At 44.5% G+C, this 72,089-nt stretch overlaps 1 long non-coding RNA gene across 1 annotated transcript; it reads right to left on the bottom strand.

Moving 5' to 3' along the window:
• Positions 1–17,142: 17,142 nt before the first annotated feature.
• On the bottom strand, positions 17,143–37,712 carry LOC308239147. The gene is made up of 3 exons (XR_013959703.1): positions 37,592–37,712; positions 22,148–22,263; positions 17,143–20,428 (listed from the first exon to the last, which is right to left on the bottom strand). It is a non-coding gene; the product is annotated as an uncharacterized lncRNA (long non-coding RNA).
• Between the last annotated feature and the right edge of the window lie 34,377 nt (positions 37,713–72,089).

Raw genomic sequence — 72,089 nt, 5'->3', positions numbered from 1 at the left:
AGAACAAGGAACAGTAGAGAGACTAGGTGTGGCTCCTTGGGCTCTCTAGAATCACTACTGTGAGCTCACTGGAGAAGCAGAGAAAAGAAGGTCTTGAGCATGTGTTCAGAGGATTAGCTCAGGATGAGCTGTTGCTGCTCATTGCTGCCTCAGTTGCAGGTGGAGCGGGATCCCTTAAAAGCTTAGGAGAGCCTGGCTGGTGTGATGAGTGGTTGAGCATTGACCTATGAACCTGGAGGTCATGGTTGCATTTCCAGTCACGACACATACTCAGGTGCTGGGCTGGATCCCCATTGTGAGGCATGCAAGAGGCAGCCTATCAGTGATTCTCTCTCATCATTGATGTTTCTATCCCTCACTCCTCCCTTCCTCTCTGAAATCAATAAGAAAATATTTTGAATGTATGTTTTAAATAAATTATACCTACATTAAAGTTTAAAAAATGATTAAAACTTGCCACTTCCCAATTATTTTACTATTTTATTATAAAAGTTCTTGAGGATGTTTGTACCTATTGTATCATTATATTGGAAAGAAAATATAATGATGTACTACTGAAATATCTTAGCAGGTCCATGTTCCGTGTTATCACTTTGGAAGTTTGAAAGTGACGATGATGAGAATATTTACACCATAAAAATTGGCAAATACTACAAACCTTGACTTCACTTAATATACTATTGAATGCTTCAACTTAAACTGAATGGTGGAGAATGTTAGCAATGTAGGGTAATCTTATAAGTGTATCATGCAAGTGGGCTTTAAATTGTATATAGGATATAATTTTAGAAAAATAATTTTCTTCCCAGTGTTCAAAACATATAGTTCCAAATGGCAAAGAAAGAAATTGAGTCCTTGAGGAATGAGTTAGGTGAAAACAGATGTCTTAGATGGTGAAATGACTTTTGATTAAATCATAAATTCATTTTAAGAATTGGCAAAAATGTCTGACCAGACTTTTCAACTAAGGAGATAAAGACAGTGTAAATTAATGCATAAAGAAATGTTCACCATAAAAATTTCTTAGGGAAATGGAATTAAAACAAAACAAGTTAACACTACTGATTTTCAGACCTACAATTTAAAAATATTAATCATCGCATGTGCTCAGAGGGATAATGAAAAACTAGAATTTTCATTGTTGTGGGTGTCTGGGAAGGCAAAGAAAGGATAATTTCAGATCACAGTTCTGCATATCTTAAAATGTAAAACACTCACCTACACTGCAACAGCTAGATAAGAAAAACATACATTTGTATAAAGAACTGAACCCAATATTCCCAGAAAATTTATAATACCTCAAACCTGGAAATAACCAAAATCTATAGTCAGATCAATAGATAACGTGGTTATTCTCAGAACACAATACTACTCATCAATAAAAATCAATTAACTTTTCACATAAGCATTAGTGTTGAACCTCAAATTAACTGTGTACCATGAAAGAGTCCCATACTTCTTAAAGAATAGACACATTATAGTGTTTATAACATTATGAAATATATGGGCTAATCTTGTTAAGGAAGGAAAATCAATGATTACATTTAGAGCTGGGGAAGGCAAAAAGAGAGATTATAAAAGCCACGAAGTAAATATAGGGTGTGGTAAAGTAGGTTTGGGATTGTTGGTAAGGAAATGAATACAGTAGTTAGTAAATAATAACACAAGTCTAATCTCTTCCGGAGCCATTGTACTTCAGTTGCTTGGGCACCATCCCTTGCCCTGAAAGGTCACCGATTCTAGTCCAGGTCAGGGCACATGCCCACCTGGATGCCCTGTAGGTGGGGGACAGGAGGCTGCAGTTCAATGTTTCTTTCCCTTATCGCCATTTCTTTCTCTCTCCCTTCCTCTTTTTCTAAAAGGTCAATAAAAACAGTTTAAATTATATAAAAGACTTATTTAAAAAGAGAATAAACTCTGTGTTTTGCATACTCACATTTGTAAGCCTACTTTTGACCTAACCTGTATATGGGTGAGAGATACGTTTATTTCACATGTGATGTTGTTAGAGCTTTATGCATATGTCCAAGCTCACCACATAGTACAAATTAGAAAAAGTGCATTTTGTTGCATTTCAGTTACGAATATCCTATATAATAAGAAAGAAACATGTAAATTGATGATACCTCTGCTACGCTCTTAGGGATGAGTATGCAAATTAATCCAACAAAGATGGTGGGTTAATTTGCATACACGGGCACCAAGCAGCCGGGGTCCTGGGAACACCCTCGTGACCCAGGCAGCTCTGAGCCTGTAGGCCTGTGTGTAGGCCCTGAGCAGCAGGGGTTCCCAGAACACCCCTGACCAGGAGTGGCACTGGCGCCAAGCGTAAGTGGCCCGGGTCCACGCCCCCCAGCCCAGCAAACACAGTGAATGCGTGGCCGCCGGGCTTGGGGGCATGACCCTGGTGGCCGGGGACACGCCCCTAGCCCAGTGGACACAAGGCAAAGGATCCTCTGCGCATGGGCTTCAGAGGAAACACTTTTTATTTTTTTAAAAAAAATATTTTTTATTGAATTTTTTTACAGAGAAGAGTGGAGAGGGATAGACTGTCAGAAACATCGATGAGAGAGAAACATCAATCAGTTGCCTCCTGCACACTCCCCACTGGGGCTGGGCCCCCAACCAAGGTGCATGCCCTTAACAGGAATCAAACCTGGGACCCTTCAGTCTGCACGCCGACGCTCTATCCACTGAGCCAAACCAGTTCGAGCATAAACACCTTTTCTGATCGCTTATTGGCTAAGCTCCCTGTACACCGCCACTTGCAGTGTTCTTGGTAACTAGGGTAATAAGAATCCAAAAAGGTGATCTAGGGTTTTTCCACCTCACTCCTGGAGAAAAAAAACGAAGGTCCGCTGCTGGAGGGGCTAAGAAATGTCATATCCTGTCCTAGCGGTTTTCCTCAATAGATAGAGCCTCGGCCTGTCGACTGCAGGGTCCGGGTACGATTCTGATCAAGGGCATGTACCTAGATTACAGGCTCCTCCCTGACCAGTGCTCAGGTCAGGGCTCATTCAGGAGGCAACCAATCAAAGTGTCCCTCTCACACTGATGTTTCTCTGTCTCTCCCTCTCTCTCTCTTCCACACTCTCTAAAAATCAATGGAAACACATCCTCAGGTGAGGATTTTAAAAAAAGAAAGAAATGTCATATCCTATGAAAGACACATCTTAAAAATGCCTAAAGAAAGCTGTCATTTTTTCATGATGAAGGGACTGGAATTCATGTTGATGAAAGCACCTTGGCGCCTGCAGTGGCTGGCAGTGGCTGCAGCAGCGGGATGATGGGGCTGGCGCCTTCCCCTGATCAGCCCGGTCGCCTCCCACAGAGGGAGGCCAGACTGCAGCTTAGCCGTCAGTAGGACATCCCCTGAGGGCTCCCAGTCCATGAGAGAGGGCAGACTGGGCTGAGGGAACCCCCACCCCCGTGAACAAATTTTGTGCACCGGGCTCCTAGTCCTATCTAATAAAAGAGTAATATGCAAATTGACCTTACCTCTGCTAAACCCACAAGTGATGCCTACCAGCCAATCAGGAGCGAGTATACAAATTAACCCAACCAAGATGGCTGCAACCATGGAGTGAGCAGGAGGCTTGGGTTTCCCTGGCAATGGAGGAAGCCAAGTTTCCTGCACACCCTGGCCGGCCCTGGCCTCCACTCAAGGCTACAAAGTTTCAATTTTAGAAGATAAATAAAGCCCAACAAAAATGGCTGCGGCCACGGAGCTGGAGAGAGCAGGAGGCTTGGGTTTCCCTGGCAATGCAGGAAGCCAAGCTTCCTGCACACCCTGGCCAGCCCAGGCCTCCGCTCAAGGCTACAAAGTTTCAATTATAGAAGATAAATAAATCCCAGATACCAGGGCCTCTGCTTGAGTCACCGGGGGTGTAGCCGGCCTGCAAACCACCACAGGCCCCTTGCCCAGGCCGCCCCACGGCCACCCCCAGCTGATCTGGGACACCCTTCAGGGCAAACCAGCTGGCCCCCACCTGTTCACCAGGCCTCTATCCTATCTAATAAAAGAGTAATATGCAAATTGACCATCACTCCAACACACAAGATGGCTGCCACAAGAAGGCCAGCAGGGGAGGGCAGTTGGGAGGGAGCAGGCCAGCAGGGGAGGGCAGTTGGGAGGGACCAGGCCTGCAAGGGAGGGCAGTTAGGGCAATCAAGCTGGCAGGGGAGCAGTTAGGCATCAAACAGGGTGGCAGGGGAGTGGTTAGGGGGTGATCAGGCTGGCAGGCAGAAGTGGTTAGGGTCAATTAGGAAGGCAGGCAAGTGAGCAGTTGGGAGCCACCAGTTCTGGATTGTGAGGGGGATGTCCGACTGCCCGTTTAGGCCCGATCCTACTGGTATCCTACTGGTATCGGGCCTAAACGGGCAGTCGGACATCCCTTACGGGGTCCCAGATTGGAGAGGGTGCAGGCTGGGCTGAGGGACACACCCCATGCACGAATTTCATGCACCGGGCCTCTAGTACTTAACAAAGCCTTAAGGAGCACTTCCAAATAAAGGTCTGGATATCCCTTATTTGTTAGGAAATTAAACCAGGAACTTTACAAGGGTTCTACCATCTCCTAATATCCTGAGAAAACCAGACTTACCTCAGGGGCAGCAAATATTGGCAATCAGTGAAAGCTTTTGCCATCAGAATCCCCAGGAATGCTGACAGGTTACAAAAAATACAACCTGGGACTGATGATAGGATTATCCTTCCTCTAGCTCTGAGGTCTTGCCAGTAGCAGAAACCTTGAGGTGAACACCCTGGATGGGCCAGGGAACTCCAAAAAAATGTGTTTATTTTTTCTGCCAATGTCTTCAGCCACATAATACAGTTATGGAGGCCCTGAGAATGTTGTAAGCAAACATCACAGAAGGCACCGACCGTTGATGGTTTGTGTTTCCATTCAGAAGAGGCACTTTTCATCCCATTTACTGGTCTTTCCCACTCACTATGAATACAGTGTTTCTGTTCTAATGCTAGTTCCATTAAACCCTCAGAGCCTTAACAAGTGACACCAGCCTATGACATTTCATACATCATGGCACATGGCTGCTTTACAGTGTGTGGGGAAGAATTCTCCTAAACATTGCTGAGAATTATGTAGTACTTACTGTGAACAGAGAATGTAACTCATATTGTTCACACAGGCACAACAAAGGACTCCTATCCTGGGTGACCATTGAACTCACCAATCACAGAGGCACCAGGCTGCAAATTAGCATCACGAAGTCATGCAGACATTTTTTCAAGGCCTTGGTCAGCAGTGCAAAATAACTGAATATTGGACAAAGAGTGATTTTCTGCCATTTTTATGTGCCTTCCAAAGCACAAAAAGTTTGGAATCCCACAAATGTTGTAATAATAATTTACATATATATATATATATATGTGTGTGTGTGTGTATTAGAGGCCCAGTGCATAAAATTCGTGCATGGGGGGTGTCCCTCAGCCCAGCTTGCACCCTCTCCACTCTTGGATCCCTCTCATAATCCAGGACTGCTGGCTCCCGACCACTCGCGTGCCTGCCTGATTGCCCCTAACTGCTTCTGCCTGCCAGCCTGATTAGACCCTAACCACTACCCTGCCAGCCCAATTGCCCCTAACTGCCCTCCCCTGCCAGCCAGGTCACCCCTAGTGCTCTCCCCTGCAGGCCTGGTCCCCCCCCCAACTGCCCTCCCCTGCTGGCCTGGTCCCCCTCAACTGCCCTCCCCTGTAGGCCAGGTCCCCCCCCCAACTGTCCTCCCCTGCAGGCCTGGTCACCCCCAACTACCCTCCCCTGCAGGCCTGATCACCCCCAACTGCCCTCCCCTGCTGGCAATCTTGTGTCCACATGGGTCAGCCATATTTGACCACATGGAGGTGGTCATCTTGTGTGTTGGAGTGATGGTCAATTTGCATATTACCCTTTTAATAAATAGGACACATACATATACACACTGAGTGGCCAGATTATTATGATCTCTGAACACATGGATGGTTGGCTGGCCTGCCTGCTGGTTGAAATTCTCGTTCAGAGGGTAATTTGCATATTAGCCTTTTATTATATAGGATATACACTGAGTGCCCAGATTATTATGTGTTCAGAGATCATAATAATCTGGCCACTCTGTGTGTGTGTGTGTGTGTGTGTGTGTGTGTGTGTGTGTGCGCGCGCATATATATATATATGTATTTCAGAGAGAAAGGGAGTGTTTGGAGATAGAAACATCAATGAAGAGAATCACTGATCTGCTGCCTCCTGCACGCCCCCTACTGGAGTTGGAGGCACAACCTGGGCATGTGCCATTGACCAGAATCAAACCTGGAACCTTCAGGCCCCACTCTCTTTCCACTGAGCTAAGCCAGCTAGGGCTAATTTTCTCTCTTAAAGGAAACATTCCCTGTTCAGGTGGCTCAGTGTGTTGGAGCATCCTCTCACAAAGCACCCCGCTAAAGGATGGTGTCTTTGATTCCTGGTAAGGCCACATAACTGGGTTGCAAATTTGATCCTTGTTTGAAAAGCATAGAGGAACAATTGATCCATGTTTTCTTTTGTATTGATGCTTCTCTCTCTCTCTCTTTCTATCTCTAAAATTAATAAGCAATACCCTGAGAGAGAATTAAACAATTAAGGTGTTGATGCTTCAAGTACATATGGTTAAATCTAAAGCTATCTTTCTAGAACAGTTATCAGAATCATCTGATCTCAGTGGAAGTCTGTCTCTGGTCATGTAAGAGGCTAAAGAATCAGTATCAAGGAGTTCAGAGAAACCCGACACTATTAGTGTCATAGTCATGATCCCCACCTTGTTTTTATTTAAGCCCTAAAATTTTATGGTTTATGATTAAAGTCACCTCTTTTTTAACTTAGGTTAGTCTTTGAGTGATAAAAAATAACTTTCCATGGGAGAAGATATTTCTGAGGGTTTCCAACATAACTTTAGAAACTGGAGTGAGCAGAGCCCATGGTGAACTAGAAATTGTGCTTTCCCCAGTGAAACCCATGTGTTAATGTCTATAAATACTGCCAGTGACACAGGAGGCACAAGGCAGCCAACCTGCAGTCTTTCTTAAAGCAGAGAATCCTGTGGGGATCACATGGAGGCTGGTGTTTGGATGCTAAAGATGATTTCCTGAGACAGATGTATTATAATGTCTAAGGCTGCTCAGGATCTCACATAGTATTCCATCTATTGCATATCCTGCCCCATTACTGCGTCGTCCAGCCAATATTTTGAAATTCGTGGAAGCTTACCATCATCACTGTCTCCTTGTACATTTCTGTGTTTGTCATTTTCCTCTGGAGAACTATCCTTGTGGTGAGTAAACTAAGGCACCTTCCAGATGCTCTTTTACTCATAAGAAAACATTTTTAAGGCCGTGGATGCTTTATGTGCATTCAGGACTGTAAATTTCCCTCTGGCAATGATTTTTCTGAAGGGACTGCCCATCAGCCCTTCTGAAGGAAGCCTGGCAAACTGTGAGGCCTCCTGAGAAGGTCAAGTCCTGCCACAGCATCCACATACCAGCCAGGACTTCCCTTTCTAATTTTAGTTGTTCAAAACAGCTATAGTGATCTCCCTTGCGCCCCCTCCCCCGTGTATTGGTGACAGATAATCATATCTCACGTGTGACAGTTCTAGTTTTATCCTTATGTCAAAGCTCACCAAGTAGTACACATTAGAAACGTGCGCTTTGTTGCATGTCAATTCTCATTTCCTGGGCGGAAGAGCTTTGCCTCAGTGGCAGCAAATACTGGCAAGCAGGGAAGAGTATTGCCACCAGAACCAACAGGTATGCTGACTGGCTACAAAAGACACATTCCGAGACTGATTATAGGATTATCCTTCCTCTAGCTTTGAGGTCTTGACTGTTGAGCAAATTTTGAGGTGAACAACCCATAAGGGCCAGGGGAATAAAAAAAACACTGTTATATTATATTTTTCTGCCCATGGCTTCAGCCACAGGAAACAGTTATGGAGGTCCTGAGAACTCTACCCAAAGATAACACAAGCCAAAGACCTGTGATCATTTGTGAAAAATGTTCAGAAGAGGCACTTTTCATCTAAGTCACTGTCGTCTTTCCCACTCACTATGAATACAGTGTTTCTGTCCTAATTCTGACTCCATCTAAACATCAGAGTCTTACAACAAATAAAACCAGCATATGAAATTTTCTACATCATGGTATATGGCACCTTTACAGTATATGGGGAGGATTTCCCCTAAACATTGCTGAGAATTATGAAATACATACTGTGAACAGAGAATATAATTCACCTTGTTAACAGAATGATAGCAAAGGCCTCCTCTTCATGGAGAACATTGACCTCACCAATAAAAGGGGCACAAGACTTCAAATTAGAACCAGAAAGTGATGCAGTCTTACTCTCAAGGCCTTGGGCAGCAATACAAAAGAAGCCAACATTTGACAAAGAGGAATGTTCTGCTATCATGCTGTGCCTTCCAAACCACAGAAAGTTTCGGAGCCACCATTTTTGTTTAGCTATACATGCTGACAGGTCACGTTTTCTTTCAGTCATCCCAGGGAGTGAATAGAACCAACGAAACTAATGGTACAAAAGAAAAACAAAAACAAAACAACCCTTTACAAGAAGATCATAAACCAGAGCAAAGGACAGCAAGTGGTTTTCAGGTTAGTGGATTGGAACCTGAAACAATTCATCACAACATGATGTGAGAAGCACAATGTCCCTGACAGAGGTAGCACTTCTTAGCTAAGGACAGGTGCCCTGGATGAAACCTGGGTCAGATCAATTCTCTAGTCATAGAGAAAGGAATGAAGATCCAGCCAGGAGCTTAGAGTATTCATACTTTTCTCAAGCACTACTCCTGAACATGCAGGGGTTATGAATGCTGAATACTCTTCAGGTGAGCCAGGTGGTAGAGGTGAAATAGATTCTGCACAAATATTCCCAGTGACATCAGTAGGCTTGTAGGCCGGAGTAGGTTAGCAAGTGCAATGCAGCTGCTTAAAGCCCACTTGTACCTGAAACTTATGAGGACTCCAGCAGAGTGTATGTTCTGACGAAAAAGGGTTTATATTCAGGTAAAAGGGTCTAAAACCTTCTCCTTCGATGTTGTTATCCTGAGTGAGAAGGATAGAATACTCCCTGCCCATTTAAAGCTTTTCTCCAGTGTGAACTCTATGATGTTTAATATCACTGAAGTACTTCCTACAATCACTGCACTCCTAAGGCTTTTCTCCAGAGTGAACTCTGCGGTGTTGACTGAGGGCAGAACGTTGTCTAAAGGACTTCCCACAATCACTACACTCGTATGGCTTTTCTCCAGAATGAACTCTGTAGTGTTCAGTGAAGGATGACTTGTGTCTAAAGGACTTCCCACAATCACTACATTCATAAGGCTTTTCTCCAGAATGAACTCTGTAGTGTTCAGTGAAGGAAGACTTGTGTCTAAAGGACTTCCCACAATCACTACACTCATAAGGCTTTTCTCCAGTGTGAACTCTGTGGTGTTGATTGAAGGAAGACTTTTGAGTAAAGGACTTCCCACAATCACTACATTCATAAGGCTTTTCTCCAGTGTGAACTCTGTGGTGTTGATTGAAGGAAGACCTTTGACTAAAGTACTTCCCACAATCACTACAATGATATGGCTTTTCTCCAGTGTGAACTCTGTGGTGTATAGTGAAGCTAGATTTTTGAGTGAAGAACTTCCCACAATCACTACACAGATATGGCTTTTCTCCAGTGTGAACTCTGTGGTGTACAGTGAAGTAACGCTTTTGACTGAAGGACTTCCCACAATCACTACACTGATATGGCTTTTTTCCAGTGTGAACTCTGTGGTGTGCAATGAGGGTAACCTTTGTCCTAAAGGACTCCCCACAATCACTACACTCATATGGCTTTTCTCTAGTGTGAACGCTGGGTTGTTTATCGAGATCAGTATTTTCACTGAAGAACTTCCCACAATCAGTATACTCATGGGGATTTTCTCCAGTGTGAATTCTCCTATGTCTATTGAGGTTAAAGCTATGTCTAAAAATATCCCCACACCTGCTACTCTCATAATTCACTATGCCAGTACAGACACCCTGACGTTGAAGAACCTTCTGGTTGTGGCTGGCAGCTTTTTCACATTCACCGCACTCATGATAACTTTTTCCACTGACAAATTCCCGTGAATTCTCACTACCACATGGTGGCTCCTCAGGTTGGAGAGGGAGGGCCCTGATGCATGAGAAGCTCTGAGATGGCTGGGATGTTTTCCTCAGCTTCCCCACTGGAGGCCTTTCCATATCATCCTTCCAGGGCTTCTCTCCAATGGCATCCCTCTGTTGCTCCTGAGGGTTTGCACTGAAGCAGAAGCCTCTCACACATTTGTCACTGATGAAGGTTTTCTGCTCAAAGTATGCTGCGTGTAACTCAGTTAAGTGCAAAATATTTTTTAACACTGAGAAGCACCGCTTACAGAGATGGTTCTTCTGGGTTGCTGGAGCTGTCTTAGAAGCCCTGACCTGTGACTCTCCTTCTACAGATACACTCTGATCAGAATTGGACTCCTCACCATCCGTTTTATGCCAACAACCTGAAAAGGGGAAAATGGTGAAGACATAAATGTTGACTGTGGTGTCAGGTGTAAGTCCCTTTACAAAAAGTGTATTGCACATAAGACATTGGTTCCATTTAATTGTAAGAGAAAACAACAACTGTGGGAAGGATGAGGAAGAGGCTGCTGTGAAGTCTGGTCCACTGAAGATCACAAAACAAAGAAGATCTCAACAGAAATATGACACAAACATGGCAAGCACCACATGGAAGGGAAGCAGCACCTCCAGCTCCTTATTCTGCTAACAGCATTCAGCAGGGCTTGTCTGCTGGTAACATGGGTAAGTTGTGCAGAAGGTTGGTCACATCTTATTTCAATAAACATGTTGCTGTTGGTTTAGGATCACTTAGGTATGTATGTTGGTTTAGGATCACCTCGTAACACATGTTCAGGTCCATGTCAGAGAATACAGCAGAGGGAGCAGTGAGGAGGAACAGGTGATGAAAGAAGGCCGCAAAGGTGAAAGTAGACAAAAGCCAGCCAGTCACAGATGAAATGACATGTCAGAAAACTGTCAAGTATGGGAAAGAAAAGGTACAAATGTATTTTGGCCACCTGCACCTAAACACTGTTGGACACAAGCAGGTTCCTGGTATGATAGAAACAATACCCTTATGTCATACTTTCCCCTGGTTTCCTACAGCAGGACCAGGTTTCCTCTGAGACCATCTGGCATGTTCACTCTGTAAAAAAACAGAGTTCTCTCTGCACCTCCTCCTCTACAAATATATAAAACCTAAACATTCTGAGTAGTTATAAAAGATGGCAGAAGTGAGTAGCCAGTACTAGCCCAGAGCAAGTCAGCATGCAATAATACTGAGGGAAGAAAATATTACAAATGATATTAAGGAGGTCTTACAAGCACACCCCATGGCTCATGTAATTAAAGACTACCACATGGCACAGGTGGGCACAAAGAACCTTTAGCTAAAGAAAGGGGGCAGAAGGGGAAGTCATTGATGTGGATGTAGGAAATATCCCAGGAATAGGAAGAGCAAGAACCCATAAGGTGTCTGTAAAAGTGCTGACTCACAGAAACTGCCTGTACTTTGTGAGACTATGGGTGTCAGCTCTCTCCACAGAGTTCTGCTCTGGCAGCCACAGCACATTTGACAAGAAAATGGGTGAATTAGCACAGTCGCTGGACTGGCTGTGGGAGAGAGAAAGCTACAGGTGGAGATATAAGAAAAGAGGGCATCACCTCAGGACACTAGGAGAGATGTGACGGTCTTACCTACAGATGATACAAGTGTAAAAACTTCCAGCATCACATCGCGGTAGAGAAGTCTCTGAGCCTCATCAAGAAGCACCATTGCTCCTGGGAGAAGGCAATGGCCACATCCTCAAAGTTCATATCCTGTCATAATGGGGGCAGAACGGCACATAATCAGATTTACTCCTAAGATTCCTAGTCTGTCATACTCCCCACCCTCCATATACATCTGCTCTCTCCACTCCACACACCAGAGAAGATACCAGGGATTCATCCCATATAAGTCACTGTCTTCTTATATTTCTACTGATATTTTGTCTTCCCACAACAATAAAGGCAGTTCAGCAGATAGAAGATAACTGAGCTCTGGGCTTCACATGTACACCACACTTCCTCTTGACAACAGAGTGGGTGTCAAGAACATAGGGTAGGAAGAGATGTTAGCCATACAGGGAGTGTGAGTGATTTGATACTGCTCTTGTTAGTCAATACCCTTGTAGTCCCTCACATTGTTCCTCAAAGACACCAAAAACATGGCATCACACTTCAAACTACAAACACAATCTCAGTGCTGAGGCCATCACTTTGCACTACCTGCGTCACATAGTTATTTGACCAACACTTCTCTCTCACCGCTTCCTTCTCAGAGGCACAACTTCAATGGTAACACAAATTTGCTGTGGCGAAAACAGGTTATTTTTTAATTACCTATTGTCCAAAATTATAGATTACCACCTCCATTCCAGTGAAGATTTCAACCCCATGTAACACTGATGTATGCTACCTCATTCCTAACAATCAGTGTGTCAGCACCCAACAACCAAAATCAGATGGGTAGATAAATGGCATCTAAGCTCTATACCTGGCCATATGCCAAAACACCCCTTTCCAGGCAATTACCCTAAAGTTCCCCTTATTGTATCATCCAGACACCACCAGAAATGGACTCACCCTCCATCCACTCTTATGGCAATGTCAGGGACTTGTGGCCATGAATTCACAATCCCTCTCCAAATGCCCATCACTCTTTCTACCAAACCTCTCTCACACCTGCACTCCCACAGCACCAGCCCTCATGGCACTCTCCTTGGCCTCTTACTTATTACTCAGAACATGTGATGCCAAATTTAAACAGGACAAGCACTGCCCAGACCCTGATAGTCCACACTCATAGAGGCAGCCTTGAGTCCGGCTATGAAGGTCTCTCTCCATGACTGTTTTTTCTTCAGTCTAACCTATGAAGAACCACAATCAGATCTCAGACACCCAGAGCCCACCTCCCCTGATGCTGCACTTGATGTCCCTTCAGCAGTCACAACCAAGACCTTTCACTTAATCGTCACTCAAGTCCCAGCCCCGAAGGCCCTCTGAACCATGCTTAGTGAGTGTCACAGATGACCACTCAAGGTCTAAGCTAATCCACACGACAGACTGCTACTCCCAACAGCCAGGCCACACCAAAGGTCACAACAAAATCTTGGTGAGAGTTTGGAGAAGTAAATATGTAAAAACCCCAACCTCCCTATCTCATCTTTCTGAATTATTCTACGGCCTCCAATTCATCGCACATGCACTCACCTTTTAAAGGCTGTGTCCACTGCAAAGCCATTATCTCTCCCTGACACTCTACAAGACAACTTCTGTTTCTATGCTGTGTTGTGACACCACCTCCCACAAACAGTGGCCCCATCAGGAAAGCCAGCCCTCACGCTCACACTGTCCCTTCAGAGCTACTACTACCATTACCAACCTGACCATGATTCCTTGTATTAAAGTGATCCACAGTCCTGGCTGATGTGTCTCAGTTTGTTGAACAGAGACCCATGCACTGGTCAGGTCACATGCCTGGGCTGTGGGCTGGGTCCACAGCAGGGGTTGTGCAGGTACCAACTGGTCCTTGTTTCTGGATCATTAGTGTTTCTCTGTATCTCTCCCTCTCCCTTTCTTTCTACACATTATATATATATGTAAATACCTGCCGATTTCAGAGTCAGCTCCCTCTTTACTCCAAGCCTTGGCACATTCTGGAACCTATGTCTGGAGGACCTCGCACTCATCACACTGGTGGCCAAAAACAAGGTCCATATCCTGAAGCCCTACTCCTGGCCTTAGGAGTCTGGGCTTAGTGCCTGTTCGTTCACAGTCCCCAGGTCCAAGGGCTACCGGAGGGGCTGACAGTCCCAGCGCATCACTATCTCAGAGTGTACAAGTGTGTGAGGCCCTGAAATAAGCTCCACAAACCCGTACACCTAACGATTCTGCATTTGCAGGAATTTGTGGAAAGAAAAGGGTCTGTTGGGAGCCTGGCAACCACCAGGCTCTATGGCTCAGGCTGCTCAGTGCCCTTGCCCAGCCCCGAGGCCAGGTGCCCTCCAGATCCTGTATGATCTCAGGGCTCAGTCCTCAGTGCTCACTCTTGCCAGTTCCCTTATCATTTACAGGACTTCCCCTTCCTGTCCACAGCTGCTGTCCTCTGTCTTCTAGTCTGTTCTTCCTCTGAGCAATGTTAGGAGAAGTTAGAAACCACCTCAGAAAATGTCCCTCTTTCTTTCACAACCATCTATGGCCCCAGCGTTCTGAGAATGAAAGGAAAACTCCTCGTGCAAAACCACACCTCATCTTTGTTGCCTTTAGACCCAAACAGGCCCGGTTTTCCTAATCCTCCCAGCTCAGTCGCACCACCGTGTCCTTACAAGATGGCACTGCTGCCTTTCACCCTCTTCCCCATCAACCCTGTGTCACCCACGAGGGACTCACCATCCTGAACGCTGGGACCTGGGCGGCAGGACCTGAGAGACACCAGTCTCCAAGGCTGGGGGTTAAATGGGGTCAGGCGGACTGAATGCTGTGAGCAGAGGAGTCCGGGAGGCACGGAGGCTGGTGCTCAAAGAGCCTCAGACACACCCTGAACAGCAAGGACGTTGCCTCCTCGGCCTCCTCTTTCTCACGACCAGTGGGCTGAAGCCTGTGAGTCCTTGAAGAAACTAAAGAGGTCAAAATGACCGCCAGGAGGAGGAAGGCGGACGTCCCGCCCTAACCGGATGCACTGCCACAAAAGTGCCCTTTAGCTCTGCCTACGTGGTCGCATTCCTTCCTGGGTAATGTAGTTTTCCCAAACACCAAGGGGAGGCCTAGCATCCCAGCCAGTGACATTGGTGAGTAAAGGTGATGTGGCTCAGCAAGTGGCCCTGGGGAAAGACAAGATGGGAACAGAGGCCTGGTTCACTGGAACAGATGGGGAGATCTCCCAGGAGAGGGGAGTGGGGAGGACTGGGAGAGATCCCCCAAAGAATATATGCACAGGCAAAAAAGTGGGAGACGTATGTAATACTATCAACAATCAAAAATACATATTAAAACTTTTTTTTTGAAAAATAATACAGCTCAGCTTGTGTTGCTCAATGAGTGAGCATTGACCTAGGATCCATGAGGTCATGGTTCTATTCCTGGTTAGAGAACATACATGGGTTGTAGGTTCAATTCTCAGGTGGGTGAGGGTGGGGACCTGCAGGAGGCAGCTAATCAGTGATTCTCTCTCACCATTGATGTATTTATCTCTCCCCCTCCCTTCCTCTCTCTAAAATCAATAAAATATATTTTTTCAAATTATATGCATATGTGCATAGTTCATGGATGTAGACAATAATGTGCTGAGCACCTAGAAACGGTGGGGGCAGGGTAGTGGGAGGCAAAGGAAGATGAGGATGGGGGAATTTGGGTCTATTTGTAATAGAGTCAATAATAAAAAACGATATTTTGCCCACATGGCACGGCTCAGTGGTTGGGCATGGACCCATGAACCAAGGTATCTCTGGTTGGGTTCCAGGTCAGGGCACACACCTAGTTTGGGGAGCCCCATCCCTGTAGGGGGCATGCAGGAGAGAGCTGATCAATGATTCTCTCATCATTGATGTTTCTCCAATTCCCTCTTTCTCTAAAAAATCAATAAAAAAAGAATAGTGTTAAAATTGATTTGATTCAATAACACCAATTTGAATGGGTACCATCACGTTTTCTCCCAGGTCCTCTAAGCAAAACATGCCTTGGTCTGTTTTGTAGAAGATGTCCCAGGCATAACTGTGCTCAGGAGCAGGAAGCAGCCTGGAGCAGGTCCGCCGCACCTTGGTCTGTAGTGTTTGAGTTCATTACTTCATGTTAGAAAAGATTTGACAACACGAGTTCAGAAGATTTTGAGGGTACATTAATTGAAGCTGGGGATAATGAAAAAAATGTAGGCCTTATGATGGAACAGGAAACAGCAAAGAGGTTAGGCCCGACTCCTTGGACCCTCTAGTGGGAAATAAATGAGCCAAAGAGAGGCTGCTGTTAGCTCACTGGGCATTCAGAGTAAAGGAGGCCTTGAGCGCGGATTCAGGGGTTAGGCCAGGATGAGCTGCCACTGCTCATTGCTACCCTGGTTGCAGGTTGAGTGGGATCCCTGGAAATCATAGGAGAGCTGGGCAAGTGTGGTTCAGTGGTTGAGTGTTAACCTATGACCCTGCAGGTCACTGATCAATTCCTGGTCAGGACACATGCTCAGGTGGTGGGCTGGATTCATATAGTGGTGCATGCAGGAGGCAGCCTATCAGTGATTCTCTCTCATCATTCATCTTTCTCTCTCTCTCTATCCCCCCTCCCTTCCTCACTGAAATCAATAAAAATATATTTTTGAATTTATATTTTAAATCAATTACACTTACATCAATGTTTAAAAATGATTAAAACTTGCCACTTACCATTATTTTACTATTTTATCATGAATGTTCTTGAGTATATTTGTACCTACTGTATCAGCATGTTGGAAATAAAATATAATGATGTGCTACTGAAATATCCTAGCAGGCCCATGTTCAGTGCCAACATTTTGTCATTTTGAGACTGATCATGATGAGAGTATTTACCACCAGAAAATTTGAGAAAGGTACAAAACTTAACTTCACTTAATTTACTATTGAATGCTTTGACTTGAAATGAATGGTGGAGATTGTTGGCAAAATAGATTTAACTTAAAAGTGTATCATTCAAGTGGGCATTAAATTGTGCATAAGATAAAATTTGAGAAAAACAATTTTCCTTCCAGTATTCAAAACATATAGTTCCAAATGGCAAAGAAATCAGTTGAGTCCTTAAGGAATGGATGAAGTGAATAGAGATGGCTTAAATGCTGAACTGTCCTCCTATTGGTTAAATCCCAAATTCATTTTAAAATCGCTAAAGTTTCTGATCAGACCTTTCAACAAGTGATAAAGACAGTGTAAATAAATGCATAAAGAAATTCTCACCATAAAAATTTCTTATGGTAATGTATTTAAAACAAAACAAGTTAACACTATACTGATTTTTTGGCCTACAATTTAAAATATTAAACATAGCATAGTTTACAGGGTTAAAGAAAAACTAGAATTTCCATTATTGTGTGTGTCTGGGAAGGCAAAGGGAATGACCATTTTACATCACAGCTTTGCATGTCTTCAAAAGCAAAACATGTACCTACACTGTAACATTTAGATAAGTAAAACATACATTTATATAAATAACTGAACACAGTATTTCCAGAAAATTTATTTATAATACCCTAAATCTGGAAATAACAAAAACCATAGGCAGATCAATAGATAAAGTGTTAATACACAGAACACAATACTACTCAGCAATAAAAAATAACATTTCACATGAGCACTAGTGTTCAATCTCAAAATAACTTTGTAGCATGAAAGAGACCAATATTTGTTAAAGATTACACACCTTATAGTGCTTACAATTTTATGAAAAATATGAACTAATCTTGTAAAGGAAGGAAAATTAATTAATGCATTTAGGGATGGGGAAGGCAGAAGGTAAATATAGGGTGTGATAAAGTAGCTTTAGAGTTGTTGTATGGAAATTAATTCAAAAATAAATAAATAATAATACAAGTATAAACTCTCCCCTGGCCATTGTACTTAAGTTGGTTGGGCACCATCCCTTGCCCTGAAAGGTCACTGCTTCCATTCCAGGACAGGGAACATACTTGGCTGGATGCCCTGTAGGTGGTGCATAAGAGGAAGCTATTTGATAATTCTCATATCACCAGTTCTTTCTCTCTCTCACTCTCTCCCTCCCTCTTTTTAAAAAATCAATAAATATATTTTAAACATATAAAATATTTATTTAAAATAGAAAATAAGCTCTTTGTTTTATATACTCACTTCTGTAACTCTGCTTTTGCCCTAACCCAGCCGTGGGCAAACTACGGCCCGCGGGCCGGATCCGGCCCGTTCGGCTGTTCTATCTGGCCCGCGGAGCAGAAAGAGCGGAGGGTTCTCTTGCTCTCCCCCCGGCTCCTTTACTTTGAATTTATATTAGTTCACACAAACACTCCATCCATGCTTTTGTTCCGGCCCTCCGGTCCAGTTTAAGAACCCACTGTGGCCCTCGAGTCAAAAAGTTTGCCCACCCCTGCCCTAACCTGTATATGGGTGAGAGATACATTTATTTCACATGTGACGGTTTTACAGTTTGATCCGTTTGTCCATGCTCAACAAATAGTACACATTAGAAAAGTGCATTTTGTTGTATGTCACTTATAAATAGCCTATCTAATAAAAGGGGAATAAGCTAATTGACCTTCATGCTGTAGCAAAGATGACGGTGCCCACAGCCAAGAAGGAGGGAATATGCTAATCGACTGCCATGCCCTCAAAGATGGAAGTGCCCACAGCCACAAGATGGCGGCGCCCAGCACCCTCAGCCCCGCTGGGGTGACAGGCCCGTCAGTCCCCCAGAAGCCCAGGGATGTCTTAAGGTGCAGGCAAGCCTCGGATGGCAGCTGCCCAGCTGCCCAGGGCTGCCCGAGGCTCAGGTAACCAGGGCTGGCCAAGGCTTAGGCTGCCAGCAGTGGCAGAAGCAGAGGTGTGATGGAGCATCACCTTCTCCTGATTACCGGGTCACCTCCCTCCCCTGAGGGCTCCCAGACTATGAGGGGCAGGCCGGGCTGAGGGACTCCCCCTCCAGTGCAGGAATTTGCATGCACCGGGCCTCTAGTACCAAAATAAAACCTTAAAAAGTGCTACCAAATGAAGACCTAGGTATCTCTGTCTTGCTAGAAAATTAAAATGGCAACCCTGTATGTGCTCTACCATCTCTCTCCTAATTTCCTGGGAGGACCACTCTTGCCTCATTGGCAGCAAATATTGCAAGCAGTGAAGACTATTGCCATCGGAATGAACAAGGTTGTTAACCGGTTACAAAAGACACATCCTTGCAGTGAGTACAGGATTATCCTTCCTCTAGCTTTGAGATTTTGTGATCAGGAAACCTTGAGGTGCATGCCCTAGATCTGTGGTCAGCAAACTGCAGCTCGCAAGCCACATGCGGCTCTTTGGCCCCTTGAGTTTTACCAAAGGCCGGCTTATGAGTACCCTAATTAAGCTAATAACAATGTACCTACCTATAAAGTTTAAATTTAAAAAAATTGGCTCTCAAAAGAAATTTCAATCGTTGTATTGTTAATATTTGGCTCTGTTGACTAATGAGTTTGCCAACCACTGCCCTAGATGGTCCAAGGGAATCCAAAAAACTGTGAGATTATTTTATTCTGCCAATGACTTCAGCCACAGGAACATTATGGAAGACCTGAGAATGTCTGTATGCAAAGATTACAAAGCCAAAACCATTGCTCATTTGTGGGATACATTCATAAGAGGCACTTTTCATCTAATGCAATCTTTACCACTCACTATGACTACAGTGTGTATGTCTTAGTGGTGGTTCCATATAAACCTCAGAGTTATAAAAAAATGACACCAGGGTATGAAATTTCATACATTACAGCACATGGCTCCTTTACAGTATGTGGGGAAGAATTCCCCTAAACATTGTGGAGAATTATGTAATATATCCTGTGACCAGAGACTATGATTAAGATGGTCCACAAAAACATAACAAAGGCTTCCTTTCTAGGGTGACCACTGACCTCACCAATAATAGGGGAACTGGGCTGAAAATTAGAACCACAAAGTCAAGAAGACAATTTTTTAAGGCCATGGGCAGCAATTCAGAAAAGCCAATATGGGACAAACTGATTTTCTGCCATTATTATGTGTCTTCCAAAGCACAGAAAGTTTGGGACCCCATCATATCTGTTCACCTCTCCATTCTGACAGATCACAACTTTCCTTTCTAGTCACCCCAGGCAGTGAATATAATCAACAAAATTAAAGGTACAAAAGAAAAAACACCTTTTCTGAAAGATCATAAACCAGAACAGACTACAGCAAGCAGTTTGTAGGTTGGTGAATTAGAACCTGAAACAATTCATCACAGCATATTGTGAGAACCACAATGTCCCTCATAGAGGTAGCACTTCTTAGCTGAGGATAAGCACTCTGGATGAAGCCTGCATCAGGAATAAAGGAATGAAGATACTGACAAGAGCTCAGAGTAATCATAATTTTCTCAAGCACAGGTGAGAACACAGAATACATTTCCTCTGAGCACACAGTGGTTGTGACTGATGCACCCTCTTCAGGTGAGCCATGTGTTAGCAGTGAAATCTCTTCAGCCACAAATACTCGCTGTGACATCAATCAGGTAGTAGGTTTGTGCGTGTTAGCATGTGCAATGCAGCTCCTTCAAGCCTCACTTTCATCTGAAACCTATGATGAATCAAACAGAGTGTATGTTTCATTAAAAGGAACTTAAATTCAGGTAAATGTGTCACAAAGAATCTCCTTCAGTGATATTATTCTAAGTGAGAAAAATAAAGTATTCCCTGCACATTTAAGATTTTCTACAGGGTGAACTCAGGTGTATAACTAGGCTAGGTTTGTGGCTAAAAGATTTCTGACATTCACTACACTTATGAGATCTTTCCCCAGTGTGACCTCCATGGTGTTCCATGAGCTTAGATCTTTGGTTAAAGGACTTCCCACAATCACCAACGCAGCTTTTCTCTAGTGTAAACTCTCTTGTGGTTAAGGGGTGAATATGGCACCTAAAAGACTTCTCACACACACATTTTTTAAACCTTTTGTCTCTAGTATGAACCCTGAGGCATTCAGTGACATGAGACCTTCATTTGAACAACGTCCAGCAGTCACTGCATTCCTACGTCTTTTCTCCATTGTTAACTCTGTGTTGTTTAGTGAGGTGAGCCCTTCAACAAAAGGACATCCCACATTCGCTACACTCATGCGGCTTTTCTCCAGTGTGAATTATATGATGTTGAATGTGGGTAGAGCTATGAATGAAGGAATTCCAACAATCTGTATATTCATATGGATTTTTTTCAGTGTGAACTCACTGGTGATCACTGAAGTCAGACCTTTGGCTGAAAGATTTCTCACATTTGATACACATACTTTTTTTCTCCTTACTGTGAATTCTGTGGTGTTGTATGAAGGTAGATGTTTGATTGAAGGACTTCCCACAATCATTAAACTCATGTGGCTTCTCTCCAGTGTGAAATTTGTGGTAGTTAGTGAGGAGAGACCTTTGATGAAAGGACATCTCACATTCTCTAAACTCAGATGGCTTTTCTCCAGTGTAAACTCTCTGATGTTGAATCAGGGTAGAGCCATGACTGAAGGACTTACCACAATCTGTAGTCTTATCTGACTTTTCTCCAGTGTTATCTCTGCGGTATTTAGTGAAATAAGACCTTCAGGAGAAGGAATTCCCACATTAACTACACACATATCTCTTTTTTCAGTGTGAATGGTATCATGTTGAATGAGGGTAGACCTTTGACTGAAGGCCTTCCCCCAATAGATATATTCATATGGCTCTTCTCCAGTGTTTAATGAGAGCAGTGTCTTACTACAGAAATTCCTCCAACCACTTCACTTATAGAGCTTTTATTCAGTGTGAATTCTCCTGTTTCTAATTAAGTTAAAGATTCTTCTAAAAACATTCCCTCAATTTTTACACTCACAATTCACTTCTCCAGAGCAGACATCCTGCTGTTGAACAACTTTCTGGTTGTGTCTGGCACTATTTTCACATTTACCACTCTGGTGAATACTATTTCCATCAATAAATTCTTGTGAAATCTCACTGCCACAGTGTGAATCCTCAGTGTTAAGAGTTGCCTGGGGCTTGGAATGATGCAAGATGGTTGAGAAGTCTTCCTAAGTCTCCTTACTGGTTGAAGGCACCCAAGGTAAGGAGAAGCTGGTCTTGGACTCAAACAAAGCCCTGTCCACATCTTCTTTCCAGGGCTTCTCTTCACTAGCATCCCTCTGTTGCTGGTGAGAATTTGCACTCAGAGAATTCTTTCACACATGAATCCCTGAAGAATGCTTTCTGCACAATGTATGCTGCTTCTAACTCGGTCAGGTGCAGGATATATTTTAACATTGAGAAACAACACTTACACAGAAGGGCATTCTGGCTTGCTGGAGCTGTGTTAGAAGCCCTGATCGGTGACTCTCCATCCACAGATACACTCTGCTCAAAAGGTGCCACCTTACTTTCATTTTCTGACAAAACCCTAAAAACAGATAATGATAAGGAAATGAATGTTGACTGTGGTGCCATGGGAATTATCTAATACTGCTAGGGTTCTTTTCCCAGCCTTACAAAGTGTTCAGCATTCTGGAGAAAGGGGCTGCATGTAGATTCAAGAAGGAATCCAAGGACTAAAGATAATTTTGAAAGGCATTGGGGGTCAGAGGATCTTCAGCTGAAGGAGCTAAAGACTCCCTCCTTGACCAAGGACCTGTGCTTTTATTCAAAACAATTTGTCCTAAGGCAAGATAGAGATATACACTTCAAAGGGTAGGGTATCAAAGGATACAGAAGCATTGTCAGTTTGGGGAATAGCCTGCAGCTGGTCAGGTATTTGGCCAATAGGACACAATAAAATGCCCTGAGCTGTCTGGCAGTTAACAATCCTATTCAGGTTTGGGGGGAGTTCCATTTATCTATTTCCAACAGGTAAACTACATATATGGCTAACCCTTGTTGAGCCGCCCAAGCTTCACCAACCTTTTGGTGAAACTCTTGTAAGTATTACATGCTGGAATTGGTTCTCGGCATAATACAAAAGTGTATTCCGCATAATACACTGCTTCCATGCAATTATCTGAAAGTAAGACGAATGCAGGAAAGTTAACGAGAGGTTCCAGTGTCCCCAGATCCAAGGACTAAGACAGCTGTAGGACAGTCCAAGTACACTGCTATTTTAGAGGTCAGAAGAGTGTGAGGCCCTGAAATCAGCTCATAATCCAGCACCCATAAGCATTTCTGCCTTGGTAGAAATCTGTGGAAATAAAAAATTTGTTAAGAGCCTGACCACCACTGCCAGGACCCATGGGCTCAGGCTGCTCAGCACCCTTGCCCAGCCAACGGGGCTACATGTCCTGGAGATGACCACATTACTTCAGGACTCAATCCTCAGTGCATACTCTTGCCAGGTACCTTATCTTTGACAGGACTTCTCCATCCTGTCCCCAACTTCTGTCCCCTCTCTTCTAGTCTGTTCTCCTAAGCTGATTTGGGAAAAGTTGAGAACCATACCTCACACAATGTCCCTCTTTTGTTCAGGACCATCCATAGCCCCAGTTTCCTGAAAATCACAGTACAACTACTCATGCAAAACTTTAGTCACAAAACAAGGCCAGTATTCCCAAATCCTCCTGATTCATACACAATACCATGTCCTTACAAGGTGGCATTGCAGCCTGTCACAATCAACTCACAGTTCTAGATGCTGTGACCTGGGATGCAGGACCTGAGAGGCGCCCACATCCCAGGTTGGAGGTTTACATCAGGCGAGGCTGTGCCAAGTTCAGTAAGTGGAGAGGAGTCTGGGAGGCACAGAGGCCCCATTCCCCGCCTGTTTGTGCTCAACAAGCCTCACACACACCACTGCACAGGGTGATGCAGCCTCTGATGCCTGGATTGACAGGAGGCCTGGTGCTCTGAAGCCTCTGACTCTAGCGACATACCAAAGAGGTCAACCTGACCACCAGGTAAAGACACAGGAAATCCCGCCCTCACCATGTTCACCTGGATAATATGCGTCTCCACTGGCTTTCATTGGCTAAAACCAGCCATCACTAGGTGCATTTGCTTTTGTGTAATATTCTGTTTGAGGCCTCGTAGGTAGAATTTGGATGCCAGTTTATAAGGGTAATGGGTAGCCACAGATTTTTCCATGGTCTTGTCTTGAGAAGTCAAAGAATGAAACCACAGAGAACATTTCAGCAAAATTTATTACAAGCAGATTCAGACTCCCTGCGTGGGGAGGGTGGCCCAATAAAGAATTTCCCATGAAGACTTGTGGTCTAGGGGTATATATTTGCTACAAGCCTGCTCTCTATCTATCCTTGTCATCACCTAATTGATTCCCTCTATTATTATTTCCCAGCAAGGAACCTGCACTTACCCTGTTTCTATGCCCCAGTTCACCTGATTATTTTAGACCTTCTCTAGTTTCCCACGCCTCCTGCTGTGAGTCCAGAGGCATTTTATTTCTCCATGCTTGGTTCCTGTGATTAGGCTTGCTCAAACTGCCATGTCTGCCCCTGCCTGTTCCACCTGACTTTGTTTTGCCCTGGAACCCTGCGCTGTCTGCCTGTGGGTCAAGCTATCTTCTCTCACAGCCACTCACTGACCATTGGGAATACTGGTGTTTGGGAGCCTGAGTGATGCTGGGAACTGACAACATTAGGCTTCAGCAGCTGGTGGCAGGTGTCTGGGGAGTGTTGTCTAAAACTGACTTTTTGTTTGGAGACATTATTTCAGATTCCGTGAAGCTCAGAATGCTCCTTGAGGTGAAAAGTATTATTTCAATTATTTCCGAAGACTACAGATACTAATGATTTATATAGTAATATTTTCATTGACTTTTAAGGAGAGAGGGAGGGAGGGAGCGAGCAAGCGATAAATACTGATCAACTGTCCTCTGCAAGCCCCTACACTGAGGACTGAGCTCGCATGGCCCCCTTCCCTGTGTCCTCACTGGGAATCCAACTGGAAACCTTTCTGGGAATGGGACCATGCTCAACCAATTGAGCCATTCCAGAAGGCCCATTTTTTATTTTAATAAAAAAATATCACATTAGTAAGAGAAAAAGAAGGCTATGAGAGAATATACATAATCCTATTTGTTTCAAAACAAAATTTGAAAGGATACAAAAGAAACAATTTGACATTCCATACATGGTTAGAATATTTGTAGCCAATACAAATTGTGAAGCTATGGAGCTAACAGTTACTGAATGTTTACTACAGGTGCCAGGCCCTGGATTCAATGCTTTACATGCATTAATCCTTTCTACAACGAGAGATGGTTTAAACATCTGTCTTATAGAGAGGAAACTCAGGCTCAGAGACTCCATGTAGATTGCCTGATTGTAGAGTAAATAAAAGGCAGGACCAGAAGTCAAACCCTTATGTCTCTAACCACAGCAGTCTGGCCTCTAATGCTAGGCTCTTCTGCCTCCTAGAGGGTAGAGTTTCTACTTCATAGGATTAGCCAGATTTCACACCCCTAAAGCTTTAGTGGCTTTGCGTAAAGTAGATATCTTTCTTGTTCATACCACATGTCCACCCTGGTTCTCCTGGGACTGGAATAAAGGAGGAGCCACCAGGTAGGTACCTGTTGACATTATCAGAGAAGGACAGGAAAGGTGGGAAGTCTCAGTGGTTCCAGAATCTTCTGTTAGTGGTGACAGGCTTCACTCCCATCACATTTCATTGGTCAAAGCACATCACAGAGCTGCAGCCAACCTCAGGGGGTCAGCAGCAGAACTGGTATACTTGATGGGCCTCATTAGGGCGACCATATGGTGCCGACCTCTTGTGGGCTGTGCAAGAGCAAAGGAGAGGAGTGGGGACTGGTAGGAAATAACAGTGGTGACCAGTCAGGATGGTTCACTTTCTCCTCATCGAGATGGTTTTTCAAGATTCAAAGGAATGAACTTCCCAAAAAGGAGTTTGGGAAGTTGTCATGGGCAGCAAATTCAAACCAATTCTGAGTGTGACTTTGGGTAAATCCCTGGCTGCCTGGATTCCCTACTATGGTCAAGGAGAATACCCACATGTTAAGGATGTTTACTGCGAAGGGTACAGGGCTGCAAGCATTCCAGCATCCCTGTTCTTTTCCATTAACATCAGTCAGTACCTGCTTCCAAGTCTCCTTATCTTTTGCATTGCCCTGCTGAGTGCTCCCAGTGAGGATGATGGTGAGAAATGCTGACAACATCAATGGCGATCCTGTGCTTTCCATTTGTTCTGTGTCTGACCCTGTGCTAAAGGGTCACTGGATGGTTCTCCACACTGGTCCTAATTCTCCCTCCTGGCCCGTGTTGGGTTAGCCATGCACACCCAGTAGATGACCAGAGCCCAGAAGTCCAGGAGTGATGCTCCATGGAGCCCCAGGCACCTTCCTGTGTTAGTTGTCAGCCTAGGTCTGACATGGCAAGGGACACCCACTCCTGGGATGTCCAGTTCCTCATTACCAGTGGGGACTTCGGAGCCAAGAAGTCTTCCCCCTCAGCTTTTCCCCACATGTATCCATCCTCATATTCCTTCACAAGGATCCTGGATTCTCCAGCTCCTTCACAGAGACTAGTGTCCTTTCCAAATGTTCCCAGTCCACACTCTATATCTCCTGTCTGTCATCAGAGTCTTCCCCAATTCCCCACCTTCCCACAGCCTGGGATTCTCTGAACGGACCCTATGCTTAATCCATCCTTGAGATTTGAGATGGGACCTCCATAGGGACACCAGATGCCTGGGAGAGAAGAAGGGGCTCACCTGGGGGTGGGGAAGAGGAACATATTGATATAGATGAAGGTGCCACTACAACGCCTCTCCGGAGATTGCCTATGCACTTGCCCATGATGGGGGTGCACAGACTCAGAGAGAAACATACAGAGAACATGAGCACAGAAACACGCAGGTACAGAACACTCGCAGCCTCTGCTGGGCACTCAGGTGCTGGGCTTATGTCCAGGTTTACAGACCCACACTGTAGACATGGGCAATACCCTGAGGACCACACACACACACACACACACACACACACACACACACGGAAACAAACAATTGGGGCCACCCAGAGTGTGCCACAGGACACGCACACAATGGGCACTCCCCCATATGCAAACAGGAAACCCCATCACCAATCCTGTCCCAACACCCCACCTCTCTGCCTTCAACCTCGCATCCCACAGTATATTGTCCCTCAGAGTCCAGGCTCCATCACCTCATTGAGGAGCAAGGGTCTGCTCAGCACAGGCCAAACTTATGGAGGGGGGAGACCACCTGTAATGGATCCCCCAATGTAGTATCATGTTGAGACTAAGCCTCTCCTTCTGGAAATGCTTGTATAGCAGAATGGGCTCACCATTGAATAAAACACAGCACCATTTACTGGAGAATCCATACTACCTCCGGGACAGATTGGGCGGTGGTAATTTTAATGAAATGAAAGTGGAAAATTACCCAGAAATGCAAAAGTAGAAAGATTCCAAAAATGCCCATGGGGCTCAGGGGAGTGTGTGGGCTGCTGAAAAGTAGGTGAACTGATTTGAGGGCCTCAAGTAGCAGGAGCTGCTTTGGAACACCTGGGAGGGATCTGGGCTCCTCAACGACCTGAATCCAAAATAGCTCAGTCTCCACCCCTGGCTGGAAGATGCTGAGACCACAAGGCCCATGTCCAGGCCCAGAGCTTTTCCCAATCCCTTAGGGTTTAGTCTCAGGGAGCACAGATGTCATAATTACTTGTGTCTGTGCAGCTCAGCCCCAGTTCCCCACCCGCCACACTGACAGCAGGGGCCCCTCCCCTCCTGTTCTCTCCTTCACTGTGTGCTCTGCCCTCATGAGAACTCTTATGGCTGGTTCCCCACAGGGTCCCTGGTCTGTGATGGTGTTCACATTTGTTGACTCATTTGGTAAAACAACACAAATGTATTGATTAGAGAGAGATAGTATTGGGGGGGGGGGAGAGAAACTCCCACTTGTTGTTCCATTAATTTTATACATTGATCATTTGATTCTTGCATGGGCCCTGAGTGAAGACAGAACCTGCAACCTTGGCGTTATTGATATGTTGCTTTAATAAACTGATCTCTCTGGCCAGGGCCAAATTTATCAGGGGTTTTAAGTAAAATGAGTCACTAATGTATCTGAGAATAGGTAGATACCAGAACCACCATGACGACAGATTGTGATAGAAGGCTAGAATAGAATTCATGAAGTTTCCTAAGTGTTGTCTTCATATGGATGTATTTGAAATAAGCTGTTACAAAGGTAGATTATGTCCTTGCAGCAGTAATTTCATATGCCAATTAGGAAGCACTGAAAAGGGGAGGAGGATTTCATTTCAGGGAGACAGGCATGTATGGAAACATAAAAGTGCTCGTTAAAAAGTGTGTTTTAGCCCAGCCAGAATAACTCAGTGGTTGAGTAATATGAACCACAGACAATCTCCGGTTAGATTGTGGTCAGGGCACAAGCCAGGATTGCAGGCTTGATACAGAGTGTGGGGCATGCAGGAGGCAGCTGATCAATGATTCTATCTCATCGTTGATGTTTCTAGCTCTGTCTACCTTCTCTGAAATCAATAAAAGTGTAAGATATATATATATATATATATATATATATATATATATATATATATATATATTCTGTTCAAATTGGATACTTTAAATCACTTACACTTTTATCAAACTTTTAAAGATGTTTAACACTTGCCACTTCCCAACAATTCAGCTGTTTTATTATAATTTTTCTTGAGCACACCTATTGCTACTTGATCAGTACGCTGAAAATGAAATATAACGATGTACTACTGAAATATGTTATCATGTCCATGTTCCATGTCATCATTTTGGCAGATTGAACCTGGTGATGATGAGAGTATTTACACCAGGGAAACTGAGAAATACTACAAACCTAGACTTCACTTAATGTGTTATTAAATGCTTAGACTTGAAGAACACTGATGGAGAATGTTAATAATGCAGATTAAACTTATAAGTGTATTGTATGAGTGGGTATTAATTTTCCATATTAATTTTCCATAGGATAAAAACAGAGAAAACAATTTTCTTTCTAGATTTGAAAACCAAGAGTTCCGTATGGCAAAGAAGTCACTTGAGTCATTGAGGAAGGAGTGAAACTCAAACACGTGTCTTAGATGCTGCACTGTCCTCCTATTGGTAAGAATGATAAATTAACCGACAAAGTAGGCAAAAGATCCTGAGCAGACATTTTAACAAAGGAGATAAAAACAGCGTCATTTAATGCAAGAAGAAATGCTCACCATCAAGAATTCTTAGGGAAATGTTATTAAAACAAAAACAAGTGAACAGTATACTCATTTCCTGGCCTGTTACTTAAAAAATAACCATCCTATGTGCTGGCTGAGTAACGTAAACCCTGGAATTTTCACTACTGTGGGTGGGTGGGAGGCAAAGGGAATGACCATTTTAGATCACAGACCTGCCTATCTTAAAATCTAACACACTCACTGACACTGCAACAGTTAGATAAGTAAAACATACACCTGTAGGAAGAACTGAATGCGATATTCCCAGCAGTTTTATTTATAAAACCCCAAACGTGGAAATAACCGAAGCCATAGACAGATCAATGGATAAAGTGGTTTTCCATGGAATGCAATATTATTAGCAATAAAAGATTAACTATTTACATAAACATTACTGTTCAATCTAAAAATACCTGTGTAGCAAGAAGGAAGCCAGTGCTTGTTAAAAATTATACACCTTATAGTGCCTGTAAAATTATGAAAAATATGAACTAATCTATTGTAAGAGGAGGTAAATCAATGGCTGTATGGAGGACTAGATAATTCGAAAGATTGTAGAAGGGCAAGAGGTAAATACAGGGTGTGCAAAACTAGGTTTAGAGTTGTTAGTATTGAAAATAATACAACTCTTAATAAATAATAAAAGTATAAAGTCTCCCTGGCTACTGGGTCTTATATTGTTGGGCATGATCACGTTCACTGAATGGTCATTGGTTTGATTCCAGATCACGGCACATGCCCGCCTGGATCTGCAGTAGTGGGCGTGGCGTGCAGGAGGCAGAAGATTGATGTTTCTCTCCCTCTGCCCTTCTCTATAAAAATCAATAAGATACATTTAAAAATATATAAAACTAGAGGCCTGATGCACAAAATCTGTGCATGAGTGGGGTCCCTACGCCTGGCCAGTGACCAGGGACAATTGGGGCCTCTGGCTGCCAGAAGGGGCATTCCTTCCCAGGCTGCCGGTTGGGACCTTCCTTCCCCAGCTGCAGGCTGCAGGCCAGAGCCTTCTTTCATTCTGTGACTCCGCCTGGTGGTCAGCATATGTCATAGCAAGCGACTGAACTCCCGCATTCCCAAACTACCAAGGGGACAGTGCATATTAGCCTTTTATATATATAGACTAGAGGGCGGTGCACGAAATTTGTTCATGGGTGTGTGTGTGTGTGTGTATGTGTGTGTCCCTCAGCCCAGCCTGCACCCTCTCCACTCTGGGACCCCTCAAGGGATGTTTGACTGCCCATTTAGGTCCAATCCCATGGCAGTCAGTCATCCCTCTCACAATCCAGGACTGCTGGGTCCCAACTGCTCACCTGCCTGCCTGCCTGATTGCCCCTAACTGCTTCTGCCTGCCAGAATGATCACCCCTAACCACTCCCCTGCCAGCCTGATCTACGCTGAACTGCTCCTCTGCCGGCCTGTTTGCCCCTAACTGCCCTCCCCTGCCGGCCTGGTCACCCCTAACAGCCCTCCCTTGCTCACCCGGTTGCCACTAACTGTCCTCCCCTGCAAACCTGGTCGCCCCCAACTGCCCTCCTCTGCCCTCCCTTGCCAGCCTGGTCACCCCCAAATGCCCTCCCCTGCAGTCCTGGTCGCCCCCAACTGCCCTCCCCTGCTGGCCCGGTCACCCCTAAATTCCCTTCCTTGCCAGCCTGGTCGCCCTAACTGTCCTCCCTTGCTGGCCTGATAACCCCTAACTGTCCTCCCCTGCAGGCCTGGTCGCCCCCAACCACCCTCCCCTGATGGCCCAGTCACCCCTTACTGTCCTCCCTTGCCAGCCTGGTCACTACTAACTGCCCTCCCCTGCTGGCCTAGTCATCACCAACTACCCTTCCCTGCAGGCCTGGTCACCTCCAACTTCTCTCCACTGGAGGCCTGGTCCCCCGAACTACCATCCCCTGCTGGCCTGGTCACCCCTAACTGCTCTCCCCTGCAGGCCTGTTTGCCCCCACTGGCCTCCCCTGCATGCCTGGTCCCCCCCCCACACCTGCCCTCCCCTGCAGGCCTGGTCACCCCTAACTGCCCTCTTCTGCTGGTCTGGTGGCCTCCAACTTCCATCTCCTGCTGGCCTGGTTGCCCCAAACTTCCATCCTCTGCTGGCCCAGTCACCCCTAACTGCCTTCCCCTGCAGGCCTGGTATCCCCCAACTGCCCTCCCCTGCAGGCCTGGCTGCCCCCAACTGTCCTCCCCTGCTGCCCTGGTCGTCCCCAACTGCCCTCCCCCGCAGGCCTGGTCGCCCCCAACTGCCCTCCCTTACAGGTCTGGTACATCCCAAATGCCCTGCCCTGCTGGCCTGACCTCCCACAACTGCCCTCCACTGCCGGCCATCTTGTGTCCACACGGGGGCAGCCATCTTTGACCACATGGGGGTGGCCATCTTGTGTGTTGGAGTGACGGTCAATTTGCATATTACTGTTTTATTATATAGGATTATATAGGATAGTTATTTAAAATAAGAAAATAAATTCTATGTTTTGCATACTCACAATTGTAAGCATACTTTTGCCCCACCATGAGTATGAGTAACAGAGAAGCATATTTCACATGTGATGGTTTCTGAGCTTTATCCATATGTTCAACCTCCCCAAACAGTACACATTAGAAAAGGAATTTTCATTGCATGTCAGTTATACAAATACCTAAGTAAAACTTTAAAATGTGGTTCCCAATAAAAACACAGATGTCCCTGTTGTTAGAAAATTAAGATGACAATTCTATATAGACACTAGTGGCCCGGTGCACGAAATTCGTGCACTTGGGGGGTGGGCGGTCCGTCAGCCTGGCCTGTGCCCTCTTGCAGTCTGGGAGCCCTGGGCGGATGTCCACGGCTTATGGGCCTAAGCCATCAGTGGGACATTCTTAGCATTGCCACGAAGGCGGGAGAGGCTCCCACCACTGCCGCTGTACTCGCCAGCCATGAGCCCGGCTTCTGGCTGAGCAGCGCTCCCCCTGTGGGAGCACACTGACAACCAGGGGGCAGCTCCTTCGTTGAGTGTCTGCCCCCTGGTGGTCAGCGCGCATCATAGTGACCGGTCATTCCACAATTCGGTCATTTGCATATTAGCCTTTTATTATGTAGGAGGATACGCTGTAGATGAGGCCCCCTAGAATCATAAGAAATGCAAAAATTTCACTGTTAACTCATTCTCGAATTGCCTCCACTTTAAATCAAATTGCCCCCTTCCCGTGGGGTGTGTGCTGTACCTCGGGAAGCACTAGGCTTGACACTTTTCCTCTCTGAGCTTCAGATCTGAATACATATGCATATACCATGGGAATTGTAATCTCTTCTCTGCCTACCTCACTGGGTTGTCATGAGGATGTTCTGAGCTAATAAACCTAGAAATGTTTCATCAAGTAAGTGATGTCTAAACGGGAAGGGATTGTTATTTTTAAGCTCACGGGCACCCTCACAGGTAGAAGGTGCTGATTAGGGGAGGAGGGCATGATCGTTTCCTGGGACTGTAGCTATGGAAGCTTTGCAGAGGGTTCTGCAGGCCTCCAAGGAGAGGGCTCTGGCCAGAAGCCCTGCAGTGGTGGTCGGCCCTGGAGGCACTGGCGGGGGCAGGGCGTTAGGGGTTTGGCGAGGCCGAAGGGGAAGTAACTGTCAAACCTTCCCGCTTGGTGCCATTCTTTAAATTGCACATGGTTGTTTCGCAGCTGTACCTGCTCAGGGTGGGGCTCCAATCTCCTGGGGGGCGGGGGGGCGCATGGGCCAGCGCAGAGCCAGGTGGGCTAGGAGGGCGGGTTCAGCTGCGCCCCCGGTGAGGTTCACCGTGCTTCCACTGCAGAGACGGTGCTGCTGCTGTTGGGGGAAAAGGTCTGACCCTGGGGGGTCGCTCAGGCCTGCCTCCACCCGGGTCTGGAATTGTAGGGAGGAGAGGCATGCCCGGCCCAGCAGAGGGGGCCCACAGTGGTGGGCCGCGGGCGCCTTGGGGGCACTGACGGGTGGTCGCCAGCATACTACTGTTGTGGGTGCCCCTGGAGGAGGTGGCGGGGGAAGAGATTGGGAGTCACAGGTGTGGGCTGCAGCTACCCCCAAGGCTGGGTCTTCTCCCCGTCTGGTCAACCTCCCCATTTCCCCAGGGGTGCTGGTGTAGGGTGTCCGTGCAGGGGGATTGGAAGAGCTCCCCGTGGCCACTTCCACTTCCTTCTTTGCAGTCCGGGGTCCTGTCAGGCACTCTCCTCAGAACCCTGGGAACTTGGCTCCGGCCGCCTGCCCCCTGCTGCACGTGCAGCCTCCTGCTGGTCTGTCAATATGCAAATTGGTCATTACTGGGACACCGTAATGGAAAATTAGCATATTACCTTTCTTTACGTATAGATGACCATCTCTCTCCTCATTTCCTGAGAGAATCATTGTTGCGTCTGTGGCAGCAAATATTGTCCAGAAGTGAAGACTACTGCTATCAGAATCATCAAGAATGCTGAATTGTCACAAAACACACAACCTGGGACTAATTACACAATTATTCTTCCTCTAGCTTTGAGTTCCTGCCTGTTGTGATAACCTTGAGGTGAACACCATACAGGGGCCCAGGGAATCCACAAAACCATGACATTCTTTTCACAACCAATCACTCCAGCTACAAAAAGGACAAACAAGACTCAGGACTGGGTCATTTGTGGATAATGTTCAGAAGAGGCAATTTTCATCCAATGCACTGCCATCTCTCTCACTCACTATGAAAACAGTGTTTGTCCTAATATTAGTTGTACTTCACAGTGTAACAACAAATGAAACCAGCCTATGAAATTTCATACAACATAGCACAGGGCTCCTTTGCAGTATGTAAGACATACTATGAACAGAGAATATAATTCATATTGTTCACAGAAGCACAACAAAGGACTCCTCTTCTGGGTGGTCATTGACCTCACCAATAATACAGGCACCAGGCTAAAAAAATTAGAACCAAAAAGTCATGCAGATTTTTCTTAAAGGATTTGGTCAGCAATACAAAATAAACCAATATTGGCCAAAGAGTGATTTTTTGCCATTATTATGTGCCTTCCGAGGCGCAGAGAGTGTGGGACCCCACCATATATGTTCCACTCTCCCTGCTGACAGATCACAATTACCCTTTCAAATCATCCCAGGCAGTGAATATAACCAACAAGATTAAAGGTAGAAAAGCAAAAAACACCTTTACTAAAAGATCATAAACTAGAACAGAGGACAGCAAGCAGGTTGGTGAATTAGAACCTAAATCAACTCATCAGAGGATAATGTGAGAACAATGATAGAAGCACAAAAAAGAACTCCTCTTCTGGGGGACCACTGACCTCACCAACATTAGAGGCACCAGGCTGCAAATTAGAACCACAAAGTTATGCAAACTTTATTTCATTGCCTTGGTCAGTGGTATAAAATAAGTCAATAATGGGCAAAGAGTGATTTTTCTGACATTATTATACGCTTTACAAGGCACTGAAAGTTGGGGAATCCACCATATTTGTTCATCTCCCCATGATGATAGATCACAACTTTCTTATCAAATCATCCAGAGAGTGAAATTAAAATAAAAGCTACAAAAGAAAAAACATCTTTACTAAAGATCATAAACCAGAACAGAGGACAGTAAGCAATTTGCAGGTTGGTGAACTAGAAAGTAAAACAATTCACAAAAGCATAACGTGAGACCCACAATGTCCCTGAAAGTGGTAGCACTCCTTAGCTTAGGATGAGTTCTCTGGAAAAACCGTGGGACAGATGCATTCCCTAGTCAGAGAGAAAGGAATGAAGATCCTGTCAAGAGCTTGAAGTAATCATAATTTTCTCAAGCACAAGTGAGAACACAGAATACATTTCCCTTGAGGACACAGGGTTTGTGACTGATGCACACTCTTCAGGTGAGCCAGGTGGCAGAGGTGAAATTTCCTCAGTTACAAATGCTCACTGTGACATCAATCGGGTAGTAGGTCTGGGCTTGTTAGCAAGTACAGTGCAGCTCCTTCAAGCCTCACTTGTACCTGAAACTTATGAGGAATATATCAGAGAGCATGTTCCATTAAAAAAGGTTTAAATTCAGGAACAAAGGTCCCACCCAAAGAGTCTCCTTCAGTGTTGTTATTCTAAGTGAGAAAAACAAAACATTCCCTGCACATTTAACACTTCTCTCCAGTGTGAACTCTCAGGTGTCTAATGAGGCTACATTTTTGACTAAAAAACTTCCCACATTCAGTACACTCATATGGATTCTTAACAGTGTGAACTCTGAGATGTACAGTGAGGTGAGCCCTTAGATGAAAAGACACCCCATTCTCTACACTCATACGGCTTTTCTCCAGAGTGAACTCTGAGGTGTACAGTGAGGTGAGACCTTTGACAAAAGGACATCCCACATTCTCTACACTCATATGGCTTCTCTCCAGTGTGAACTTTGAGGTGTAAAGTGAGCTGAGCCCCTCAAGGAAAGGACATCCCACATTTTCTACACTTATAAGGTTTTTCTCCAGTGTGAATTCTCTGGTGTTGTTTGAGGTAGACTTATAACTGAAGGATTTCCCACCATCACAGCACTCATATGGCTTGTCACCACTGTGAATTCTCAGGTGTCTAATAAAGTTAAACTTGTGGCTAAAAGACTTCCTACATTCAGTACACTCATATGGCTTCTCTCCAGTGTGAACTCTGAGGTATAAAGGAAGCTTGGACCTTTGACGAAAGGACATCCCACATTCTCTACACTTATAGGGCTTTTCTCCAGTGTGAATTCTCTGCTGTTGCCTTTGGGTAGACCCATCCCTGAAGGATTTTCCACCATCACAGTACTCATATGACTTGTCGCCACTGTGAACTCTCAGGTGTCTAATAAGGTTAGACTTATGGCTAAAAGACTTCCCACATTTAGAACACTCAACATGGTTTCTCTCCCGTGTGAACTCTGAGGTGTATAGTGAGGTTAGAACTTCGAAGAAAGGACATCCCACATTCTCTACATTCATATGGCTTCCCACCAGTGTGAACTGTCTTGTGTCGAATGAGGTTAAAGATTCGTCTAAAAACTTTCCTACATTTGTTACACTCAAAAGGCAGTTCTCCAGAACAGACACCCGGGCATTGAACAGCTTTCAGGTTGTGGCTGGCAGCATTTTCACATTCATCCCACTGGTGATGACATTTTCCATCAAGAAAATCCTGTGAAATCTCACTGCCACAGTGTAGCTCCTCAGTGTTGAGAGTGGACTGATGCTTGGGAAGCTCTGAGTTGTATCGTAAGTCTTCCCCAACCTCCCTGTTGGTTGAAGGCATTGAAGATAAGTAGAAGCTGGGTGTGCTCACAAAGGAAGCCTTGTCCATAGCTTGTTTCCAGGGCCCCTGCCCACATTCATTTCTCTGTTTCTGTTGAGGGTTTGCACTAAAATTAAAGTCTCCAACACATGTGTCACTACAGAATACTTTCTGCTCAAAATATGCTGCATAAGATCCAGTCAGGTGCAAAATACCTTTTAACACAGTGAAACACAGTCTACACAGAGGGATATTCTGGGTGCTTGGAGCTGTCTTAGAAGACCTGACCTGCGACTCTCCTTTTATAGATACACTCTGATCAGAACAGGCCTCATCACCATCGATTTTATGCCAACAACCTGAAAAGTGAGAAAGGGTAAGGAAATGGATGTGGTGACAGGGGGAAGTCCCACTGCAAAAGTGTGTTACACATCACACATTAGTTCCACGCAATTGTCTGAAAATAAGAGATGTGCAGGAAGGATTAATAAGAGGCTCTTGGGACTTTCTGGGCTAATGAAGATCACAACACAGGGAGGCCTCTTCATAAATATGACACAAACATGGCAAGAACCACATGGACGAGAATATGGCGCTCCAGCTCATCCTTCAACTAACAGCATTCAGCACAGCTTGTTTGCAGAAGACAGGAGCAAGCTGTGCAAGAAGTTGGTTCCGTCTTACTCCAAGTAAAATTCAATAAAGGAGTAGCTGGTTTCAAGGACCACTTAGCACACATGTGCACCTCATAACACATGTGCAAGTCAATGTTGCATAATACTGCAGAGGCACCAATGCAGAGGAAGAGGTGATGAAGAAGTGAGCAGTCTGCACTGGGCCAGCTTGCTATAGTATTCAGAGAACAGAATATTACAAACAATTGAATGGGGGCCTTACAAGAACAGCCCATAGTTCATGTAGTAAAGACCATAACATGGCACAGGTTGCCACAAAGAACCTTTTAAAGAAGGAGTGCAGAAGTTGAAGCCATTCATGTGGACACTGTCAGCCTCCCAGGAAGAGAAAGTACAAGCTGGGACCCATTAAGCTCACTGTAAAACTCCTTACTCCCTAACACTTCCTGTACTTTTTAAGGTTACAGGTGTTAGGGATGTTTATAGAGTCCTTTGCTCAGGGTTCCCATCCAGCTCATCCCTGGCAGGACAGCACATTTGACAGGACAGTGGGGGAAATTAGCAGAGGCAATGTTCTGACTGTGGGAGAGAGAAAGCTATGGATGAGGAATAAATAAAGAGAGGTCATCATCTCAGGACACTGGCAGAATGTGAAAGTCTTACCTACCGATGATACAGGTGCAAACACTTCCAGCATCACATCGCAGAACAGAAGTCTGTGAACCTCATCAAGGAGCACCCACTCCTCCTGAGAGAAGGCAATGGCCACTTCCTTAAAGTTCACATCCTGTCATAATGGGGACAGTAAAGCCCATGATCAGATTCACTCATAACATTCTAAGTATGTCATACTCCCCACCCTCCACACCCATCTGCTCTTTGCACTCTTCACATCTGTGAAAATACCAGGGCTTCATCCCATGAGAGCCACTGTCTTCTTATTTTCCTGCTGATATTTTTCTTCCCACAATAATTAAGGCAGAGGAGCAGATAGAAGATACCTGAGATCTGGACCTTCCATGTACACCACACTGCCTCTTATCAATACAGTGGGTGTCAAGAACATAGGTTAGAGAGGGATGTTGGTCATAAAGAGAGTGTGAGTGATTTCACACTGCTCTTGTCAGAAATTAGCTTTTTAGTCCCTCCGATTTTTCCTCTAAGACACCAAAAACAGGGCATCACACTTCATCAGCCTGACCCCATTCCCAAGGTGCTGAGGCCATCACTTTTCACAATCTGCTGCTCATAGTTCTTTAAACAACACTTCTCTCACACAGCTTCATTCCCATAGGCACACTTCAAAGGTAATGCAGGGCAGAGTTGAAGATGGCTGCCGACAGGAAGACAGACTGCAAGATAGTGCATGAGTGACAGAATGAAAGGAGTGTCTAGTCGCATGGGGAGTGTTTATTTGTGAGTTGAGGGACATCTATACTCCAAGGGACTATTGGGGATTGCCAGAGAGGGCACCCGTGACCATGCAGCCTCCACTGCTGCTGAAATCCCTCTTGGAGCAACCGGCTCTGATGCGGAGACTGCACCATCTTGAAGGGGAAAGTGGCTGTTATCGGAAGTCTAAAAATCCTGGGAATCTACAACAACAGCACTCAGGGAACAGCTGCGAACCCAGGAATACCAGACCCCAATCAGCGTGAATACGCGGACTCAGAGGAGCTCTGCACCTTCTCATGGAAAGGTCAGATTTTGCCTAGGTAAACGTGAGGTCTGTGATCCAGGTAGGAGAGAGAAATGCACACAGTGGGAGCTAGAGGATCCAGGGAAGTCTGCACCCTCAAAAATCCGCGGCCATTGGGGCTAGAGTGATCCGCATATGTGGAAGAGGATCTGCAGGGCTGCTAACAGAAGGGAACTCTAAAAAGCAACCCATAGCTGAACTGGGTGCAAAAGGGCAGCCTCAAAATTTTAAAAGTGTGCTGGCTGCTTAGAGCCAGGGAGAAAAAAAACTACACAGACTTGCACGCAGCGCTGAAGGGTAAAATTCGCGAGTTCGCACACTTACTCTGGCTCTTTTTTCTTTTTTTCTCTTAAATCCTTGTTTTTGATTAAAGCCGAGAACATAGGATCACCCAATTGGGGACTTTAAGAGACTGCAGGGGGAAGTTGTTTTTGTGGAAGCTGGGGATCAGAGTGGGGAATAACGATGAGAGAAGCAGCTCTGGGGCAGCCCATTCCCCCAAACCAGTATTAAGTGCAACAGGGAAAACAAAATCTAAGCACTAGCTAGAGAGGACTCATAGACCTGGAGGTCAATCCAGAAACACTACCACCCAGGGGTTGAATCACAAATTGACTCTTGTGTAAACACAAATAAAGGACTATAACAAAGAAGTACTGCCTGCTTGAAAAACAGGACTGTGGCTTACAACACTGAGGAGCAGTGGAACGCAGGGAACTTCAATACTGTCCTGACTAGGAAAAAGGCGTGCCAAACAGAACAGTAGAGGAAGTGAATGACCTTCACTACTGCACATTTTTATTTTTTCATCTTTTACTTTTTTTCTTTTTTCCTCACTTGATTTTACCTTTTTAATTATTACATTTCTATTTTTAGTAAGTATTATTACTACTACAATTTTACATTTTCTTAAAGTGTCATTTTATTTTCTCTTTATTATATTTTGGGATTAGTGTTCTATATTATATTTTCATCTTTCCTTGAGCATCATTTTACTCTATCTCAACTTTACCTTTATGCCAACACTCTCTTCCTCATTTTTCCCCTTTCGTTATCCTGTTTCTCTTACCCTATTCCCACTTTAGATTTTCACTATTCCTTCTTTTTACCCCGTTAAAAATTCATCCTACTTATATATCTAATTTCCAATCCCCTAATCTAAGTCCATACACACCTCTCTCTTCTATTCACTATCCAAATTTTTTTCTCTCTGTCCTTTTGTTGTTGTTTGCTTGATTGTTGATTATAATAGGGTTTTTATGCTTGTTTGTGGGAATGTTTCACCTTTTCTTTTTGTTTTGTTATTTTGCTTCTGTTTTTCCTCGCCTCACTTGATATTAGTTGTTGTTTGTACTTTGCATTCATCTCTAGGTATTTGTTGCTTGCATTTGTTGGGATTAGTGGCTGTTTTTCTGGAGTTTCTCCCCATATAAATAGTTTGTTCCACTCTTATTTTTTATTCTCTTTCTTTTCTCTCCTTTTTTTTTCCCTTTTCTCAGTTTCATTTTTGCAGTCCTTTTTTTTTTTCTTTCTTTCCCCCTAATTCTCTTTTCTCTGGTGTTCACCTTTATTTGGGGTTATTAGTATCATGAATACATTTGTGTTCAGTGCCTTGTGCGTTGTGTGTTGTTGTGTTGTATTTTGTGCCTTTAAATCAACACAGGAGAGAGAGAACTACATAACCAGACACCCGGAGAAGAGAGATCATGGGGAGAAAAAGAAACACCCTGCATATGAAAGAAAAGGAGGCATTATCAGAAAAGGAAGTAAACGAAATGGAGACAAGCAACCTGTCAGAGAAAGAATTCAGAGAAATGGTCATAAGGTGGCTGAAAAGAATGGAAGACAAATTCAATAACATGTGTAAGAACCAAGAGAAAATGAAGAAGAACCAAGAAGAAATGAAAGACGACATAGCTGCTATAAAGAACTCAATAGAAAGCATCAACAGTAGACTAGAAGAAGCAGAGGACCGCATCAGTAAGCTAGAAGACAAGGTAGGAAAAAATACCCAAGCAGAGCAGCATCTAGAAAAAAAAATTAAAAAACAGGAGGAGAGCCTAAGGGAACTTTCGGACAACACGAAATGAAACAACATCCGCATGATAAGGGTGCCAGAAGGAAAGGAAACTGAGCAAGAAATGGAAAACCTGTTAGAAAAAATAATGACAGAAAACTTCCCTGTATAGGGAAGAAAAAACTCACACAAATCCAAGAAGCTCCCAGAGTACCAAACAAAATGGGCCCCAAAAGACCAGTGCCACGGGATATTATAATTAAACTGGCAAACACCAACAAGAAAGTAAGAATCTTAAAAGCGGCCAAAGACAGAAAGTTACCTACAAAGGAAACCCCATCAGACTAGCAACTTCTCAACAGAAACACATCAGGCCAGAAGGGAATGGAATGAAATATACAAAGTCATGCAAAGGAAGGGTCTGAATCCAAGAATACTGTACCCAGCAAGGCTATCAATCAAAATTGAGGGTGAAATCAGGAGCTTCACAGACAAAAAAGGACTAAGGGAGTTTATTACCACCAAACCAGCAATGCAAGAAATGCTAAAGGGTCTGCTGTAAAAAGAAGAAATAGTAAGTGAAGAAGGAACACAGGGGTAAAGAATAAAAATGGCGACAAACAAGTACCTATCAATAATAACTTTAAATATAAGTGGATTAAATGCCCCAATCAAAAGACATAGGGTAGTTGAGTGGATAAGAAAACATTACCCATATATGTACTGTCTTCAGGACACCCACCTCAGAAAAAAAAGACGCAGACTGATGGTGAAGGGATGGAAAAATGGTTTTTCAGGCGAATGTAAATGAAAAAAAAAAAAAAACCTGGGGTAGCAATACTTATATCTGACAAATTAGATCTCAAAGTGAAGGACATAAAAAGAGATAAGGAAGGCCACTTCATAACACTGAAGGGAACAATCCAACAAGAAGAACTAACTCTGGTAAACATATACGCACCCAATAAAGGAGCTCCCAAATACATGAAAAAACTACTGGAAGATATCAAGGGAGAGACTGACAGCAAAACAATCATAGTAGGAGACTTTAGTACCCCACTAGCACCATTGGACAAATCCTCTAAACAAAAAATCAGCAAAGAAATATCAATCCTAAATGACTCACTTGATCAGATGGAATTAATTGACATCTTCAGAACATTTCACACCAAAGCCACAGAATATACATTCTTCTCAAGTGCACATGGGTCATTTTCAGAGATAGACCATATATTGGGTCACAGGCAATGTCTCTTCAAATTCAAGAAGATAGAAATCATATCAAGCATCTTCTCAGATCACAATGGCATAAAACTGGAAATCAACTACAATAAAAACAATCCAAAAAAACCAAACACCTGGAGACTAAATTGCTTGCTATTAAACAATGACTGGGTAACCAGAGAGATCAAAGAAGAAATAAAAAAACGTCATGGCAACAAACGACAATTAAAACACAACAATCCAAAAAGCTATGGGACACAGAGAAAGCAGTCTTAAGAGGGAAGATCATAGCTCAACAAGCCTACTGAAAAAAACAAGAAACAATGGTAATAAATTACCTAACGCTACAACTCAAAGAATTAGAAAGAGAGCAACAAGAAAAGCCCAGTGTAAGCAGAAGGAAGGAAATCATAAAGATCAGAGTGGAGATAAACGACATAAAGAACAACAACAACAACAACAACAACAAAAACAATACCAGAGATCAACAAAACCAAGAGCTGGTTCTTTGAAAGGATAAAAAGATTGATGAACCACTAGCCAGGCTCACCAAGAAGCAAAGAGAGAGGACCGAAATAAACAAAATCAGACATGAAAGAGGAGAAATAACAACAGACCCAACAGATATACAAAGGATTGTTAAAAATTACTATGAACAACTCTACTCCAACAAACTGGACAACCTGGAGGAAATGGACATATTCCTAGAAAAATACAACCTTCCAAAACTCAATCAGGAAGAATCTAAAAATCTCAATAGGCCAATAACTATGGAAGAAATTGAAGCAGTCATCAAAAAGCTTCCAGCAAACAAAAGCCCGGGGCCAGACGGCTTCACAGGGAAGTTTTACCAAACATTCAAGGAAGAACTAAAACCTATCCTACTCAGACTATCCCAAAAAAATCAAGAGGAAGGAACACTTCCAAGCTCCTTCTATGAAGCCAGCATCACCCTAACACCAAAACCGGATAAAGACAACACAATGAAAGAGAACTACAGGCCAATATCCCACATGAGCATAGATGCCAAAATCCTCAACAAGATTCTAGCAAATCGGATCCAGCAGTACATCAGAAAGATCATACACCATGACCAAGTAGGGTTTATCCCAGGGATGCAAGGTGGTACAATATCCACAAATCAATAAACGTGATACATCACATAAACAAGGTGAAAGATAAAAATCACATAGCCATATCAATTGATGCAGAAAAAACATTTGACAAAATTCAACACCATTTCTTGATAAAAACTCTCAGCAAGGTGGGAATAGAAGAAGTATAGTTCAACATAATAAAAGCCATATATGACAAACCCACAGCCAACTTCATACTCAATGGGCAAAAACTAAAACCATTTCCCCTAAGAACAGGAACAAGACAGGGATGCCCACTCCCACCACTCCTGTTCGACATAGTACTGGAAGAATTAGCCATTGCGATTAGACAAGAAGAAGATATAAAAGGCATCCAAATTGGAAAAGAAGAAGTAAAGCTGTCCTTATTTGCAGAGGACATGATATTGTACATAAAAAAAACCCTAAAGACTCCATCAAAAAATTATTAGACTTAATAATTGAATTCGGCAATGTAGCAGGACACAAACACCAAAAAATCTATGGCATTTCTATACACCAATAGTGAACATACAGAAAGAGAGACTAAAAAAGCAATCCCATTTACCATCGCACCAAAAAAATTAAGATACCTAGGAATAAACTTAACTAAGGAGGTAAAAGACCTATACACGGAAAACGACAGGACACTGAAAAAAGAGATAGAGGAAGACATAAACAGACGGAAGAACATACCGTGTTCATGGATTGGTAGAATCAACATCATTAAAATGTCCATACTACCCAAAGCAATCTATAGATTCAATGCACTCTCATTAAAAAAACAATGGCCTATTTCACAGACCTAGAAAGAACTCTCCAAAAATTCATCTGGAATAAAAAAAGACGCTGAATAGCTGCAGCAATCCTGAGAAAGAAGAACAAAGTAGGTGGGATCTCAATACCAGTTTTCAAGCTGTATTACAAAGCCACTGTCCTCAAAACAGCCTGGTACAGGCACAAGAACAGACATATAGACCAATTGAATAGAAGAGAGAATCCAGAAATAGACCCAAACCACTATGCTCAATTAATATTTGACAAAGGAGGCATGAACATACAATGGCGTCAAGACAATCTCTTCAATAAATGGTGTTGGGGAAATTGGACAGATACATGCAAAAACATGAAATTAGACCACCAACTTACACCATACAGAAAAATAAACTCAAAATGGATCAAGGACTTAAACATAAGACAGGAAACCATAAAAATACTAGAGGAATCCACAGGCAGCGAAATCTCAGAAATATGCCGAAGCAATTTCTTCACCGATACCGCTCCTAGGGCAATGGAAACTAATGAGAAAATAAACAAATGGGACTACATCAAAATAAAAAGCTTTTTCACAGCAAAAGAAACCATCAACAAAACAAGAAGAAAGCCCACTGTATGGGAGAACATATTTGCCAGTGTTGTCATCGATAAAGGTTCAATCTCCAACATTTACAGGAAACTCATACACCATAACGAAAGGAAGATAAACGATCCAATAAAAAAGTGGGCAACGGACCTAAATAGATACTTTTCAAAAGAAGACAGAAGGGAGGCCAAGAGACTTATGAAAACATGCTCAAAGTCACTAATTATCCGAGAGATGCAAATCAAAACGACCATGCGGTACCATCTCACACCTGTCAGAATGGCAATCATCAACAAATCAACGAACGACAAGTGCTGGCGAGGATTCTGAGAAAAAGGAACCCTCGTGCACTGCTGGTGGGAATGCAGACTGGATTACTGGGTCAAATGGGAGTTTCATTTTCAGTTTTTTGAGGAAGCTCCATACTGGTGGAGAACAGTATGGAGCTTCCTCAAAAAACTGGTGGAGAACAGTATGGAGCTTCCTCAAAAAACTAAAAATGGAACTCCCATTTGACCCAGTGATCCCACTCCTAGGAATCTATCCCAAGAAACTAGAAACACCAATCAGAAAGGATATGTGCACGCTATGTTCATAGCAGCACAATTCACCATAGCTGAGATTTGGAAACAGCCTAAGTGCCATCAGCAGATGAGTGGATTAAAAACTGTGGTACATCTACACAATAGAATACTACGCTGCACTAAAAAAGAAGGAATTCTTACAATTTACCAACCTGACCGTGATTTCCTATATTAAAGTGATCTACAGTCCTGGATGATGTGTCTCAGTTGGTTGAGCACAGACTCATGCACAGGTGAGGTCACATGCCTGGGTTGTGGGCTGGATCCACAGTGGAGATTGTGCAGGTGGCAACTAATCCCTTTTTTTGCTCATCACTGTTTTTCTGTCTCTCTCCCTCCCCCTTGCTTTCTACATATAAATCAATAAAAATATAGATGTACTTTAAAATACATATGTGCACTTTCCTGACTCAGCTCACTCCTCACTCCAAGCCTTGGCACATTGTGGAGCCTATGTCTGGAGGACCTCGCACTCATCACACTGGTGGCCAAAAACAAGGTCCACCTCATGTAGCCCTACTCCTGGCCTTAGGATCTGGGCTCAGTGTCTGTTCAAAGTGCCCAGGTCCAAGGGATACGAGCAACTGACAGTCCCAGGACTCTCCTATCTCAGAGTGTACAAGTGTGTGAGGCCCTGAAATAAGCTCCACAGACCCATACACCTAACGATTCTGCATTTGCAGGAATTTGTGGAAAGAAAAGGGTCTGTTGGGAGCCTGGCAGCCACCAGGCTCTATGGCTCAGGCTGCTCAGTACCTTGCCCAGCCCAGAGGCCAGGTGCCCTCCAGATCCTGTATGATCTCAGGGCTCAGTCCTCAGTGCTCACTCTTGCCAGTTCCCTTACCATTTACAGGACTTCCCCTTCCCGTCCACAGCTGCTGTCCTCTGTCTTCTAGTCTGTTCTTCCTCTGAGCAATGTTAGGAAAAGTTAGACCCTTACCCCAGAGAATGTCCCTCTTTCTTTCACAACCATCTATGGCCCCAGCGTTCTGAGAGTGAAAGTAAAACTCACACAAAACCACACCTCATCTTTGTTGCCTTTAGACCCAAACAGGCCCCGATTTCCGAATCCTCCCTGCTCAGTGTCACCATCACGTCCTCACAAGGTGGCACTGCAGCCTTCCACCCTCTTCCCCCATCACCCAAGTGTCACCCACGAGGGACTCACCATTCTGAACGCTGGGACCTGGGCGGCAGGACCTGAGAGGCGCGGGTCCCCAGGCTGGAGGGTGAAGTGGGGTCAGGCTGCGGGAACGCTGTGAGCAGAGAGGAGTCCGGGAGGCACGGAGACCCGATCTCGGTCTGTTGGGGCTCAAGGAGCCTCAGACACACCCCGCACCGCAGGCAGCTGCCCCCCAGGCCTCCTCCTGCTCCCGACCAGCGCCCTGAAGCCTGTGACTCTGTGAACAGACCTAAGAGGTTAAAATGACCACTGGGAGGAGGAAGCAGGAAGTCCCGCCCTAACCGGATGCGCAGACACCAAAATGCCCTTTAGCACCGCCCACAGGAGTGCAGTTCCTTCTGGGTAATGTAGTTTTCTCAACCGCCCAGGACAGTACTGGCATCCCAGCCAATGACTTGGGTGAATAAAGATGTGACACAGGAAGTGACTCCTGGGGAGGGACCTGATGGGACCAGAGGCCTGGCTGACTGGGGCAGACCAACAGATCTCTGAGGGGAAGGAGGTGGGAGGAATGCAACAGATCCACCAAGAATATATACAGAGGGGGACATGGGAGACATAGATAATACTATCAACAATAAAAATTACATGTATTTTTGTAAATGTTAAAATAATGAAGCTGATGTAGCTCAGTGGTTGAGCCTCTTCCTATGAACCAGGAGGTCATGGTTCTTTTCATTTTTAAATTCTTTATTGTTTAAAGTATTGTATGTAGTATTACATATGTCTCCTCTTTCCTCCATTGGCTTTTCGCTGGTCACCCCCACTCCCCAGCACATGCCCTCACCTCCCTAGTGTCTGTGTACATGTGTGCTGCTTATATACATGCATACAAGTCCTTTGATTGATCTCTTACCCACCCCCTAAATCCCTGCCTTCCCTTTGAAGTTTGTTGGTCTGTTCGATGCTTCTATGTCCCTGAATCTATTTTTGTTCATCAATTTATGCTGTTCTTATATTCCACAAATGATGAGGTCATGTGATACTGGTTCTTTCCTAGTCAGGGCACATACATGGGTTGCAGGCTCAATTACCAGTGTGGGGGTGGAGTCATGCAGGAGGCAACTAATCAGCAATTCTCTCTCATCATTGCTGTTTTTAATTCTCCCTCTCTCTTCCACTTTCTAAAATAAACAAAAATATTTCAAACAAAGTATATACATATATGCATAGGCCATGGACATAGACAATAATGTGGTGAGGGACTAGAAGCAGAGGGTGCAGGGTAGAGGGAGAAAAGTGGGGGGAGAAGTATGGGGGAAACTACAAACATCTCTAATAGAGTCAACAACACTATCCAATAAAGAGACAGTATGCAAATTGACCATCACACCGTCACAAATATGGCAGTGCACATAGCGGAGGGGGTTGTTTCTATAACACAATATTGCTGTGTCCACAGCGGAGGCGGGCTTTCTGTAACATAAGATGGCTGCACCCACAGTGGAGGCTGAGTTCACGTAAGGAGCCTTAACTAGCTATCAGCAGAATCCTGAGGCTTCATGGTGCTGGGCTAGGGCAGGGGACCTCAGGTTGTGCCCCCCTGCCTGGCGGGCCTTGACAGGGGGCCTCAGGCTGCACCCAGGCCCTGGCTCTTGGCCAGGAAACCTGAGGCCACACCCCTTGCCCTGGCGCCGGGCCAGGGGACCTGAGGCTGTGTCCCCCCCACCCCGGCGTGGCTTGACAGGGGACCTCAGGCCACACCCCCGGCCCAGTGTTGGACCGGTGGATCTCAGGTGCTGGGCCGGGGGACCTGAGGCCATGCCCCCTGCCATGGCACCAGGCCAGGGAACCTGAGGGTGGGCCGAGGGACCTGAGGCCATGTCCCCCGTCTGGCGGGGTTTGACAGGGGAACTCAGGACACACCCCACACCACAGCATCAGGCCAGGGGACCTCAGGACACGACCCCTGCCCCGATGCTGGGCAAGGGGACCTGAGGCTGGGACCCCAGCCACAGTACCATGCAAGGGGACCTGAGGGTGCACTGGGGGACCTGAGGCTGCGCCCCCTGCCTGGCATGCAGCAGGGGGCCTGAGGCCATGCCCCCTGCCCAGTGGGGCTTGACAGGGGAACTCAGGCCATGCCCCTCACCCAGCAGGGCTTGACAGGGGCTCTCAGGCCACACCTCCCGCCCCTGTGCCGGGCCAGGGACCTGAGGCCATGCCCCCGGCCTGGCAGAGCTTGATGGGGTACCTCAGCCCATGGCCCCGCCTGGTGAGGCTTGACGGGGGACCTGAAAGGGCACTCCCTGATCTGGCCCCGGCCTGGAAACCGCAGGTCGAGCCTCCCATCCCAGCGTTGGGCCAGGGGACCTCAGGCCGTGACCCCTGCCCTGGTGCTGGGCAGAGGGACCTGAGGCTACAGCCCCCGCCACAGCACCAGGCTGGGGGACCTGAGGGTGCGCAGGGGGAACTGAGGCTGTGCCCCTGTCCAGTGGGTGCCCGGGGACCTGAGGCTGTGCCCCCGTCCAGCGGGGCTTGACAGGGGTGGGGCTGGCCGCCTCTGGATCTTGACCAATGGAGGTGGGGCCGGCCGGGTCTGTGTCTCTCATGATTTCAAGGCGCAGGTGGGTGGGTGGGTCCTTGACTATGGGTTCCGCAACGCATCCCAGACTCTGACAGGAGGAAGATTTTCATATACATTTTACTAATTTTCTTTCATCTCTGACATTTCTGTTATAGAGAAAGGGCAAATAGCAATATTAAAATATTTCCTCTAATTAATTCCCTTTTAATGTGCACGAATTTTATGTACCAGGCCACTAGTAAAAAATAGTGTGCACAGCCGGTGGGGCTCAGTGGTTGGACGTGTACCCATCAACCAACATATCGCTGGTTCAATTCCAGGTCAAGGCACATACACATGTTGGGGGCTCCATCCCAGTGGGTAGAATGCTGGAGGCAGCTGGCCAATGATTCTCTCTCATCATTGATGTTTCTTCTTCTCCCTTTCTCTCTAAAACATCAATAAAGACATTTGAAAAAATGAACAGTGTTAAGATTGATTTGACTCAACAACAACAAAATGATTGTGGGACATCACATTTTCTTCCAAGTGTTGTAAGCAAAATCATGCCTTGTTCTGTCTTTACTCAGGATGTCCCAGGCATAACTTTTAGGGAACAGGAGCGTGCCTGGAGCCGGTCTTCCTCAGCTTGGCCTATAGTGTTTGAGTTCTTGACTTCATGCAGAAAAGATATCACAACAGGAGTTCAGAGATTTTGAGGGAACATTTATGAAAGATGGGGATAATGAAAAACATCGAGGGCTTAGGAAAGAACAAGGAACAGCAGAGAGACTGGGTGGGGCTCCTTGGGCTCTCTACAAACACTGCTGTGAGCTCACTGGAGAAGCAGAGAAAAGAAGGCCTTGAGCTCAGGTTGGAGGATTAGCTCAGGATGAGCTGTCGCTGCTCATTGCTGACTCAGTTGCAGGTCCAGCAGGATCCCTTAAAAGCTTAGGAGAGCCTGGCTGGTGTGATGAGTAGTTGAGCATTGACCTATGAACCTGGAGGTCACAGTTGCATTCCCAGTCAGGAATCATGCTCAGGTGGTGGGCTGGATCCCCGTTGTGAGGCTTGCAGGAGGCAGCCTATCAGTGATTCTCTCTCATCATTGATGTTTCTGTCCCTCACTCCTCCCTTCCCCTCTGAAATCAATAAAAAATATTTTAATGTATATTTTAAATCAATTATACTTACATCAAAGTTTAAAAAATGATTACAACTTGACACTTCCCAATTATTTTACTATTTTATTATGAAAGTTCTTGAGCATGTTTGTATCTACTGTATTAATAAGTTGGAAATACAATATAATGATGTGCTACTGAAATACCTCATCAGCCCATATTCAGTGCTATCACTTTGGAAGTTTGAAAGTGACGATGATGACAGTACTTACACCAGAAAAATTGATAAATACTACAGACCTTGACTTCACTCAATCTACTATTGAATGCTTCAACTTAAACTGAATGGTGGACAGTTTTAGCAACCTAGGTTCATCTTATCAGTGTATCATGCAAGTGGGCTTTAAATTGTACATAGGATACAATTTTAGAAAAATAATTTTCCTCCCAGTATTCAAAACACATAGTTCCAAATGCCCAAGGAGAACTGGCATGCCTTTCCGCTCCTCTTTTCATAGCCACTTTGCTTGCATTGCCCACGCGGCCCAGGCCTCACCTGGGGAACAGACTGTGGGTGCGCTTCCAGGGGCTGCGAAGTGTGTGGCCAGCATGCTACGTGCGGCCTGTGAGACGTGACTCAGTCTTAAAGCGCTTCCCAACGTTCAGGTTTACGTCCCGTTACAATTCACACTTCAGATTCATACATTATCACTGTCACACCCAGAAGAGACACACATATTAATAACACTGGGAAAATGATTACGTACTGATGGTCTGAAGAGGACGTTAAATTTCTTCAGCCTTCCACCCAGGAAGTACCATCTGGAACACATGACAGATGTCTTGGTGGAACCTCTGTGAATTTTGCCAGCCAGCATTACTGCGCCGTCCCAGTATGTCAGTGAGGCCAGAGGAAAATTGCCACAGGGGATTTATGGAAGGGGACGAAGGCTCTCTTCCTGAAATGTCCATTCAAAGGCCTGGACTTTAAAGTTAGAAGTAGCCTAGTGCCCTTGCCTTGGTTAAGCCACGTTACACCCCCAGCAACAACATCCTGGGGAGGAATGAACTCATGTGCCCTTTCCCTCTATGTGACTTCCTTTCCTCTGTTACTCCATTTCTCTTTCTCTAATGGTCACATTAAATGTTCTTTTTGAACCGCTTTGCTGTGAATGTCTAGGAAACAGCACAGTTAGCCTTCCACCTGGTCTGAATAACAAGAAACCCCTCCCCAGAGGAAAATGAGAGGTACACTGAGCAAAGTTTTCAGTGGGACCCCAGCGCTGAGGCCCTCCAGGACATAAGGCATCGTATTAATTTCCTTCATGCTATAAAACCACACTCTGGTCATTAATTTCCAGCCAAGTTACAGAACCTCTGCCTGGTGTCCATATTCCCCTCTATCTTACTTTAAGACGAAAGAGACAATAACTCGAAAGAAAAGCTATGTTTAAAAAGAAGGAACAGTTGTCTGAAAGTTTTCAAGGAAGGACCTCAAATTCTGCAGGACCTGCATTTCATCAACAGCGCCCAGAAATCCCTTCCAGTTGGTGGGGCGCCTGGACCCGGTGGACAGGCAGCGGTTCCTCCCGGTTCCTCATGGGAACTTGCAGCAATTTTCTGGGCAGGAAATCCGTCCAATCTGATAAAACCAGGCGCGGGGAAGTCCAGCCTCAGCCCCAAACTCCCACGGAGCTGGGTCAACGGTGGACATCAGTGATGGGACCCTGGGGAGCGGGTCTAAGAGGGGGTGGGGGCCCGTGTTCCTCCGAAATGCTGTGTGAGGCCTGGGACCCCAGAGACACAGGTTGAGGGGCCAGCCCCAGGGTGCTGGCTGCAGCTCCCGTTGCTCCCAGGCCTGGCTGCAGTGCTTACATCCAAGGCTGTAGGGGACCTGGTGGGGGGTGGCAGGGTGCTGGTCGGCCTAGGGACTCCTGCTGGGGAGGCAGAGGTGGACTAGGCTGCACCCAGCTGCGGCCCCTGGCGTGGGAGGAAGTGGCGTCAGCGCTGCTTCTCATTCTGGTGCAAGGGGGTCGCCTGGCTGCAGACACACCCGGAGAGACAGATGGAGAACCACGGGAAGTCAGGGCAGATCTGTCCTCCTCATTGGATTTGTACCTCATTTCCTCTTACTTGCCCCTTCTACCCTACAACCTCGATAACCTTGAAGAAAAGAGGTGTTTTATTCTTGTTTGTTTGCTTGTTGTTTTAAAATTCTGGTAAAAGCTGTGCCTTCTGGCTCACCCCTCCCTTCCTTGCACTAAGCGCCCCCTTCTCTCAGGAGGGACCCCTGTGAACTGACCCCTCTTCGTCGCCTCAGTATTAGTGGAAAATGGCCAAGGGATTTGGGGCCCGAAGACAGTTTGACCACAGCCCAAGAACCAGATTCTTTCTAAACTGTCTTTCTCAGTGTTTACTTCCGCCCTTTCTGCGCTTCCTCTGTGTGGCCAGCTGTGCCAATGCCCTTCCTGGCTGTGCCATCCCACCCTGGGGCAGGCAGCATCAGAGTGGGGGGAGGGGAGCAGCCCACGCATTCCTCCTGAGCCTGGGGTGGGGACTCACCTGCTGTGCCTCTGCCCTCTGTTTGGAGTTCAGCTTGCCTTTGCGGGAACCTGGGAGTGGGTGGAGGGATTGGAGTAGGGGTGGGGACAGGTGCACTCAGCAGAGGCCATTATTTAAGGATCAGATTGACAACCTTCTCAGCCCCAAAGCTTAACCACACTCAGATGGCAGGTGAGGCTGTACCCTCTCACACATTTGGTGGAAATCCAAAATGGTAATGGCACAGCCCTGGAGGTGGGGGTGGGGGTGGGAGTGGTGTTAGGCAATAGCTGTTTAATTTACATATGGAATTACCCTTTGACCCAGCGAATATTCTTCTAAGAATATATTACCAAGATTAAGTGATGAAAAGAAGTAATGCATATGCACAGGGCCTTTCTGAGCCCTCCTATTTTTCACAGCCAAGGACTGACTGGAATAACCCCAGTGGCTTTGGGGACAGGAGTCTCCGGAGAGAACGTGGGGAGATCTGAAAATACAGCAGTTAAAATCCATTACGATTTGTAAATAGGGTTACATGAACCTCCTCTTCCCCTATACAGCTGTCTTCAAGTATTTCTATGTGGAGAGGTGGTGGAGACATAAAGATATAAATTAGACATATAAGTTAGGCAATTTCATAGTTTAGTCATTTAGTTAATGAGAAACTATTAAGCATCTACTCTTTTGAAGCAATGCAGATAAATAGTGAAGAAAATAGTTCGTTTCTCACGGATGGCACATTCTAGTTGGCAGAAAGTAGACAATAAACAAATACTTAATGGTCAAGTGTGAGCAAGAAAGTGACCACATCCTAAGCCTGACGAGCTCAAGGGAGGTGCCGGCAGCCCTTACAAACTCAGAGACCTAAAGTCACCACACAGTGTTATCAGAGGAAGCGGGTTATCCACCGGTGGAAGTGGGTATCCCCTTCCCCACTGGGTGCTTGGAGTTGGGTCCTTACAATATCTGGAGAAAAAGAAATGTCTGAGACTCACACAGGAGGAGGAGTGATTGACATCCCTGGGTTTGCAAAGTCCCGTTTCCCTTCATCCAGGCCTGGAAGCTGTGCCGCTGGGGATTCAGCAGAGCCTGAAGCAGAGCCAGTGTCCAGTTTCCTTTCCATGGTGGAGCTGGGTCCTGCCTACCTCAGGCCAGTTGCAGCCCACTCGTCCATCGTGTGGGGTCCACACGGCCTTGGGCTCTGTGGGCAAAAGCAGAGCAGGAGAGTCCCGCAGGCCTGGAGCGTGGGCCTAGCCAGAGAGAGCTCCTTGGTTTAGGACAGGGGTCCTCAAACTACAGCCCGCCGAGGACATTTATCCGGCCCGCCGGGTGTTTTTGCCGCCGCTGCCTGTCCTGCTTAGCAGCCGACTCGTCCGGGGCCCTCAGTGCGCATGTGTGGAATGTGCGCCGCACTCTCCGACTCCCCTCCTTCTCTCTGTCTCTCGACTCCTCCTCTCAGTCTTGGGTGTGATCAGAGGAGTCACGAGCTTGCCTGTGCAGAGCCTGCTGCTGCCTGAGGACCCAGGTAAGAACAACTTAGGATTTATTTATTTTTTTTTTTAAGTTAGGAGGTCTATTTTTATTTTGCAGTTAGTAGGGCCTTTTTTTGCGGTTAAGGGGGGCCTTTTTTTCTGAAGTTAGGAGGTCTTTTTTTTGCAGATGGGGGCGCCCTTTTTTAAGTTAGGAGAGCCTTTTTTTTTTAAGTTAGGAGAGCCTTTTTTTTTAAGTTGGTTAGTTGGTTGGGGGTGGTTTCTAGGGGGTTGCATTACAGTGATAACGCAAATAGTCAGTGCTCAGTGCTAATGCAAATTGCCAGTGCTCAGAGGTAATGCAAATGGTCAGTGCTCAGAGGTAATGCAAATGGTCAGTGCTCAGAAGTAATGCAAATGGTCAGTGCTCAGAGGTAATGCAAATGGTCAGTGCTCAGAGGTAATGCAAATGGTCAGTGCTCAGTGGTAATGATAATTGAAAGTGCTCAGTGTTGATGCTCAGTGTTATCGAATGGGGGCCCCAAACTGGTAATCTGCGTAGGGCCCCATGGGAACTTAATCCGGCTCTGCAGACAGCCAAGGACTAGGAAACCCAATTTAATTGACAGTAAGTGCATTTATATTTTGATTGCTATTCAGTTGTGTATGATGTTGTATGTTGTGTGCTGTGTAAGCCCTGGTTCACACTGTTGTGATCTCTGAGCAGTGAGAGTTCAGCCATATGCTTGTATGGCTGAACTCGCATTAGATTCGGAAGAAATAAGGCATACGTGCCTTCTTTTTTCCTGCAGTGGAATCTGATTGCATGGGTCTTCTCACCCATGCGATCAGATTCCTGTGCGAGTTCACATATCGCAGTGTGGTTCGCACAGGGTAGTGTGAACTGGAAAGGTGGTGGAGGAACCGGCTCTGTAATCGTGCCGGTTCCCACACCGCACCAGTGTGAGCCTGAGGTAAAGCGGAGTTCCACCAATATGGGCACTGGTGAGGCTGAAATGATGTGGACTGGCAAGGCTGCATTGATGGACACTGATCAGACTGCATTGATGGGCACTGATCAGACTGCATTGATGGGCACTGATCAGACTGCATTGACGGGCACTGATCAGACTGCATTGATGGGCACTGATCAGACTGCATTGATGGGCAGTGCAGTCTATATGTCTCTGTGTGGGCAAAGTTATTGCTGGTATATTGTTTTTGTAGCGCTGTATATATATATTGGTATTTTACTAATAGCAATTTGGAATTCCTAGGAAACAATGATATCAAGAAAGAGAAAAATTGACTCGAAGTGTAGGATATTCAAAGAACAGTGGACCTATGATTACTTTTTCATGCAGTACAAGGAAAGAGCTGTGTGTTTGATATGCCAGAATATAGTGTCTGTGTTCAAAGAATGCAATTTGCGTCGACACTATCAAACTCAACATAAAGATAAATATGATTGTTTGGTCGGAGAAGTGAGAAAAGATAAAATATTAAAACTGAAAAATACATTGACAACTCAGCAAAATACTTTTGTGAAGCAGAAGCAGCTAAGTATTTCATCACTGCGAGCAAGTTTTCAAGTTGCCAAGCTAATAGCGTGCACTGGCAGACCATTCGTGGAGGGAGAATTTGTTAAAGAATGCTTTCTTTCTGTTGCCAAAGAGATGTGTCCAGAGAAGGCCGATTTATTTAGTACAGTGAGTCTTTCAGGACCTACAATTACACGAAGGATTGAAGAAATGGGAGACAATTTGCATCAGCATTTGCAAAACTCCGCAAAAAAACTTTCCTATTTTTCCTTGGCACTCGATGAAAGTAATGATGTTCGTGATTCTGCACAACTTCTAATTTTTATTCGTGGGACAAATGACTATTTCGAAGTCACAGAAGAGCTTGCTGCACTGCAAAGCATCAAAGGAACAACTACAGGAGAGGATATCTATGAAAAGGTTTGCCAAACTGTGAATGGTTTGGAGCTGGACTGGGCTAAACTAGCCAGTGTGACAACTGATGGTGCTCCTAGCATGGTAGGGTCTAAGAAAGGAGTAGTTGCTCGCATTAACCAAGAGATGGACAAACATAACCATTCTCATCCAATAGCCATACACTGCCTCATCCACCAACAAGCGCTGTGTAGTAAATCACTGAAGTGGGACTCTGTTATGAAAATTGTGGTATCTTGTGTTAACTTCATTAGAGCTAATGCACTAAACCACAGACAATTTCAGGAATTTCTGTCTGAGCTAAATGTTGCCTATGAAGATGTTCTGTACCACACAGAAGTCCATTGGCTGAGTCGAGGGAGAGTTTTGAAACATTTCTATGACTTACTTCCAGAGATTACAGCATTTCTGCTTTCAAAAAACAAAGAAGTACCAGAGCTCAATGATGCAGAATGGAAATGGCACCTTGCCTTTCTGACAGATGTAACAGAGCTACTCAACAGTTTCAATGTGCAACTTCAAGGAAAGGGGAAGCTCATATGTGATATGCAATCACATGTGAAAGCATTTGAAGTAAAATTAGGCCTCCTCATCAAACAAGTGAAGGAGGAAAATTTCTGCCATCTCCCCACAACTGAAAATCTGTTAGCGGAAAAACCATTGGTTGCATTCCCAAACAAAACATGTGTGGATTCACTGGAAAAGTTGCAAAAGGAGTTCCAATTTAGATTTAAAGAGCTTCATCTCCATGAACAGGACATACAGCTTTTCCGTAACCCGTTTTCTATGGACATTGAAAATGTGGATACAATTTACCAATTGGAACTGGCTGAACTGCAGAATTGTGACTCTGAAAGATGCATTCAAGTCAAGCAGCCTTCCTAATTTCTATGCATCTCTCCCCTCTGAGACATATCCTAATCTCAGGAACCATGCACTCAAAATGGCAACCATCTTTGGCAGCACTTATGTCTGTGAACAGACTTTTTCCAGAATGAAACATCTGAAATCTCCAACCAGATCTAGACTAACTGATGCACACTTGCATCACTTGTTACGACTAGCAGTGACAAATATGGAACCGGACATTTACCATCTCATTAGCCAAAAGCAGGCCCATAGTTCCCATTGAAATACTGGTAACTTTGTTGATTTAACTTTACTTGTTCTTCATTTTAAATATTGTATTTGTTCCCGTTTTTTTTTTTTTTTTTTTTTTTTTTTTTACTTCAAAATAAGATATGTACAGTGTGCATAGGAATTTGTTCACAGTTTTTTTTTTTTTAAACTATAGTCTGGCCCTCCAATGGTCTGAGGGACAGTGAACTGGCCCCCTGTTTAAAAAGTTTGAGGACCCCTAGTTTAGGAGGTCAGTGTCTCAAATCCCCTCACACTTGCAGCGGCCACACCTATTGTACCCAGTGACCTCTTCCCAGGTGCTACTGACAGTCAAGTACCTTCCCAGTTTCACGGAGACTTGACTGGGCATGCATCTACTCTTCCCCTGTCCGTCCCTCCCCCTGCCATCTGTGGGAAAATTGCCATTTTCTGGCAAAGCTGCACAAAGACATGCCTATAAAATGTGGCCTTCCCTTTGGTCCTCTCCAGCTATTTGTACCTGGGCTTATTACAGGTGCCCCTGATGCAAAACGCAGCAGGCAATTGGATGGATGAGAACAGAAAACCCCAAAACCAAAAACACAACCTGAGAATTTAATGCACAGTACAGTGACATTTTAAACTGGCGAGAAAAGGTGGTTTGTGACAGGTGAATAGCCCTTTTTTTAACAAAAAGTTCTTAAAAGTTAACACCGTGCTCCAAAATAAATCTTCGATTGACTAAACATTTATTTGGGGGAAATAAAACGTAAGAGTAAGAGGTGGGCCAAAGGGGAGATTAAGAGTCACGTGGAAAGAGGTTTTATTTCATCTGAAGAACAGGCACTGGTTTCCCACAAATTTGCACTTGCAGACACATATTGCCACAATCTCTGAAGCCATGGAAACATCCATCTGTTCTTGCATTGGGCACATCCCCTGGAGCTTGGCTGAGGCACAGAGGGATGAGGAAGAGAAATAAACTGAGTCACAAGGAGATTTAGAGATTTTTTAATGGGAGTTTTCTGGAGTACCAGACCTTGAGCATCCGAAGTTCCACACCACCCTAGCCCTGTCTTAGGCAAAGACTGCTTTTTCACTGGGGTGATAATCTTTGCAAGCCTCTGGAAACACTTGGCCAACTCCCAGGGAGGTTTGCACAGAACCCACCCCGCCCACAGGCAGTTCCTGAGATTTGAGAGGCTTGGGCCTTGCACATGGGCTCTTGCTGCCCTTGACCACAAGGCTCTGTGCACATGGGCAGTGATGTCAGAGGCTGTTGCTTGGTTACTATGATTCTGAGCTGGGAGATGCTAATCTTCCAAACTGCCAAACTGCCCTGCTTAAATGCTGTGGTGTGAGGTGGTTGCCTAGAGAGCTAGTTTTGGGCTCAGGAGGCGTGAAAAGTGAAGGGAAGGTAGGCTTCTCTGAAGCCTAGACTCTCCGCCATGAAGAAGGTATTTTCTTTTTGGAAGAGTGCCAGAGTGGCAGTCACGGACTCCCCTACCAGCGGGACCAAGGATGCCCCTACCAGCGGGGCCAAGGACTCCCCTACCAGTGGGGCCAAGGTCTGCCCTACCAGCGGGGCCAAGGACGCCCCTACCAGCGGGGCCAAGGACTCCCCTACCAGTGGGGCCAAGGTCTGCCCTACCAGCGGGGCCAAGGACGCCCCTACCAGCGGGGCCAAGGACGCCCCTACCAGCGGGACCAAGGATGCCCCTACCAGCGGGGCCAAGGTCTGCCCTACCAGCGGGGCCAAGGTCTGCCCTACCAGCGGGGCCAAGGTCTGCCCTACCAGTGGGGCCAAGGTCTGCCCTACCAGCGGGACCAAGGATGCCCCTACCAGCGGGGCCAAGGTCTGCCCTACCAGCGGGGCCAAGGTCTGCCCTACCGGTGGGGCCAAGGTCTGCCCTACCGGTGGGGCCAAGGTCTGCCCTACCAGCGGGACGATGGTCACTCCTAACAGCGGGACCAAGGACGCCCCTACCAGCGGGGCCAAGGACTCCCCTACCAGCGAGGCCAAGGACGCCCCTACCAGCGGGGCCAAGGACGCCCCTACCAGCGGGACCAAGGATGCCCCTACCAGCGGGGCCAAGGTCTGCCCTACCAGCGGGGCCAAGGTCTGCCCTACCAGCGGGGCCAAGGTCTGCCCTACCGGCGGGGCCAAGGTCTGCCCTACCGGCGGGGCCAAGGTCTGCCCTACCGGTGGGGCCAAGGTCTGCCCTACCGGTGGGGCCAAGGTCTGCCCTACCAGCGGGACGATGGTCACTCCTAACAGCGGGACCAAGGACGCCCCTACCAGCGGGGCCAAGGACTCCCCTACCAGCGGGGCCAAGGACTCCCCAACCAGCGGGGCCAAGGACTCCCCTACCAGCGGGGCCAAGGACTCTCCTACCAGCGGGGCCAAGGACTCCCCTACCAGCGAGGCCAAGGACTCCCCTACCAGCGGGGCCAAGGACTCCCCTACCAGCGAGGCCAAGGACTCCCCTACCAGCGGGGCCAAGGACTCCCCTACCAGCGGGGCCATGGTCACTCCTACCAGCGGGGCCATGGTCACTCCTACCAGCGGGGCTATGGTCTCCCCTACCAGCCGGGTCACGATCTCCCCTAACAGCGCGATGATGTACAACTATAGCACCCAGGGGTACAGAGGCGTGAAACGCAGAACACCCTGCATTCTAGAAAGTAATCTGTATGCGATCCACAAAGCTGCCAGAGATGGCAACCTGTGGAAAATGGAGCTAATCCTCCGTCTCGGGATAAGTGACGTGGATGAAAGAGACAAGATTAGCAGGTAATAGGGACTGCAGGGCTGGGGCCCAGGGTCCACTGGGAGGAGGGGTGTGGAGCTGGGAGAGGCACGCCCTTGCCTGGGCTCAGCAGCTGGAGATCAGCCCTCCTGTCAGCCAGGGCGCTGGGCTGACTTCCCTCCCGGGCCCCGCAGCACCTCCCTGGTGGACACCTGACCTGGGGTCTAGCGCTCAGACCAACTTTATAAGCAGCAAAAACAAAAACATAAAGACCCACTCATAATTCCTCTTACAGAACACTTTACTGGCAACTTTTAAGTGATTTAACTACATATCAATAATTGAAACGAAATTGAGCATATACAGCACTTTATATTTGATGTACACATTTTTATACCATAATGTGGCATACTATAGAAAAGTGAATAATGAGAGAGATAATTCCCGTAATGGATCAACTTCTAGGCTAAAAGTTCTTTGGATAAAATCCAATAACCACTTTATATCAATGTACACCTATGTTCTTTATTAAAAATATTTCATTGATTTCAGAGAGATAGAAACATCAATGTTGAGAATCATTCATCGGCTGCCTCCTGCATGCCCCACACTGGGGATTGAGCCCACAACTCAGACCTGTGCCCTGTCCTGAATCAAACTGTGATCTCCTGGTTCATAGGTCGATGCTCACCTGCGAGCTACATCAGGGCTCACCTATGTTCTTTATTGAGGGACCTCCGAAGGAATTTGAAGTGGAAAGATGGCTGTGGTCCTGTTTAGGAAGATTCAATTTCTGAAAATGTGTGCTTTTCCTATGTTTATCAGTTTTACAACCAATAGATATGGTTTAAGAATTTTCAAGTTACATGTTACCGTTTATCGTTGTGATGAGATTAAGAAAATTGTTGTATAGTAGACACAGGTTTATCATTTTAGATATCAACATGTACTATAGATTTCCACAAAGTAGTTGTTTACTAATAGCTGAAAAGACAGATAAATGATTGGAACAGAATGGAAAATGCCCAAACACCCAAATATATGTAAGACTTTAGAACTTGATGCTGGTGACATTTCATGTTTGTAGGAAAAGGTCAGTGACAAATGGTGGAGAAACATCTGTTGAGTATTTGGAGAAAACTAGCTAGATTTTATCTCCTCCAAATAAATTCCAGATTAAAAAATTTAAATATTCAAAATGAGAAAAGTTCCAGAAGAAAACACAAATGCCTACTTATACTTTTTTTTCCTTTTTTTTTATTGATTTCAGAGAGTAAGAGAGAGAGAGAGAGAGACTGATATAGAAACATCAATGATGAGAGATAATCCTTGATTGGCTGCCTCCTGCACGCCCCACCACCCCCCTACTAGGGATTGTGCCTGCAATCCAGGCAGATGCCCTTGACCAAAATGGAACCTGGGACCCTTCAGTGCCCATACTGATACCCTGTCCACTTAGCTAATCCAGCCAGGGCTATTTATACTTTTTAAAAAATGATTATAAACACTTCAAAAGCAAGATTTCTGGAGGTTTATTGAGCAATATAAAAAATTCAAAGCCTCTGCCTTTCAGAAAATGATATTAGCAGGGTAAAAGAAGTGCTAGCAAAATATCAGAGAAAAAAAGTCTTTATTTTACAGAGAAGTTTTTGAAATCAACAAGAAAAAACTAATTTGGAAGTGGACAAAGTACATTTGCATATGTACAAGTGACCAATGGACAAAGGAAAAAATATTTAGTGTCCTTGGCAGGAAAAGGAATTTAAGTTAAAAGAGGAAAATAATATTTTCCATCCACATGGTTTGTGAAGATGACCAGTGATTATCCTTATACTGCTGCTTAAAGTTTAAGTTGCTTCTGACTTTTGCCATAGGCAATTTGGTGCTGAGTACCACATTTAAAAATGTATTTATATTCCCTATACCCATCAATTCTATTTATACTAAAATATCTCTATGAAATAGATAAATTACATAGTTTGTTTTATTCAGCACTGCTTAAAATAGCAATATAATAATAAGAAAAAGGTCAGTTTGGTTACACATACACACAAACAGACTATGATCTTAGCCAAAAGTAGGTGCAGAATGTGATAAAATTTATTTCTGAGTATTTGTATTAAAAATGAGCATTTCTTTAAAAAATCTGATTTCTGCAATGGTCCTGTACAAAAATTCTAGTAAGTATTATTATGAATGAAATAATCCTGGGGAAGAGCAATAATATGACTCCTGCACTGATCAAACTGATTGCTCATTTCCTGTTTTTTGGACTTATGTTTGAAACATTTTTGAGGATTGGTATCTTCAGAAGTAAAGGGAATCTTTTTTATGTTTATTTTTATTGTTGACACTGTAACAGATGTCCCCCATTCCCCTCCCGCCTCTTAGTGCCTTTTCACCCAGCCCCTTTCAGCCTTCACTTCACAGTAGTCGGTGTCCCTGAGCTGTGCAAATATGCATATATGTTCTTTGGCTAATCTCTGAGTCCCCCAACCCCCTCCCTCTGAGATCTGTCAGTCTGTTCCCTATATCCATGCCTCTGGCCCTATTTTGTTTGTTAACTTATTTTGTCCCACATGTAAATGAGATCACATGGTATTTGTCTTTCTCTGATTGGCTTATTTTGCTCAGCATAATGATCTCCAGGTCCATCCATGCTGTCGCAAAGCATATGGGTTCCATCTTTTTTACAGCAGCGTAGTATTCCCTTGTGCAAATGTGCTACATCTGTATCTCCTCACCTGCTGACGGGCACTTGGGCTGCTTTTTACCTGTGCCCGTAGAGTGTATGCTCATACCTAATTACACACATATGTGTTTTATTCTATATGTATTTATTACATATAATATGCAAATGATTATAGATTAATCATTTTCGTTGTGTGCTTATGAAAACAAAAAATCGAAAATAGCGCCCAGTATAACTCAGTTGGTTGGAGTGTTGTCTGGTATCCCTCCTGAACACTGAAAGGGCGTGGGTTCATTCCACGTCAGGACACATATCTAGGTTGTGGGTTCGATCCCTGGTTGGGATACCTACGGGAGGGAACTGATCGATGCTTCTCCCTCACATTGATGTTTTTCTCTCTCTCACTCTCCCCCTCTCCCTCCCTCTTTCTCTAGAATGAATTAAAAATAATTTTTATAGTTACATTTTTTTCTTTTTGTCTTGTTTTTGACAGTATGACGATGTCTCCTATTTTTTTCCATTTTTGTTCCCCCTCAGCCCAGCCTGCACCCCACCAGAGGCCTTTCCCATACTATTGTCTGTGTCCATGGGTTATGCATATATGCATATATGTTCTTTGGCTAATCTCTTCCTGTTCCCCTACCCCCACCCTGAGATCTGTTATTCTGTTCCATGCATCCATACCTCTGGACATATTTTGCTTATTTTGTTCATTAGATTCCACATATAAGTGAGATAATGTAATATTTGTCTTTCTCCAACTGGATTATTTATTTAAAAAATAGAAAATAGAAGTAATCATTGCTATTCCAGAAGAATCATTTTAACTTATAAAAGTTTTCTTTAAAAATATTTAACTCTCTCACTCTTTATTCATTCTTTGAATCCATTTGTACATGAAACATAACCTGGATATCTATTATGTAGCAGACATAGTCTACTCAGGACCCTTTTAGTCTATCTCCCAAACCCTTTTTTTTTCATTCTTAAAATGTTCATGTTGGCCAATATGAGCAAAATGGACATTAAAAATGGAAGTATTAGAATTTAATCACAGTTGAAGCTTTCCCCCCCCCACCTGCTTTCAAACAAAAGTATTTCTGAAGGTAGGAACTTGTAAAAAATAACCATTCCCTGCCTTTTTGAAAAGTATAATAGTATCTATATATATAAAAGCCAAGTGACCAGAACAACTGGAATGACCGGTTGCTATGACACGCACTGCGGCGGCCAACCAGCCTGATCAGGGCCCTGATTGGCCGTGGCCCCTCCCCATGGTAGGCCCTACCCCCAATCAGCCCCCCCACCCTGATCAGGGGAGACCCCGGCCAGCCAACTGCCCATGGTCCCTCCCCCACTGATGGCCTGGCCCAGATCAGCCCCCATCAGGGAGGGCTGGCCAGACCTCACCCATGCATGAATTCGTGCACCGGGCCTCTAGTTAAATAATAGTGATCATTGGGAACATCTATTTTCCAGACAATCTATACCAGGTACATTTAAATATTGGACAAAATGAATCATCCTATTTATTTGAATACTGCATTTCCTTTGTCTTAAGTTTTCTTGAAAATCAAAGTATGAATTACTTTAAAAAATTGTTGTTTTGCTTTTTTAGTCCTCTTTCCCCCATCAGGCTTTTAAGAACTAAAATTTATTTAAATGCCAACCATTGATTAGAACTGCAAGAGCTCTTTGTACTCACCATTATGTCACTTAATGTAGGACAACATGGATGGCATGATGCCAGTATTTTATGCATCAATAAACTTTTTTAAATGCTGTCAATAATAGTTGTAACATGTTCTGAATTAGAAATTGGATTCCAATGTCAGAGATGTTAAAGTGTGAGAAGATAAGCATTTTAGAATCATTGAAATGCTGTGTTCTTTCTGGTCCTTAAAACAGGTCTGCAGAGTAGGTATAATGAGATCATTTTATTTAATTGAAATGTCCTTATAAAGTGGTAGTAATAATGACACTAATATTATCTAACAATTATTGAGCGAGTTTTTTTGGGTGTGCTAGGAACTGTAGTAAACACTTTGCATAGATTCTCATTTAAGCAAACAGTGATGTCCTGGGAGATAATTACTATTTTTATCTCCATTTTGTTGATGAGGAAATTGAGGCACAGAAAGGCCAAGTGGTAACTAATAAGTGACAGTTAAAATAGGATTATAGCACTTTCACAGTCCTGCCCAGGCAGTGGGGCCGGATTTGGTAGCTGGTGCTGAAAGGAACCCTTGAGTGCATCTTTCCTGGGACTGTGCCAGTGGTAGCTGTCACTCAATGGCACAAAGGAAAAAAAAATAGGATCAGACCCAAGTTGAGCTAAATTCCCAGGTCATCTTCTCTTTACTCAAATAGGCTGCTCCTTCATTAATGTGGTGAGTAACAAGATCTAATAACTATTGCACTGTTTTCAGAAGAAAATGAAGTATTTGTTTTGAAGTCATAGAGATAAATGTTTACAATGACATGGATAATGTGTGTTTTAGACAGTGCCCTTTAAGTTCCTAAAGAGTCCTCTGACTCCCATAGGACTGCTCTCCATGTGGCCTGTGGCTTTGGCCATGCAAGGATGGCGAGACTCCTATTACAGAGAGGATGCCAAGTTAACCTCCGTGACGTTGAGAATAAGTCAGCACTGATTCAGGTATGCACTCACCAACTATGTTAGCATGAGATGGGGTTGATGTAATTACTTAGAATAAAAATGGATTTACCTCATTGACTATAAGTCATTGGTGAAAGAATGAGATGGGCTTGATTTAATTACTTAGAATAAAAATCAATTCATCTCATTGAACTAAAAGTCATTGGTGAAACTTATGGAATGTTTACTTTGATTCCTAGAATTTATAATCTATTTCTTGGCATAATACTGACAGGCTCTACAATACCAGAATACGAACTGTGCAAATGTGCTGCTAGACCATGGTGCGGATCCAAATATAGTAGACATCGAAGGCAACACTGCTCTCCACTATGCTGTCCGTGGTCACAATATAGCTATAGTGAACAGGCTGCTTTCAAGAAAGGCAGACACTGAAGCGAGAAACAAGGTATAGCTCAAGTAACCTTATTTACAAAATATTTGAAATACATGTTTTAGTTTAGTTACAAGCATTTTTTTTTAAATGTATGTATTGAGAGAGGAAGGAAGGGGGAGAGAGAAACATCAATGATGAACGAGAATCATCCATTGGCTGCCTCCTGCACATCCCCTACTGAATATTGAGCCCACACATCTGGCCTGTGCCCTGACCTGTCATCAACTGTGACCTCTAGGTTCATGGGTCTATAGTCAAACACTGAGACACACCAGCTGGGCACAAGCATTTTCTTTCTCACCTACATATACTGAATATAATATATCAGGCCATGTCACCATGGAAACAACTCCAGAGCCCAGTCAGAGGGGGCTGGAGAAATGTAGCGTCCCCAGAAGGGGGCGAAGCTCTGTCTCCCTTCCACCCCAGAAGGAAGAACTTCCTGTTAGTGCCTGGGAGTGGGAGATAGGCTCAGAGCCCACTAAGGACTGAAGGCCTGGGCGAGTTAAGTGATGCTGGGGACTGGCCGCTATGCTGGCAGGGGCTTAGGAAATGGTGCTGCTGGGGATGGGGGGGAGGAGGAGGCCTAGTATCCAGCAAGGGGAGCTGGGTGAGTGCAAGTGGGGAGAGGAAGCCCCAGTGCACAGGCAACACAATAATGATAGAACACCAGGATACGAACAAAGGTTCCTGGAACCAGCACTGTCCATGTTGGAAGTGAGATTTGGAGAATGATGTTGCAGTTCATCTGTTGAAGAGGGAGTGGAGGCCATTTTAAAGGGAAGGACAGCCAGTGACTGCACAGGGGTGAGAAGAAAGAGGCTCTTATTTTTTTTTAATCCTCACCACAGGATGTTCTTTCCCATTGATTTGAGAGAGAGAGAGAGAGAGAGAGAGAGAGAGAGAGAAACATCTATGTGAGAAAGACACATGGATTGGGTGCCTCCCCCAGAAGCCCCCTCTGGGGTTAGGGATCCAACTGCATCCCAGGGACTTACCTTTGAATAGGAATCTAACTCTCAACCCATCCATGTGCAGGCCGACCCTCCAGCCATTGCACAACACTGGCCAGGGCAAAAGGGGCTACTTTTTATTTACTTTCTATATTATATGTGTAACTTCAGAGGATCTTTCATAATTTTTAATATTCAATTTGGATCTATGTAATTTCTTAAATTATAAATTGTTTTTGCTGCTCTACAGCATGACCGCACACCACTTGAACTCGCTAAACTTATAAACAATGATAAAATGGTGAAATTACTAATATCCAGAGGTGCAAAACAGGACCAGCTGAAAAGGTACAATTGTTTGTTCTTTGTAAAATTTTATTTGGAGAGCACATTTATTAAAGCTGGGGACAGTAAAACTGGAAGAGCTTCGATAGAGGAAGCTGGTGTTAGTTGGAACCATTCTAAGCTGCCAGAGAGATTCAAATAATGCTGCAGGAGAAGACCAGATGCTCCTTTCTCTTTTGTTACTAGATCTGTACTCCAGGTCACTCTCTTCCTATGGAGCATCTTTGTTTAGGTAGTGGAAGGTCCCATAAAGCCTTTCCAGACTAGTAAGCACCAGCTTGCCTGAGGTTCCATAATTGAGGTTGGCCCCTCAAGGGATCTCTTTGCCATAACAATGAAACTTTCCCAAGTGACTTAAATTTACCTCAGGTTGCAAAATATTTTAAATTATGCCTCAATGGAAGCCAGTCAACAGAAAGCTCTGAATCAAAAGTAGGTTATTGATCCTTAAAATTGCTAAAGGCCCATCCATGACTCATCAGTATTCATGGGTGGACCACTAGGATTGCATCTTCCAAGCCAATTGGGGTGGACAGGGAGATTAGGCATTGTTCTCATAAAGATCTGCTGGGTCACAGTTTGAGTAGGTAGAGAAGGGGTAGTAGGAGTCTAGGCCAGGTCATGGCTTCTGTTAGTTTTCTGTGGTTGGTAAGATTCGCTACAAAAAGAAGGGAGCATGGTGTTATCTGATTGCATGAGGTAATCTATTTGTACATACATTTAGTTGCCAGTTACATAATAGCTGAGATGCCCTGAAATACAAACCACAACGTAGGTACAGGTAATGCCAAAACTCATAACATTTTCTGAAAACCGCAATATTTGGATGTTAGAAACCATGAAAAGTTCACATTGGGATTTCTTTGGGATTCAAAAATAGTTTCAACAAATAAAGTTTATTTTTTCCTTTGATTTAGTATTTCCTGAGCATATGTTTTTGCTCTATCATCTCATTTAATCCTCCTAACAACCTTCTGAAATAAGGTAGTAAGATTCTTCTTTTGTAGAGGAGGACCTTGAGCCAAAGAAAAGTGACTTGTTTGAGAAGAAATAGTTGTGGGATAGAGAAGTAGGAGGTGTGAGTTCAAGACATTTGTGATAATGTCAAGCTAACTCCAATTAAATCACTGAACTATACTACCCTCAAATCATGACTTGTTATAACTTCTTTTAATTACATACTTCATAAAACAGTTGTATAACCTACAAATTTAAAGTATATGGTATAAATAAAATTTTAATATTAGTGCTGGTATTATCTGAAATATTCTAAGAATTTACAATATTTGTAACTATTTTTATGTTAATATTAAGAGGGTAATATTATTTATCACCATTTTTTGTACACAGTAAGGAAGAACTAACTTCTGAAGAAAAGGGATCCCAAAAAACAGAAAGTTGCACTCCTGGTAAGATTTCTGATGGTGAATTTCCCTTGATGGTCCACCATGTATGAAGTAAGAGTAAGGAAGTTTTGATAATGAAAGAGCAGGGAAAAATACCAAACTATGTGGAAGTTGCATGTATAGTTTTTTCTTAACTTCTTTCTTAATAGCATAGTATTTAGTCAGATTAACAAAGTTAATTGTAGGTAATTTAAAATCTGGGGCAATATCCTTTAAAAAGAAGTTCATTTATTTAGTCCTGACCTCTAAATCTCACATGAGATCTTTATGTAAAAAAGAAAAAAAAATTAAGTTAGGATGGTGTATGTTTCCTTTATATTCACAATAACAAATTGGACTTGTTCTAAAATGGATCTTTAGTTTTAACTGTGAGTTGATTACATTTAGTATATGAATACTTATTATTACATAGTGATTTTTCTCACTAAAAAAAATAAAAAAATAGGAACTCAACAATACTTTCCTGGTAGCACAAAGAAATGGCAAACCATAAGAGCTACAACACTTAGCCATTGTGCAAGAATCCCAATGAGATTGTTTTTTAAAGGTATCTACCCATAGTACTGAAGTCTGAAAGGCAATGCCTGTTGAGAAGCATACCATAGTTTTTATATTATACCAACAAGGTCTCACTATTATCAACTTCATTCCTCAGAAGTCAAAACAGAAGGAGATATGTTGACTTCATTAATTTGATAATTATCAGGACACTGGATTTTCTTTAGAACAAGATGCTCTGTTGCCATTGGTCAAAATATAATGATAATAAATATTCAAATAGCCCAACCTGGGACTCAACAAATTATAATAAATGTACAAAAATGTTTCCCAATAACAAAAATGCCAGATGTGGCACCTAGTTCATTGTACAATCTGAACTGTATGAGGACACCTTGGACTTAGTAGACCTTTATCAGAGGACTTGGGTAGTTGGTTTTGCAAGTTATAGTAAATGCAAGGATGAAATAGCATTTTCACCTTGGAGGTGCTCATAATATGGAAGAGGTGTTGCTGGTTTATTTCTTTGTTTTTCTAAACAGAATTTTCAAAGAAAATGTCAAAATTCAGCAATTCATTTTTCAGCTGAATGGTCTGCCATTTGACTTTCAGGTACTACGTGTCATTCTGATGTTGCAGAATTGAAACATTTTAAAAACAGTCATTGCCCTCTAAGAGCTTGTTAGTATCATTGTCATTTCTATTACTTACTATACTTCATTTAGTGCTCACTAGGTGTCAGAGGTCATTAGCATCTTATATTATCCCTATTTACTCATTTTATTGGTGTTTAGTATGTGTCAGACACTTTATGTCCATGATGAGAGTTAGAGTTTTAAAAATGTGGCTGAGGCTTTGGCTGGGTTTCCCAGTTGCTGAAAGCATTGTCCCTGATACTCCAAGGGTGTGGATTTGATGCCTGGTCACATTCACACAATGAATGCATAAATAAGTGGGACAACAAACCAGTGTTTCTCTCTCTGTCTTTGTCTCTATCGTTAATCAACTTTTAAGAAGTTTAAAAAAATGTGGATGGGTTTTAAAGTAAGCATGCAGACCACAAAGATGTTTTCCAGGTAACGGGGCAGAAGGGCGATGTTTGGCAGTAGGAACATCTATAGAGATTACATGTTTGGTAGCAGGAACAGCAGGGCAAGGGATAAGATGTACACATGAACTTTGTGGGAATTATGAGCAGTACAGTTTTAAAGGTGCAAAGTGTGTGCTATGGGAATGGTTGGGAATGAGGTGAGGCCTAGCTAAGGCAGGCTTATGAAAGTCTTTCGTACCACAGAAAGGTCTAGATCTTATCTTCTGGGCCTTGGGAAATGTATCAGCTAGAATGCTTTTACCTTCAGATACCAGGTGCCCTCATTATCAGAGGCCAAAATAATAGGAAGCAGGTAGTTTGATGAGGATATCAGGGTTCCAGTTGTTATACCTCATTCAGCTGTGAGGTTCTCAGTGTTTATGTCTGCTTTCCTGGTCAGTAATTAGCAAAGGTTCCAAAGCATCCTGTTCTCACATGTCGATATGTGAAGGCCAAAAGGACTGCTTTTACTTAGACGTTTCTTTTTCCTTTTATAACATTTTGTTACCAGTAAAGTAGAGTTGGCACACATCATATTACTTACTAGAGGCCCGGTGCACGAAATTCATGCATGGGGAGGAAGGGTGTCCCTCAGCCCAGCCTGCACCCTCTCCAGTCTGGGATCCCTTTCACAATCCAGGACTGCTGGCTCCCAACCGCTCGCCTGCCTGCCTGCCCAATTGCCCCTAACCACTTCTGCCTGCCAGCCTGGTCACCCCTAAATGTCTTCCCCTGCCAGCCTGGTCACCCCTAACTGCCTTCCCCTGCTGGCCTGGTCACCCCTAACTGCCCTCCCTTGCCAGCCTGGTCTCCCCCAGCTGCCCTCCCTTGCAGACCTGGTCCCTCCCAACTGCCCTCTCCTGCTGGCCATCTTGTGGTGGCCATCTTGTATCCACATGGGGGCAGCCATCTTGTGTGTTGGAGTGATGGTCCATTTGCATATTACTCTTTTATTAGCTAGGATAGGTGTGCACCCACAGTGGTTTGACATTTATATACTTTATGATGTGTCTACAATGATATGTGTAGCTACTATCACTGAGCAAAGTTTTAACGATATTGACACATTCCCTTTAATGCACACTACATCTTATGGCTTATATATTTTATAATGGGAAGTTTTCACTTCTCATTCGTATTCTTTTATCTCACCTATCTCTTCAGCTAACTACCCTATGGCAGCCATCAATTTGTTCTTTGTAGCCATGCGGTCTGTTTCTGTGTTGTTGTTTTACATGGCATCTCTAAGTCAAACCACATGGTATTTAATTTTCTCTAATTTCACTTAGTGTAAGACCTTCTTGGTCAATCCATGGTTCCATAAATGGCAAGAATTCATTGATTTTTTGCTCGAGGAATTTTTCATTGTGTGTGTGTGTGTGTGTGTGTGTGTGTGTGTGTGTGTGTGTGTTTCTACATTCTACATTTTCTTTCTTTACTTTTCCATTGAAGGACTTCTACATTGCTTCCATATCTTGGCTATTGTAAATAATGCTGTAGTGAACGTAGCGGTGCAGATACATTTTCTAATTCTTGTTCATGTTTCTGTTGGATAAATCCCCAGAAGTAGAATGGCAGTTCTATTTCTAATTTTTTTTTAGGAATGTCCTTGCTGCTTTCCACAGTGACTGTACCAATTTCCAATCACGTGAATAGTGCACAAGGCTTTCTCTTTTCTCCACATCCTCGTAACACTTGTTATTTATTTATATTCTGATGACAGCCATTCTGAGAGGAGTGAGGTGGCACCTCCTTATGGCTTTTATTTGCGTTTCCCTGGTTAGTGATGTTGAGCTATGTGTTTCCTTAATTTTTTAAAAAATATGTTTTTATTGACTTTAGAGGGAGAGGAAAGAAAAGGGAGAGAGTGATAGAAACATCAATGAGAGAGAACCATCACATCCATGGGCTGCCTTATTCAGGCTCCCTCCTGGGGATCAAGCCTGCCACCCTGGCATCTGCCCTGCCCTGGAATATCACCAGCGATCTCTTGGTGCATGGGACAACGGCCTGAACCTACTGAACCACACTGGCTGGGCCTATGTGTTTCTTTTAAATAGGAAGAAACCTGAGAGGCTTGTATGTGACTTCCACTAGCATTTTATAGGCTTAGGTTAATCGCATGCTCATCCCTAAACCAGTTAATAGTAAACTAGTGACTATGATGAGCTTAGTTTAATGATTTCTCTTTTTGGAGTTGGGTAGATACCACCTTCTTTGTGTATCAGGACAGTAAACATCCAAATAGCTTTGTGGTTGTCCAGCAAGAATGAAGACTAAGGTAGGAATCCAGGAATATTTACTGCAGAGATTCATTGTCGTTTTGAGCAGAAGAGGGACAAGATTAGATTTGATAAGGGCCCTGTGGCTGTGGCATTAAGCAGGCATCAGCAAGCTTTGTCTGTAAAGGGCCTGATTTTAGTCCAGGAGGTCTGTCATATCTACTCAAGTCTGCCATTGCAGTGTGAGAGCAGTCTTAGAGAGTCTGTAAGTG

This window comes from Plecotus auritus (assembly GCF_963455305.1).
Source record: "Plecotus auritus genome assembly, chromosome: 15".
NCBI classification, from domain to species: Eukaryota; Metazoa; Chordata; class Mammalia; order Chiroptera; family Vespertilionidae; genus Plecotus; species Plecotus auritus.
Note: the sequence above shows the minus strand (reverse complement) of the source record. Positions and strands in the feature narration are given on the sequence as shown.